Below are 72,089 nucleotides of genomic sequence, written 5' to 3'. Positions count from 1 at the left end.
CACACTACAGACTTTAAATTTAGAGATGAATGTTAAACCTCTGAGGGACACCAAAAAAGAAAAGCCAAAAAGGAGGAGGAAAAGCAACCAACCAAAACCCAAGAAAAAGCAAAGTCATGAGGATAGCCGGGCCAATATAAAGAAGAACACCAAGAGAGGGAAAGGAAGGGGCAAAGAGAAAGGAAGAAGGACAGCGAAGAAGAAGGAAGGAGAAGGTAAAGCAGCCCAGAAAAGAATAAAGGCTGGAATAGCTTGGGGACCTGTGTGCCCCGCAAAAGTACTCACAAAAGAGCCATGGGCCCAATGGGGGCATAATTATGAAGCAAAATATTGCAAGAGTTACTAATGCAGATATAGTTCAAGACAAAGGTTAACAGTGTTTTTACTATACAAAATCATTACGTTCACACATGGGGAACAAGTATTTTGGGTTTAGTTTAAGACTTCCAATTGATCACTGTTCCATTCCTAGTATTGAAGCTCCTGTTCCAAGTTAAACAAAAATATTTTGTAAGCACCAAATGTCATTAATACTGCTTGTTCAGTACAACAAAAATTATCAGATTGCATGTAATGTCCTGCTGCTGATTTGGAACACAACAGGCAGTGCTCTGTATGTGGTACCAAAGAGAAACACACATCAGACTAAAAGGTGTCCCAACACTCAATCAGTACATATTGTAGCCCTATCTGGCAGCAACATAGGTATGTATTCTCATATACAAATAATCATAAAGGTGCCGAATGACATCCTGTGATATTTTGTCCCAAGAATCTTGGCCTTTTGTTGCAATATGACAATGGTTCTTGGGGAACAGGAGAATGAGAAGTTCCCACTCCATCATGTCTCATACATGTTCAGTTTGTGAGAGATCTGGTGACAATGCTGGCACGAACAGTCATTGTACACCACAAAGAGCATATTGTGTGGCAGCAGCCATATGTGATGTGCACTGTCCTTCTGAAAAAAACACATCAGCTTCCTGTTGAAGAAATGGCAGTAGCACAGGGATAACAGCCTGTATGATGTAGCAGGCACTGGCTACTTTACCCTACAGAAACACCAAATGTGACTGTGACTTGTAACTGGTGGCCACCACGCTGTAAAGCCTGGGATGGGATCTGTCTGTCATGGGCAAATGCACTCTGGAATACACAGATCCCCAGGTCTGTAACATACAGTGTACATCCATCACTCACATACAGACAGAACCTATCCTCATCACTGAAGACAACAGAGTCCCATTCCACTTTCCAGTCTACTCTTTTATGAGATCAGAATAGCCACACTTAGTAGTGTCATGATGTCAGTGGTAGCCTGGGCAGTGGCACAAGTGGTCTTTATACTTCTACAGGCAAACAGTTCCAAATGGTTCCTGATGGCACAATAGTTGAAACATGCACCGTGATTTTGTTCCTGGATGATACTTGATTGGCCACCACTCGTTGCACAGTGCATTGATCTAGATGTGTGTCTGTACCATGCGGATGTCCAGAACTTGTTCTACAGGTGTAGGAATATTTCATACCACTGTTTAAAACAGTGACAAACCACCAATACACTGTGTCCAAGATGTGCAGCGACCAGTCAATGCATCCATCCAGCTTCCCACAGAGCCACAGCGTGACCCCGTCATATGGCTGAAGCCTTTCAATAGGAGGACATACTAGACACTGGGGCAAGGTTGTTCCTTAGAATTAATATTGAAAACACTGTTCACATCTAATCTCAGCACAGTTACTTCCTGCAGAGCCAAAAAAAAAGAGAGTGAACAGACAGGCCTCACTGATGACCATGTCAAATTAATCACTGACACTACAACCTATCAGTATGAACGTGTTGTACCCTGTTGTGTCAGAACACAGTCCTTGAGGGTGTTACATTTTTTTCTGGATAGCTTATGTAAATGTTACCTCTTGTAGATGTGTAAACTTTGCGTGAAACAGTATCTAAATGACACATATGAAGTTATTTGACATTGGTTCTGTTATGAAGTATGTAGGTAATCAGATGTTGCTGAATTATGTTATTCCTAAAGATGATAATTTTCAAAAGATTTACAAACTGAAAACTCTGCAACTGCAGATTTACAGAGTCCATACAAATTTATGAATAACATTTCCGGTGATACATAAAGGTAGTGTCCAATAGCGCTGAAAACCATTTGGTGTAGAACCTTGGAACATATTCTAAGCATAAGTGAAATGAAGTACCTTTAACAGAATAGTCTCCTCCATGCCAATCATCATGGGTTTCATAAACATTTGTCATGTGAAACCAATTTTGCACTTTTGTCACACAAGGTCCCGAAAGTCATAGATCAAGGGAATAAGGTAGATGTAGTATTTTTTGACTTCCGAAATGCATGTGACTCATTAAAATATCAAGACTTATTAATGAAAGTATGATCATATAGGGCATAAAATGAAACTGGTGACTAGGCTGAGGATTTCATGATAGGGAAGACGCAGCATATTAACTTGGATGTAGAGTTGTCCACAGATGTAGAAGTAATTTCAGGTACGCATCAAGAAAGTGTGTTGGATTATTGCAGTTGATGTTGTATATTAATAACCTGGCAGACAATGTTAATAGTAACATCAGTTTTTCATTGACGACACAGTTATCTACATTGAATTAATATCTGCAAAGAAACTGCACAATTTTTCAGTTATATTTTTATAAGATGTAAAAGTGTTCCACACCTCAACAAATTGCTTTAAATGTAAAATTACATGCTTCACAAAACATAAAAGCACAATATCCTATGACTATAATATCAATGAGTCACAACTGGAACCAGTCAACCCATACAAATGCCACAGTGTGATAATTTATGATGATATGAAATAAAATGGTAATACAGGCTCAGCTCTAGATATAGGTGGTGACAAATTTTGGCTCATTGGTAAGATGTAATCACTCTACAAAGAAGATTGCTTGCAAAGTGTTTATACAACAAAGAGTACTGATGGGGGATATTGAATACGAATGAAGAAGAGCAACACAATGGATTTATTTAACTCACAGGAGAGCATCGCAAACATGATGGAAAACTTGAACTGACAGATGTTTAAAGATAGACATCAGCTAGTGAACAGAATCTCATAATATATTATAGTCACCAATGTACATGCACTGCTCCTGCAGGATCTCGAAAGGGAAAATAAAAGTAATTATGAGGGTTGGAACTTAAATAGTGGCAAATATTTATTTAGAAACGATACAAAAGAGTTACATGTTTGCACCTGTTGCTGTCTTTCAAAGTAGTCGCCAGTGTTGTGTAGAACCCACTGTCAGCGATGTGGAGGGTGTAGTATTTCGTTAGCAGAGCCTGTTTTGTTGATGGTGCTGACTGATTTCTCACTTCGGAAGATTTGCAATGATTCTGAGTGTAAATGTGACTGAACTAAGTTGTATAAGGAGTTTTCTGTCACACACTATCACTACATACTGCAATGATGAAAAGAACATTGAATAAATGCACATGATCTTTAAGTTTATAGGAAACTGTATAATAAATTGGTACACAAATGGAGAGAAAAACTAAAACTGCACTTCCTGTTCATTATGCAAAGTAGTAATTTCCAGACACAATATTAAGATCAGTTAACCATGAGATGGAATGACCTGAAATTGGTACATGTTTTACATTAATTTGTACCTAGAAACTTATCATTAAAATAACTGAATACAAATCAATGTTTAAAAAATTTTGTTTCTTAGTGAAGTTCTGTATGGCAGTAAGTCCATACAGAACCATTATGAAAGTGCTGATAACATTCAGTTACACAGCACCTTAACTTATTTTCTTCTTGCATGGTTGTTTTTCACCTGATATTTAATTTATTACTATTGTTATTTTCAGTAACTATGACTTAATGGAATACACTTCTCTTCTCATGACTCATTATTGGCAAATGGCTGTTATCTTTGTATGGACTTGAGGCTTATATCTTTAGAGAAACATATCTTATCTTTTATTCTACTGTCATCTTATTTCATCTAAGGAGCAACACTGCAGATAAGAAAGAAGTGTGTGAGTGATTGCTCCAAGTGTTTCACTAATTTCAGAGTTGTATGTGCCGTGTGTTGTGAAAATTGGTACTGATTTATGAAAGTGATTGATATTTTGGCTCTAATTTTGCCCATAGTTTGTCAATGTAAATGCACTAAATGAATCCAGTAAGTAAAATTATGTGGCATTAATTTTTGGTAGAGCTTTTTTTATAATATTTATGTCTGTATCTTTAACCAACTGATCACATTTATCTATATTAATCCATGAAACTGCAAATTCTAACATGATGAGATGAATGATGGAGTAGTATCTTTTTTAAAAAAGATTACCACCTTACTGAATGCATAAATATGTCACAAACTAATACAGATGTATAGAGCTAAATGTTACTGATTATATTAGAACAGATTTTTGCACCTTGCTTTATAAAAATCAAAGTAGCTAGGGATAAAAGTGTCAGGGATCAGAATTTCTTGCATGCTTTTTATAGCAAACTGCTCAAATTCAAATTGATTTATTTGCATGTAAATAACCATGGTAGGGTATAAGACGCAATCAGTATATATGTCATTGTACAAATGATTTACATATATAAATATTACTATATAAATAACCATCCATCAAAATAGTCCTAAGTTTGATTTTATTCCTTGCGTATAAGCAGTGTCAGTGCCATAACTATGGTGGCAACTTATACTAACAACTGCAAACAATGGCTGTGCATTTGACCAGTCAGTTGTGAGCAGGCAGTGTTAAGTAGTGGACATGTAGTGGTAGTGTGCAAACGTTTTTGTGTCACAAATTGCAATGGAGCAAAATATCAAAATCAAGTGTTCAAAATACTCTCAAGACTGTTTTGAAGAAGAGAAAAGTGTATGAAAAGTTTATCCTGTACATTTTGATTCCAAAACATAAACAAAAACTGTGGATGCCTGCAGTAACTTGATTGAAATGCAGAAAATGGACAATTATTTTCTGAAAAAAAAATCATCTTGAGTGATGAGACCTTGTAATAATAATACTGTATGGTCACTGGTCTGGAGAAAATCATTTGGATGCCACCTGAACAACTTTCATTTCCTGAGTCAACAGCACTTGACATCCATCCAACTACTAACCAGGCCCAACATTGCTTAACTTTGGTAATTGGAAGGGAACAGGTGTTTCCAACGTGGCAAGATGATTAGTCTGAGACTAGGTGCTATAAATAGAAATCTATCACAAATGAGAAAGTGCAAAAATTCACATGAAGAGTCAATCTTTTAACGACACAACTGACACCCCGCCAGTGTGATGCATGATTTTAAAATATGCCCAAGAAGGACCTTTTATAGCTTTTGATAACAATCAAAGTCAAAATATGTAAGTCATATTTGAAGAGTAAAATTGTGGTCAAGACATCTCAAAGTGTTTAAGTGGATCCGGTGACTGCTTTTTCTCAAAGTGCTTGTATGCAAATTGTAACTTTTATGACCGTTTCACATGGTTGTATGAACATTCTGTGCACTGCACTCAAGTGGGGGGTGACTATTCAGAACATCTGGGGAAGTAAAACCACAATCTTAACTTTTTACACTGTTTAAACTTTTTAAAGTAACTGAGGTAGCTTAATAAATGTTAGATGGAAAACAGGCCACTACTTCAATAGAAAATTATCCTGTAATACTCATACAGAAAGACTCTGTGGTAAATTGGCAGGAATTTTATATTGCCTAAGTAAACCGAAGGACTGCGTGAGTAAAGAGCCATTATTAAGGTATACTATGCCTTTTTCCATGCACGCATACATTATGGAATATTCCTTAGAGGAAATTCTGCCAGGGTAAAAGAAGTGTACCTCTTACAGAAGAAAGACAATAGGTATAATGTTAGTATAAGTAACTTAAATTCTTGCACCAATAATTTATTCTGCACAAAATAATTACAGCCCCTAATCTGTCAGGTATTTAATACTATACTTTACCTAACTTTGTTGATTCCATATACTACACAAGAATACCAATAAATTTTTATCTTTCAACATTTAATATTGATTATTTGACTCATTTATTCAACTTGATGAAATTGTGTCAGATTTGTAAGTGAATGTGATGAGCTGTTTGAGATATATTAACTATCAACATTAGAATATTGTGGAAAAATTTAACATTGAATACTTTTCATCATTTCACAAGGGATGTCTCTGTAAAACGTTTGCTCACCAAAACTGAAAAAAAAAAATGTGTGTCATTCTCATTACTTTTGTCAGAGCTGTGAATAACCATAAAAATAATTTCAGTTTCTGTTTGCTTTCTTGTGGGAAATTATGAAGCACTTGTATACAACTCTATTTTTATAAGACCTAAAATTTTTAGTTTCATTCTGTAAGTAAACATTTTGGTGGAAAACATGTAACAGGTCATCTGTCTCAGTAAATTATATAATAGCAAAATGTTTAAAATGTTAAGGCCACCATACAGACTATGGCAATGATAGATGTCATTAGCACTCTAAAACAGAAACTTCTAGAGAACCTAGTTAGAAAATGAATAATTTTTTGAGGTCTCCTCCTGTGAATTTCCAGGACTGCAAATGCTATACACGTATTTTATGGGGAAAGGTCATTTTCATATTGTTTTAATATGATCAATAATGCATCTACTAACCTGATTTCACACACATCCAAACATGAACTTTGCAACAGATATTTCAATATTTTGAAAAGAAAATGAGTTATTTCATTTGAAATTTGATTACTGAACATGTATTACATAGCTTGTAATAACTGGATGTCTAAAATCCAAAAGCCTATCATCATCACTATACTTCTCTGCTTACCACAACAGAAATATAACTCTATGCTGCAGGAGAACACACTTTACTCAGAAAAATAAGCAAAGCTGTAAAAATATTTAGTTGGAATACAGTTTCTGCTTTAGCAGTGTAATTATGAATTGAAGTATAATACGAAAAAGCTGACAGTGATGTTCATCTCAGTACAGTGAATAAATTTTGGAAAGAGGAGTTCCTCTATCTGAAAGATGAAAGATCAAACAGTTGTGATGCTTGTTATATTTTACACATCAGGCATCTGAGTAGTTATAAATGATTTTCAACTGTGTATTCAGTACAAGCTGCTAGATTCCTCAACTCTGCCTGAAGTATGTATTTTATGAACACAATCAGTACAATAAATGTTATGTTAATTGTAAGGAGTTAATGCAACAGACACAGATGAATTTATATGTCAATCAGCCATGCTCATATTTTACAAACTTCAAAAGCAGATGCTACTCTTCTGCCTTCAATACTGACCATACAAACTTATATCAAGACTGATAATGGAGCAAACTTCACAAGAAGAAAAATGAAAAAGAAATTTCAGTTTGATGAATGGGATGTAGTAAGGAAAATGTAAACAATGTGTTAACAGTATGTTTGTTACAACTTTGACAGTTGAAGTGAAAAGCATAAGATTAATAATAATCAGTCACTTGATGCATACAGTCTAGTCCACAGAATTAGCAGTCAGTTGTTACATATTTTTGTTGAATGTCAACATGCAGGTTTATTTCCACTCATTTGTTACTTCTTTTTTTCACTCACAATTATGCCCAAGTCAGCAAGTGTATATATTGCATGGCTTGTTGTTCAAACAGGTGAAAAAATTAAGATGTATAAAACATTCTAGAGACAGCACAAACTTTAAGTAGTTAGAAAGAAACACAGATCCTCCTAATAGAATCTTCTGGAGCCACATACAGAATTTTGTCTCAGCTAGTAATGTAAGAACTACTGGACCATTTCTTCATAATATATATGACTAATCGACTATTTCCAGAACCATAGTGAAGTGACATTTGCTTGCCAGGTTTGTGCAGGAAAATACAAAAAACAGACTCTATTTTATATTTCAAGCAAACTTATAGTGATTTTTGGTTGAAGCATGACATGTGGGTTAACACCCATACTGGTATGGAATGCTCAGCAGCAGCAGTGAAAACAAAACCTAAAGTGGAAGATGAGTGTTGATGTTGGTGTCATCCATATGACATAATGTTTGTCTTGCTCCTTACAGAGTACCCTGGATATTATGAAATTAAGCAGAACATACTGTCAGAGAGATATGGATAATATTATGTGCTGTCTTTGGAAAGGGTAAAGACAAGAGAAGCTATATCAACAAATATTACAACATATCAACTGACAAAAAATGTTCTCATTTTAAATCTAAATAGAGAGAAAATGTCATTTTTTGTGGTAGCTGGCACAACAATTTGTAAAAATCAGTTAAAATATGTGGACATTTCACATAAAATTTTGCATGTCAAAAAAATCAGTTCTATGGTATTTTCAGTTATAATTTATATGCAAAGCTGTTGTGGGTCAGTCCAGGTGTTTGTTTGGTTCAGAATGCTCCTCGTCTCAAGACGTTACAGTTTTAGCTTGGTGGACATCAAAATAATCCTCTTGCAAGGCAAGGCTGGTAGGGGTTCTTGTAATAATTGCAGGAAAATTCAGTGTGATGCAATTTTTATTTCTCATTTTAACAAAAGGAGGAATTTATCTGTATGTTAAACCTCTTGTATACAGCCATATTGTAAAGTATCCTGAGATATGCAGGAAGAATAATACCATGATTCACTTTCCAGAGGCCCTGCCACAGTGGTAACACTGGTTCCTGTCAGATCATCGAAGTTATGCACTGTCGGGCTGTAGGTTGGGTGACTATCTGGCTTCTGAATTTGACGAGCACTTTTGGCAAGTGAGAGGGACTCAGCCCTTGTGAGGCTATTTGAGGAGATACTTAACTGATAAGGAGCAGCTCCAGTCACGAAAATTGACAATGGCTGGGAGAGCAGTGTGCTGATCACTTCCTTCTCCATATCCGCATCCAGTGAAGCCTATCTGTTAAGCATGACACAGTGGTCAGTTAGTACCACTGGGACTTCTGAGGTCTGAAGTACTATGATTCATCCACATTCAGGCAGAAATATGATTTGTTTAACCAGACAGCACATTCAATATCCACCATTGACCAATACTTATGTCTCTCCAATCCACTGTAACGAATAAATATCATAGGTAGGAATGGCCTGGGTTCTCTTATCTGCAGATCTATTTGAAGTAACCATGCAGTGCAATTCTCTCTGGAGCAATCATTTCAAAATGAGTAAGAATGTTCAACAATATAGGAAGGATAGATTGATACTTGCTGCATAAAGTACACATTCAGTTACACAATGAAAAAGTAACACTGCAAATATTTGCAGCTTTTGGACAAAGTTCTTCTTCAGAAGAACACAGGAATGTTCAAAGTTGATTTGCTTCTCCATATCAAAACAATTTCCTGCAATGAGGTGAGATACAAGAAGGTGGTATTAGTCTGTCATTAGCATCTCTCCACTATATATCTGATGCCTATTATGTATCTACCACTGCTGATAAACCAGTAGCAGAGAAGGAGCTGACACTATTACAAAAACTGCCAGATTTCTCACAGACTAATACACTTGAATTCTGTAATCCTCTTTTGCTCCTGTGTCACTTTACCCTTCCACTCCAAGGTATATGTAGTGAAAATAAATGGCACTGCTCTATCCTAACCCTGCTGACATCATCTGTATTAGGGTACACTTCTGAAATTTGTGGTCACTGTTGTAGCTTATTCCAAACAGGTTCTTGCAGCTACTATTACCCCTGTGTATCATGTGGATAATATTTTGTCCAACAAATGTAGGCCATTTACTGTGCAATATTATAAACATTAATAACAAATCAGCTTTTACAATGAGCAATTAAACATAATGCATCAGCCATATGCCATGAATTCATAGAATAGTACATGCTATGTTGAGTAAAATCCTTAAGACATCCTGACAGCCATGATATGAAAAGATTCTTATCTCAACAAACATAATGATGAGGAAAAGATGGTCTGACTCTTGCAGATATTTATTTATAGATTCATCCCAGAATTTTCATGTTAAGCAGTAAAATTATTAGCTAACACTAATTTGAGAATGGAAATAAACACACTATTTCACTCTTACAGTAAAAATAAAAAGGTACACTTAAGACTTAAACCTACTGAAAAATATCTTAACTGCTCTATCACAAGGTTAAAGCAAACTCCACTAAACAGTCAATAGTGCATCTAATATGAGAACAACATTTAAAGAATACTCCTTTAGATAAAGATTTACTAAGACCAATGGAGAAGTAGGATATCTTAATGGATTGTGTTATGAAACAAAATGTTCTTTAGCAATAAATTTCATCATCACCGACTTCGAAATGCTATGTCTTATTGCTGCCACAACTCATCTCTATTTTGTGATGTACACTTCATTTCTTTATCATTTTCAGATTTTAGCACCTTCAATAGCTCTTCTACTACGATACTTTCTTTCTTAGCCTCCTGATTCTTTTCTTTTCCAGAATTTTTCATTCAGATGTAGTTATCATGTCTAAACAACCAACCAAAAAATATTCTATGTTTTTCAATAGCTATGAGGTCTCTTGGCACACTGATTTATTTCACAACATTAGATTTTCTTTCTTTCCACCTTATCCTCATTAGCCACATCTGAAACTACAATTCTATCACTTAGAAGCTCAATCTGTGCTCAACAGTGTCCAGGTTTCATAGCCGTAAAGGATAACATTCCAATTAAAAATACAATTGTTACAATACCCAATACAGCACAGCACTCCATATACAGTGAACAAAAAGAACTTACACACAAAGGCACATGAGCCATATTGATGTTAAACTCTACAACAGACTGCCAGTATGCACAGAAAATTTGAATATGAAAAGAAATTTGAAGCAGAACTTAAAGCAGTTCCATTTGAGCAATGATTTTACTGTGTAAGTGACTATGTTGGCCAATAATATTTTGTAGATATGTTTATGTAGAGCCAAAATTGAAAAGGTTGTCCTTTGGCCCTTAAATTTTTGGTCATCTTTATATACCTAATGGACAACTGTTAGTGATGTAAAACTTTTAGATTATCATTGTTGTATATAAAAGGATTTGATGCTTAAGGAGGGCAAGACTTATGATGAACAGACTATGAATCTACTATGTTATGTATATATTTGTATGTCACATTAACCTTGTAATGAATTGACATAAAATTTATATGTAAATTTGTTCAACATCCATACAACATTTGTTGCCTGCAGATAGATAAAGAAACAGAAAGAATACAATAAGACACCACAATATGTATTGGTTCACCACCAGCATCTTGTGTATTAGGCATTTTGCTTACCATTATAAGCTACTGTGTTCTTCCAGTTACTTATACTGAATAATCCAACAGAACTAAATAAAAAATCAAAATCACATTAAACACATTAAATTCTGGAAGTTTCCTTGGATTTTTTTCACTTCTGGGTGATTGGTTTCTTATATTTGGAACTGGTACTGTCATCAGAAACCTGAATATAATTATTCAAGCTATGCTACTTACAAGTATAATTATTTTTATTTTTATTTTTGACAACAGGGACATATACCACTATGGCCTGTGTGAAAAAAGTTAACGAAGCAAAAAAACACAGTGATGAGCTGGATAAGCAGCTGAAAATATGGCACAGAAAGTATGAAAAAATAGTGAAGTTATTACTTCTTGGTGAGTGACCAAACTATTTCAGATAGAATCAACTAATAATTACAACAAAATGTACCTTAGTTAAAAAACACTTTATGCTAATGCTTTGGCCTCTGAGTACCAGTGATAGATTAATTGACTCTTCTGTGAACAAATATGCCAGGAGATGTTAAAGAATCACATCATTTTCTTGATCCTTCACTGGAGATGTTTCACCTTCAAGTAAAATTTAATGTGACTTATGTTCTGCACTTTATTTGTAGGTGCTTATTGGATCTAGTACAAACACTCAAATTCATTTCCACCATAATTAAATACCTCTGGTAAAACAAATGCTTTCTTTAGCATACACAGGATTATTTTAGTACATGTGAGATGTCAGTAATAGAAAAACTGTCACTGCCTGAGAAAGCCATTTATAGACAGCAAGAAAATGTTCCCTACACAGTGAGTTTCTTGCTGTGAACATACACTTCTCTATAGTAAATGAGCAATGCAGTTATGAGAAGTTTCTTCCGGTGAGACTTTGACTTTATATTATGGCAGAAAGAATGAATATATCAGATGTGACAAGTGTTTAACTGTGTTTCTATGGAGCTTTCATTCAAAACCATTATTGCTTTCCCTAAACTGTATACTTATTTTATCTAAGCATGTTTCTAGAGTAGTTTCTTTAAAAGAAAATATGACTAATTCCTCTATTAGAGTGTAGCAGTCTTTGGAGACATCTTTTACATAAAATAATTAAAAAAGGCAACACACTGATATGCTGAGTAAAGAACCTAATTTTTCTTGCTTCATACTTGTATATATCTGCCAGTATATCAGCATTTAGTAGAAACATCTAACATGTGGTACCTGAAATCTTTTCATTTGTTGCTGTCTTATGGGATAATTTCTTTGGGGGAATACACTATATACTGAGAAAATTTTGTCCTGAAAAATGTGAACAGTGGGATATTTTGTAAAGTTGATAACAGATTGGTATGCAGAGTCTTTTTCAAAGAAATCTGACATCTGAACTGATACATCCATACATTTACTCTTCAATGACGTTTTCAATACGTGATATATACAGATAATCAGTTGCATAAAGTTTATTTGTAATAAGCCTTGACCAGGTTTTAATACCATTAGGGGTAGCTTCTTCTGAAGGAATAAAGTCACAATACATTAAAATTATATGTGTAAATATGAGCTAAAATGCTCAAGTCAAATAACAGAAATCATAGATGAAGTCCTCCATGAAAAACAGCAAGAATTATTACACAGGTATGGCTTGTTATAAGAACAAACATTGCACTTGACGCTGAATGTCTGTTCTTATAATAAGCTGTACTTGAGGAGTAATTCTTGCTGTTTTGCATGGCAGACTTAATCTATGATTTCTGGTATCTGACTTGAGCATTTTCACTCATAATATTTGGAAATGAAATGAGCGTACGGCATCGTTGGCCGGGAGGCCCCATTCGGGGATGTTTGGCTGCCAAGTGCAAGTCTTATTTCAGTTGATGCCACATTGGGTAACTTACGCATTGGTGATGAGGACAACACCCAGTCCCCGAGCAGAGAAAATCTCCAATCCGACCGGGAATTGAACCCGGGCTCGCTTGCATGGGAGTCGAGCACGTTACCACCCAGCTAAGCAGGTGGACATAATATATGCTTATAGTTTTGACAAAAAATGTGACTTTATTCCTTCTGAAGAGATGCCCCCAGTGGGATTGTAAACTGGTCAAGACATATTACAATAAACTTTCTGCAAGCGAATGGCTGTATACATCATTTATTGAAAGTTTGTTTATGGTTGCTGCTGTAAGCCATGTTTAAAATTATCTTCAATGACACTTGTGAGTACTAATTGAACTGCACAATTAGGTAGTCAACTGCTGAGTACTGAGTAGTACAACTGGAAATGAAGACATGTTTTTCTCGTGGGTTTTTAATGTGAGATTTAAGATATTCTTTATGCTCACTTTATTAAAAAAACTGAGTAAAGAAAATACGTTTGATATCACTCAAGCAAAACTGTTGTTGATTGTGGTAAGGTGTAGCAGCTGGTGTACAGTGCTCTCCAAATGCAAGGAAAATATCTGGTTTCCACAATTGCCATTTGTTGCAGCAATTTATCTGAATAAAGTTTTTGACAGAAGATACACACAAGTAATCTAACATTGTGCTACATACAATAGCATTTGTGGTGAAAACTTACCAGTAAATTCTCCTGACTTCACCTTTAAGTTGCTCTTAGTCATTGTGGATTATGAAATGTGCGAATAATCACTTTTAGTGAGGTGAGATCACCTATAAAGAATAAACTCGTTGAAGTATGGCTTCAAGGCATGATCTCAGTGATTATTATAGTGGAAAGGCCACTGGTTGGTCTTGAGACAGCCCTGTCTTTCACCATAGTTGCAAATATAATATGATTGGAAAAAGGGTAGTATCACAACAGAACAAAGCTGTTCTTATCACAAAACTAGCTGTGTTTGTCCATTGTGGAGGTAATAGGAAATGTGTTGGCACAACAGTCTTCATTCAAATGCTGAATAGAAAGAAGTTTTCTACTCTTGCACAAATTACTTCAGAACTTGCTAGAGCTCCAGGTGTGCAAGATTCACACAGAATCAATTAATGACAGTTGCACAGTACAGGTCTGCAAGCCCCAAAAAATGTCGAATGAACTCTAATGACTCACTCCAGCTGTCATGTCAAACTATGGTGCCAGACTTGTATTTTGAATCCACAGCAGTGCATTAGGGTGATATTTTCAGTTGAACCCATACAATTGTATACTCTTGTTGCTGAAAGTAACACAAAGACAGTAACTTGGTCTGATAATATGACTCTGAACAGGAATAAGGCTGTGGGAAATGAGGACTGAAGTGGGTTCTGTTCAGATTGCCCTCTCTGTGTAGAAATCCACATGTTTGTCAAATGGCACTCTAAACAGTCACACCTGTCATTTGTCCACAATGTCATTCAACAGTGAAAGCTGTCAGATTCTGGTCATCATAGTAACATCCAGTTACTGAAGGGCCATGATGTTAGGACATGCTGAAGCAAGACTCCTCCGAAAACGCTACGTCATGCAATGCAGCATGCCCGAATGGCATTGCCATGCCTATTGTGCCCACATGCTACACAGCTCCTTCTCAACCTATGAGAAGACGAGTGGGTAGGATCTCGTCTTTGTTGCTGGAAGGAGGTACACCATAGATGTGTTGTGACTTCAGTATTAATAGTTTTTTGTCCATCACTTTCAGCCCCTCTTCTTTCCCTCTGTACCTCAGCAGCAAGGTGACGGCAGATAGCAGGGGGAAGGGGGCGGCACACTGACACATTAGGTAACTTGTTTCTCTGAATTGCCATGTGCCCTGATATCTTTCAGAAGGACGCCTTCTTGAGCTTTTGTAGGTGGAGAAGGGTGTCCTGCATATTCTGGATTACTATAGTTTCTGGGTACAAGTGCTGTAGAGATTGGAGGGCCCTCAGGGCTTCGATGTAGAGGCAATTGGCAGTCTGAACAAATTTCATCTGCTCCAGTGCCCTCAAGATTCTGCATCGAACACAGTGACTTCTCTAGATACGCAGAGCAGCCACTATTTTTAGTTCCTACTGAGTAAAAAAGGAGCGCTGTGTCAGTGGTTACAAGAGGGTATTCTGAGTAGGCATGGCGATTTCCACATGGAGAGACCAGCTGGGGGCCAGCAATGCAAAAATGTTGGTAGAGCAGAAAGGTAGCAAGATTGTGGGACTAGCAGGCCAGTTACTACAACCCTGAGCTAAAGGCTTTTTTTGATGTATGTGTTTGTAAGCGGTGCTTTGGCAAAGCAAGAAGACACTGAACTTGTATAAATACCCATCATTTTTAGCCAAAGGGATCTCAGCCTGACAGCACTATTTACAAAGGGAGAACTACACCAGGCACTTTAGCTACATGGATCCGCCAGAATCCACCACGAGACCTGATTCCCACCAACAATGCACTGAGTACTTGTTCCAAGCCCATCACAGTGGACATAGCGCCTTCTAGTTGATAGGTCACCTCTAGACTGACTCCACCCACAGCCAGTCTTCTGCACTGAGGGGGAGCTTCTTTACAACCTATGCCTGGGTGAGCATACCAATGCTGTACACCTCCGCTCACGAGGGGGCGAGGGGGGTACGCCACTACCGTGGGTGGTCTACTGTTACCAGAATCACGGCGGGTCTCCACGTCTATCGGCACGTGCTCATCGTGTTGTTGAGGTGGTACACGTGTGCCACGGACTCCACATGCCACCATTCACAACCCCACCACACAGGTGCTGTACGCCTGCGCTCCCAAGTTGATGCCTGTTTTCCATTGTAAGAATCCCAGCGGATCTTCGCACCTATCTGCGCTCTGTGTGTGCCTGCCCTAAATTGCAGGCCCAAGCTAAGAATGTAGTTACATACTACTGACTCTGCATGTCAGCATTCCTGCCCCATCACTGACGTCAACCCGGCCACTGGCCACCTGTTGCATCAGCGCCGCTGTGCTCACTGCTGATAGCACGCACTGGGGTGGGGGGGCGGGTGCGGTGTTGCTGCTGCAGAGCATCGCTACAAGAATTGCAGTTGCTTGCTAATAAAATGTATGACTATTAATGGCGTTTCCTTAACAATTACCAGTCACCATTCCGATGTCAACCCACTGCCTCGCTGGCCAGTGTGGCCGTGCGGTTCTAGGAACTTCAGTCTGAAACCGCGTGACCGCTACGGTCGTGGGTTCGAATCCTGCCTTGGGCATGGATGTGTGTGATGTCCTTAGGTTAGTTAGGTTTAAGTAGTTCTAAGTTCTAGGGGACTGATGACCACAGATGTTAATTCCCTTTGTGCTCAGAGCCATTTGAACCAACCCACTGCCTCAATTCAACACTGCCACCATAGCGGTTAACCACCCACAACCTTTACATTGTTTTGTCTGATGAATTAACCGTCATTGAGACGTATGTCTGCAGCTGGACGCAGCACCACATTATTGACACAGCTGTTCTACATCTACATGATTAATCTGCAATCCAAAATTAAGTGTGTAGTAGAGGTTTCATAGAACCACCTTCAAGCTTTTTCCCTATCATTCCACTCTCTAACAGTGCGTGGGAAAGAGGAACGGTTAAATCATTCCATGTGGGCTATGATTTCTTTTATGTTATTATGAAGATCATTTCTCTCTACATAGGTGAGCAACAAGCAAATATTTTCACACCCTGAGGAGAAAGATGATGATGAAATAACATGAGAAGACCCTGCTGCAACGAAAAACGCCTTTGTTTTAATGATTGCCACCCCATGTCGCAGAACATATCCGTGGCACTCTCTCCCCTATTTTGGGACAATACAAAACGAGCTGCCCTTCTTTCTTTGAACTTCTTCGATGCCTTCCGTCAACCCTATCTGATGCTGATCCCACACCACACTATAATACTCCTGTAAAGGGCAGACAAACGTAGTGTAAGCAGTCTCTTAAGTAGACCTGTCGCATTTTCAAAGTGTTCTTCCAATAAATAGCAGTCTTTGCTTTGTTTGCTCCAACATATGATTTATGAGATCGTTCAATATAAGGTATTCGTAATTGCAAACCATAGCTAATTAGTTCAATATACAGCCTTTTGACGTGTGTGATTTATCTTGTAGCTGAAATTTAGCGGATTCCTGTTAGTACTCATGCGAAAGACTTCACATTTTTCATTATTGAGGATCAGTTGCCACTTTTCGCGCGATACAGATTTTTGTCAGAATCATTTTTTAATTAGTTTTGATCATCTGATGACTTTAGAAGATGGTAAATGACAGCATCGACTGCAAATTATCTAAGGGGGATGCTCAGATTGTCTCTTAAGTCATTTATGTTGATCAGGAACAGCAGAGGACCTATAACACATCCTTGGGGAACGAGAGATATTACTTGTGTTTTCCTCGATGACTTTCTGTCAGTTACTACGAACCGTTACCACCGAGAGTTACAATGAGGTGAGTGGACGAACTGTTTCGTTTCCCTTCTCCTGTTTTAGTGTTCGGGGGAAATAGATTCAAGGTGGGACTCCCATCGTAGTCTGAAAGTAACATTTATGAAGCCAGAGGAACTGGCTGATTTGTCGCAATTTCTTGGCAATACTAAGGAGCACTATTTTCAGCCAGTGCGTTGCTGTCAGCACAACCTACTAGACCACAATCCACCAAGTGTGTGTCGGAATCGGTGGAGTGCTTCACAGAGAGCAGAAGTTACTCATGATATGCTGTAACATGTAAGTCAGTATCCTATGGTTGTAAGTGTTTAAGCCATTAATTTTTCTTTTTGCTCCTGTTCTTAGTGTACTTGGTTGTGGACTGAGGATAAAGTTTCCACAATGACAGTCTGGGACGCAGGTTGTTTCTGGACAGGAGGCGATTCAGTCATCAATAAATCAGGTAGCTCAATTGAAGGTGGAGATGCACAGACAAACAGACAGGGCATCATCCAGTGTGGCTACTCCATTGGTGCGCCCAGCTGCCGCTAGTTTAGTTACGCCCTTTTCTGGCAAATCAACTCAGGATATACAGTGAGCTGACAAAAGTAATGGGACAGCGATATGCACACATACAGATGGTGGTTGTATAACATACAGAAGGTATGAAAGGGCAGTAAATTGGCGGAACTGTCATTTGTAGCCACGTGGTTCATGTGAAAAGGTTTCCGACGCGATTATGGCTGCACGATGACAATTAACAGACTTTGAACGCGGAATGGTAGTTGGGGCTAGTCGCATAGGACAATCCATTTCGGAAGTCGTTAGGGGATTTTGTATCCCGAGATCCACAGTGTCAAGAGTGTGCCGAGAGTACAATATTTCAGGCATTACCTCTCACCACGGACAATGCAGTGGCCGACTGTGGGACGTAAGACGAACGCGTCTGTTAGTGAAGTGCGGCGAAATCTGGCGTTCATGAACCATGGCAGCAGACGGCCGACGCGAGTACCTTTGCTGGCAGCAGTACATCGCCTACAGTGTCCCCCTAGGCTCGTGACGATATCGGTTGGACTCTAGACGACTGGAAAACCGTGGCCTGGTGATAAGAGTTGATGGTAAAGTTCGAGTGTGGCGCAGACCCCACGAAGCCATGGACCCAAATTGTCAAGGCACTTTGCAAGCTGGTGGTGGCGTCAAAACGCTGTGGGCTGTGTTTACGTGGAATGGAGTGAGTCCTCTGGTCCAACTGAACGGATCATTGGCCAGAAATGGCTATGTTCGGCTACCTGGAGACTATTTACAGCTAACCATGGATTTTCTGTTCCCAAACAACGATGGAATCTTTACGGAAGACAGTGCGCCATGTCACTTGGCCAGAAGTATTTGAGACTGGTTTGAAGAACATTCTGGACAATTGGAGCGAGTGGTTTAGCCACCAAGACTGCCCGACATGACTCCTATCGAACCTTTATGGGACATAATCGTGAGGTCAGTTTTTACACAAAATCCGGCACAAGGGACACTTTCGTAGCTATGGACGGCTATAGACGCATCATGATTCAGTATTTCTACAGAGGACAGGACATCTAACAACTTGTTGAGACCATACCACGTCGAGTTGTTGCACTACGCTGGTGAAAAGGAAATCCGTCACGATAATTGGAAATATGCCATGACTTTTGTCGCCTCAGTGTACAGGGTGATTATAATTAAAGTTTCAGTTTTAAAACACTGTAAAAAGAAGAACTATTGCTCAGAATTATGTCTAATCTGAACAGCATATTAGTAACTCAGGGGAAAACATTATGAAAACAAAAACAAAACTAAGGAAAATTTTCGCACTAGATGGCGCTGTAGGCGTCATAAGGTAAATGAGTTCTACTAAAAAGACAGATGCATCGCAATACGCTCAATGAGTTGCACATTAAACCAATCGTAGTATGCAAATTTGGCGTTCAACAGTTGTGGAACTGTTAGTGATGTCAGCCCATTCATCATGGCGGGGTCGTATCACATCGGATAGGAAAAATCGGTTTTTAATTGTTTTGAGGTCAAAACCTGCATAAAAAGCAGAAATGACATCGTATTTTAACTGCACTGAGGCCGAAAATAAGAATGTAATCATTTTTTAACTGTCGTTGGTTTGGCGCAAGGCATGCTCAATATGCTGCCCACCGTTTTCTGCAACTAATTGAAATAGAGGAAAAGCATGTTCCACAACAGATCGGAATCCCTCAAGGGTCACGCTCGGAATGCGTTCTGCAATGCGTACATTCATTTCACCTACGTTTGGAATCGGAGAACAGCATCTTTCGTATAACACCAGAGCCAGAAGTCAGTCGGATTAAGATCAGGTGATCCGGACGGCCAGGCTGTAGGGCAATGGCGACTGATAATTCTAACATTTCCGAAATGCCTCTGCCGCACCGCTTCAGTGGGTGCGCAATGTGCGGAGGAGTGCCCTCTTGCATAAAAATCTTTGCACAGTGAAGCGGCACCGGTTGATGTACAAGAGGGTTTTACTTTGCCCATATTTTAGTGTCCGCAGCTCGTGGTCTTGCGGTAGCTTCCCGCTTCCCGCGCACGGGGTCTCGGGTTCGATTCCCGACGGGGTCAGGGATTTTCTCTCCCTCGACATGCCTGGATGTTGTGTGTCTTTGATCATAATTGACTCACAAGTCGCCGAAGTGGCGTCAGCTAGAAAGGACTTGCAATTTCGGCGGCCGAACACCCCGCATGAGGTCTCCCGGCCAACAATGCCGTACGATCATTTCATTCATTACTGTTCCATATATTGTCTGTCCTTCGAGATGGAAATCATAATTCCATTATCATAACTGATTATCATTGATCGGCCGGCCGGGGTAGCCGCGTGGTTCTAGACACTACAGTCTGGAACCGCGCGACCCCTACGGTCGCAGGTTCGAATCCTGCCTCGGGCATGGATGTGTGTGATGTCCTTAGGTTAGTTAGGTTTAAGTAACTGGCGAAGTTAAGATTGGCAAGGGGGCAAAAGCATTTGTTAGACATAATGAAGAGTCGAGAAGTGCACTAACATATGAGCAATTAAAACAAGGTGTCCAGCAACGCTATAAGTAGTAGAATAGCGTGAAGTTTTTCTGGGAACATTTATGTGGACTATTACAGAAGTACAGTGAATGAGTGGAAAGTTTCATTGCTATGGTAAGAAAAGTCAATGTACATACTTACTAGTTAACGGGAAGTGATGAAATGAATAAAACTATCTTCCAGGAGGCCGAGCGTAGAGTACTAGATGCCTTGCTGAGGGGTCTGCTGCCTGATATGTCTAGAAGGGTTTGGGCAGGTATGCTGAAAGACCTGAACACTGCCAGCAGGATAGTAACGAGGCTGAAGGTAATAGAATAGTGACAGGGTTGCGAAGAATAGGAGAAGTAATTTATCTACTGACATAAGGCATTACAGGTGTGAGTCTTCAGGGCACATCTAGAGGCAATACTGCCAGCCACAATTTGAGATGTGTGATGTGGTTGGGCACTGATGGAGGGATTGTGGACATAAGGGAAGGAACGGACAATGGCTAAACAGTCAGATGTTAAATGCAAACGGTAAACATAAGACCGCCGAGTGGCGTTCCCATTAAATTTTAATGCTACAGAGATGTATGTAGAAGCAGAGTGTGGCACAGTAGGAGTTGTAAGTGGTAAAGAACATAAACGTTTGTCGGACACAGGGGCACATGTGTCAGTGGCAAGTCTCGACCTTACAGGCAGGAAACAGTTAAACCCACCGAGATGTAGTTTGTGTGGAGTGGGAGACAGATGTGGAGTCACTAGGTTCGGAAGTATTGAGTTTGCAGGAGTATGAGAAAGTAGTGCCTCATATAAGTGAAGGTTGCTGAGCAATCCTGGGACTAGACTTTCTGTTCAAGCATCATGCCAAAATTGTCCTTCGACGATTATGGTGGAACTCACTTCTCGATACCGGTCACTTTCCACAATGTTTGGCTCCCAAAATCGTGTGCTACGTTCCCTCCAGATGCGAATCCGTCGAGAATCATTCTCCAAACCAAACCGGGATTCATCTGTGAAAATAAGATTGGCCCACTGTTCGACCGTTCAGATGGCATGTTGACGACTCCACTCTAGACGATCCCTTTTGTGAAGACGCGTCAGAAGTACACATACAGCAGGTCTCCGACAATAAAGGACACTCTCCTGAAGCCTTCTGTACACCGTTTGCTACGATACAACAAGTCCAGTGGACGCTGCGACGTCAGATGCCAGTTGCCATGCAGTACTAGGCGGGACTGTCGTGCCCTTACAACCAACGGTCCTCTCTTTCTTATGTCACACGTGATCGTACTGGTCTTCGGGGTACAGTTTCGGTCTCTATACCCTGTCAACACATCCGAGAAAGAACAGAACGATTCACATTAAGCCATCAGGTGACATCAGCTTGCGACTGTCCTGCTTCCAGTCTTCCTACGGTCCTCCAGGGCAGGCAGTTTGTTAGGCGTCTTCTCTGTGCCATATTGCACCGTCTGTGACTGTGGGTGTGGGACTACAAGCAAATATTATCCCATCGGTAGGTGCCCTGACATCATCGTTGACGGGTGGTTATCCGTCGATTGGGATGCTGTCTTCCGTGCAGAATACGATCGTACAGACACCTTTGACAGTTTGTATGATTATGTCGTGAATTAGACAGAGGATGGGGAAGTAGGGGTTTGTTGCTTTAATTTTGGACGTCGGTATATTCTGGGTCAGTGGAGGGCTGGAGTTGTCTGTTAACATTTGTGTGATAGAATCACAACATTAGAATGATGTACTGAACGCATCGCGATGTTTTTACACAGAGAAGTATTGTACATGTATAAGAAACCAACATTGAGCGAGTATACCCATCAGTTTCAATAATTTCGGCACCAGTGAGAGAAAGCTAATCAAAGGATTGTTGGTAGCGAGTTTAGACAGTTTGGACAAAGATGATTTGGGCATGTCATATGTGGGACATAGTCATACACAAGTCAACACTACAGCTGCGTTAAATGCAAAGGTGGAGCATTTGAAGGGAACAGAGTCTGTAGAAATGAAGAAACTGTTACTGAAATCTGAAGATATCTTTAATCCTCAATTCCATTACCAGGAAACCCATAATGCAACATAGAATTCCAACAGAAAACGAAGCACCTGTATATTGAAAGCCGTATTCTGTACCTTGGCATTTGCCCGCAATTATGGATGGCTTCATTAACTAACAGCTGAAAGATGACATAATACAGGAGAGTGCTAGCCTTCGGGGAGCAGCTGTCATTGTCATACCAAAAAATCAGTGGTTGGAACAAAAAAGTACAGATTTTGTTGCGAATATCGACATTTGAATAGTAACTCGATAACAGATGCATACCCGATACCAAACACTACGAAAACCTTCAGTAACTTAGGGCAGTACCAGTAATTCTCTATGATAGATTTAAGGAGTGGGTATCATCAATTGGAGGTGGTTCCAGGGGACTGGCCAAGGACAATATTTCCAGTCCCCTGGGGGTCGTTACCAGTACTGATGAATACCATTCAGGTTTAAAAATGCACCAACGCGTTTCATCGATTGTTAGATGGAGTATTGACAGGGTCTGAAACCTCGTCAATGTATAGTGTACCTTAATGATATAATTATGTTTTCAACGGACATGAAGGAATATCGACAATGGTTCAGGGAAATTTTGAGGACATTACATTTCACACACGTTATGTTAAATGGGGAAAAGTGTCATCTTCCCTGGAAGACGTGAGTTATCTCAGACATGTGATTAGTTGGGATGGTGTCAAAATGGGCTCCATATTAATATAAGCAATGCGGGATTTTCCGGCTCCTAAGACAAGCAATGAGCACAATCGTTCCTGGGATTAGCCAATTATTATAGAAAATTCGTGAAGGTTCAAATGGTTCAAATGGCTCTGAGCACCATGGGACTTAACTTCTGAGGTCACCAGTCCCCTAGAACTTAGAACTACTTAAACCTAACTAACCTAAGGACAGTACACACATCCATGCCCGAGGCAGGATTCGAACCTGCGACCGTAGCGGCCGCGCGGTATCAGACTGTAGCGCCTAGAACCGCTCGGCCACCCCAGCCGGCAATTCGCGAAGGAATTTGTGGATATTGTAGATCCCCTTACGTAGCAGTTGAAGAAGGGTGTAAAATGCCAGTGGTCAGCGGAGTGTCAAGCCGCATTTGAGTGGCTGAAAGGGGCTTTGACATCAAGTCTAGCGTCGATATTTCGGGATTATGAGAAGGTGTTTGTACCATCAAGTGACCCTTCCAACCAGATACAGTGGTGTGTTCTAATTCAAGTAACCCATAGGGAGGAACATTCTGTGACATACACTAAGCTGCTTGTGAGATAATTAATTATTCTATGTAATATTATAGGGGGCAAGGAACTGATAGGTGCTTGTGATGGTTAATGCTTTTCAGAGTTGTGATAGTTCATGTTTGTTGCGTGGAATGTTTTCGCATTGTGTGAGTAAATTGTATGTAGTAGTCCACGTGTTCTGACTCAGTGGAATACCACGGGTAACTTATATGTTGACAAGTCTGTACAAATTTCGAGGTGCACCGCTCGCTTGGTAGCACATGCGAAAAGAGCAATATGTGATTTCTGCATTTCTCTTCCCACTTTGATGAATAATGGTCCAGAAAGTCTATCACCATGACAACAAATGGTTTAGTAGGCGTAGCTCGTTCCTATGGCAGTGGTGCTTCAATTTTTTGCCCTTGTGGGTTATTCAGGATACACACGAAGCAAAAGTGTCGGACTCTTTCGATTGCCTGGCGCTCTCTGAGGATCCAGAATTCAGTTCAGAGTTAGGGAAGTACAGAACGAACGCCAAAGTGATGGGAGCGGATGTGTGTCTCTCGAGTTACCAATTGTGTGAAACGGTTGTAACTGTCAAGGAGCACTAGATGTTTTTGTTCCCTGTCATGGATATCGCACTGCAGTCGCCCCCCTAGGCGTATCAGTCCGTCTTCCACGAAAGGGTTGTACCATGTGGTCTTAGACTCTCTGGTCAGTGGTAAGTTATTCTGAAGTGTCTGTAGTTTTCCGGCGAAGGATTCTCTCTGGACTACTCGTATCCAATACATTCAGGCAGCGGATAGTTCAGTGGTCATAAGCTCTCCCGAATATTTCTCTTTCTGGCGAATGTTGTATAGAAACGGAGAGACCGTGCTCCAGTATGGATGAGCCTCTAGTACGACCTGTATTTAGATAGGTTCATGAGGCTGGTCGGTGTAGATATCAACAAATCTTGGCTGTGGTTTTTCTTCGTCTTCTCCTCATGAGGCAGTCGGTCCACTGTCACAGTATCAGATGGCCAACACTCAAGAAGAGGTGTAAGACAAGGCTATGAGTGAGAGACAATCTGTTAATTCTTTGGAGGAATACCTCTGACTTGTTGATATTTGTCGATGTATGTTCTTCTGTGACAAGAACTGAAGTTGTTGTTAGTACACTCTGTCATTACTACATTTTCAAGGCACAACACTTTTTGGTGCGGAAACCCGGGACGGAGCAAGCCGAGAAGAACAGAACTATAAAGATGAGCTGGAGAACAGGAGTGGGCACGCGTTTCTCGTAGAGCGCAGAAACGTAAAACAACAACACTGTAATACTTTTGGAGTACTAGCTACCAGCGGGCTGGACTGTGTCGAAAGAGTTTGCTAAGAGGAAATACTTGCCTAGTGTTGATTTTAATTTGGTTATAACTGTTGGTTTGGTGTTACCCATGAGCATTTGTTATGAATAGTGGTAAGACTAGACTTTTGGGTGGCCGAGGTGTTCAATGGATGACAATGGAGATTCTTTTGGACTATAGCGCACCTGTGAGAATAATGGCAAAGTGCCATTAAGCGATTTATGTGTGATGGTAAATAGAGGATTTAAGCAATTTACGGCACGGCGAAGCTTTGTCAGTGGTTACATGGATTAGTTGGAGTCAGTATTAGCATTCGAATTCTGTTTTGTGTAATTTTGTGGAGAATTTATTAAGACAATTTACTGTTAAATAGTTGTCAAGGGATGTTCAAGTGGAATTAACAATTTGGTAACAGTATTCTGTAAGTCTGTAAGTGGACTTTTGAGGAAGTTACTGACCATGTATAGATGAGTATGCAGTCAATGAACCCCTTGGTTAAAACTAGTTAATTTTAAGGAAAAGTACTTGTACAATCTGTTTCTGGAATCGATGTTACAACTACATCATTATGATCCTGAAGGAAAACGAGCCAGGACAGTGTGGCAATCGCCAGGTTCTCCTAGACCAAAAAAGGTGAAAGTTTTCCACCTGCAGGGAAAGTGATGGTGATAACACTTTTTTCAGTATAATTACCAGCATGCAGTTTCCCCTCACACTACCTGTTACAGCAGCAAACTAAACGTTAGTATTGGCTAAACTGAGGAAGCACATTGGAAGGAAACGACCAGAACTTTCTTGGACTGGATGGCAACTGCATCATGACAATGTACGACCTCATGTTGCAAGTCAAGTCATGCCGTTTCTGGTTCAATTCAACATTACCAGTGTACTGCATCCGCCTTATCGCCTCGATCTTGTACCGTCAGTCACTAAAGAGAAAGCTTTGGGGCATTTGATTTGAGAACTCTGAAGCAAATACTCAAGAAATGTGAGGCGATTCTCAAGGACCTGTCAAAGAATGGCCTGCACCATGTGTTTGAGGACTGGCAGAGACGCTGTAAAAAGTACATGCAAGTGGGAGATGAGTACTTTGAAAGTGATCATGTAAACACGATGTCAGCGCTGCTGACCACTAATACGTCTCCATTGCTGGTGCCTTCCTTATGGACACTGAATTTATCATCCAGACCAGAAGCTTGACACAGGCAATTGAGAAGCATGGTTATACATCCTACTCGCTGTTCTCGTACCCTGCCGTTTACGTAATCTAAAATCATACTGTACGTTGTGCTGCAGTGATCTGACACTGAACCCGAATGTGAGGGTAAGTGTGTTGCAAATCCCGGCCCGATCACCCAAATTTAGGTTTTCCAGTGCTTCTCTAAAACGATTAAAATGAATATTGAGATGATTCCTCTTTACAAGATTTTCCTCCCCATCTTTCTCCTATCCAAGCTTATGCTTTGTTTGTAATAACCTCGTCGTCGACGGGACGTTGGAACCTCATCAAAAAAATGGCTCTGAGAACTATGGGACTTAACAGCTGAGGTCATCAGTCCCCTAGAACTCAGAACTAATTAAACCTAACTAACCTAAGAACATCACACACATCCATGTCCGAGGCAGGATTCGAACCTGCGCCGTAGCGGTCGCGCGGCTCCAGACTGAAGCGCCTAGAACCTCTCGGCCACTCTGGCCGGCTGGAACTTCATCATCCTCCCTATTTCCTAGAGTGCCATCTCAGTGTTCTGAAACAACCGCTTTCTAAAATAAAGGAGTGGTTTGATTTTTGTGTGGGTCATCTGTCGCCTAAACTCCGGCTAGAGGCCAAGGACTTGTGGAATACCTTAGTCTAAATAACGCCACTGTTTCGGTTGCCAAAGATGGAGCAAAAAGCTGCTAGATATGTGGCGACTTTATTTGGATAATTAATGTACTATGAAACACCTACACTGCGCAAGCCACCTTACTATAGCAGAGGGGACTTCCGTGTATCGTTGTCACTTTCCCCCTTTCCCGTTCGACATGAATGGTGTACCGTATGGTCGAGTGCTGGCAAGAATCCACGTGAGATCAAATCCCTCTAGTTTCACTTTCAAGGTTTCTTCGTGGGATATTGGTAGGAGAAAGCAATATATTGCTTGACTCTTCTAGGAAAGTACAGTCACGGAACTTTAACACTGAAGCACACCGTGATGCACAACGTCTCTCTTGCAGCGTCTACCACGGGGGTTGGATGAGCATCTCCGTGATCCCTTCGTGCTTACAAAGCAAATCTGGGACTAAACACGCCGTTCTCTCTATATTATCTATCAACCATGTCTAGCACGAGTTCCAGACTGACGAGCAATATTCAAGTAGTTGTCAGACTACGGCTTTGTAAGCCATCTCCTTCGTGGGTCTATTACAGTTCCTGAGAATTCTTTAAGCGAATATCAAGTCTGCGAAGTGCTTTTCCTAGGGTTAATTTTACATGGTCGTTCTACTTTAATCCGCTCCGTACACCTGCTACCAGGTATTTAATGTACACTGAAGAGCCAAAGAAACTGGTACACCTGCCTAACATCGTGTAGGGCCCCCGCGAGCACGTAGAAGTGCCTCGTCACGACGTGGCATGGACTTGACTAATGTCTGAAGTAGTGCTGGAGGGAACTGACACCATGAATCCTGCAAGGAACTTTAACACTGAAGCACACCGTGATGCACAACGTCTCTCTTGCAGCGTCTACCACGGGGGTTGGATGAGCATCTCCGTGATCCCTTCGTGCTTACAAAGCAAATCTGGGACTAAACACGCCGTTCTCTCTATATTATCTATCAACCATGTCTAGCACGAGTTCCAGACTGACGAGCAATATTCAAGTAGTTGTCAGACTACGGCTTTGTAAGCCATCTCCTTCGTGGGTCTATTACAGTTCCTGAGAATTCTTTAAGCGAATATCAAGTCTGCGAAGTGCTTTTCCTAGGGTTAATTTTAGATGGTCGTTCTACTTTAATCCGCTCCGTACACCTGCTACCAGGTATTTAATGTACACTGAAGAGCCAAAGAAACTGGTACACCTGCCTAACATCGTGTAGGGCCCCCGCGAGCACGTAGAAGTGCCTCGTCACGACGTGGCATGGACTTGACTAATGTCTGAAGTAGTGCTGGAGGGAACTGACACCATGAATCCTGCAAGGCTGTCCATAAATTCGTAACAGTACGAAGAGGTGGAGATCTCTAAACAGCACGTTGAAGATGTGCTCAATAATGTTCATGTCTGGGGAGCTTGGTGGCCAGCGGAAGTGTTTAAACTAGGAAGAGTGTTCCTGGAGCCACTCTGTAGCAATTCTGGATGTGTGGTGTGTCGCATTGTCGTGCTGGAATTGCCCAAGTCCATCGGAATGCACAATGGACATGAATGGATGCAGGTGATCAGACACGATGCTTACGTACGTGTCACCTGTCAGAGTCGTATCTAGACATACCAGGCGGCTCTTATCATTCCAACTGCACACGCCCCACACCATTATAGAGCCTCCACCAGCTTGAACTGTTCCCTGATAACATGCAGGGTCCATGGATTCATGAGGTTGTCTCCATACCCGTACACATCCATCCACAGCTTGAACTGTCCCCTGCTAACATGCAGGTCCATAGATTCATGAGGTTGTCTCCATACCCGTACTCATCCATTCACATGTTTCCAGCCATCAACAGTCCAATGTCGATGTTGACGGACCCAGGCGGGACGTAAATCTTTGTGTCGTGCAGTCATCAACGGTACATGGGGCCTTCAGCTCCGAAAGTCCATATCGATGATGTTTCGTTGAATGGTTCGCACGCTGACACTTGTTGATGGCCCAGCTCTGAAATCTGCAGCAATCTGCGGAAGGGTTGCATTTCTGTCACGTTGAACGTTTCTCTTCAGCCGTCGTTCTTGCAGGATCTTTTTCCGCCCGCAAATGTCGACGATTTGATGTTTCACCGGATTTCTGATATTCACGGTACACTCGTGAAATGGTCGTACGGGATAATCTCCCCTTCATCGCTACCTCGGAGATGCTATATGCCATCGCTAGTGCGCCGACTAATAACACTACGCTGAAACTCACTTAAATCTTGATAACCTGCCATTGTAGCAGCATTAACCGATCTAACAACTGCGCCAGGCCTTGTTTTCTTATATACGCTTGCCGACCGCAGCACCATATTCTGCCTGTTTACGCATCTCTGAATTAGAATATGCATGCCTATACCGGTTTCTTTGGCGCTTCAGTGTATGTGACAGCTTCCAAAGATTGTTCGGTAAAGAAGGGTCTTTCTGCCTACTTATCGCAATACATTAAATTTTTTTATGTTTAGTGCCAATCCCTCGCCAACCGTCGATCGTCTGCAGCTATTCCTTCATTGATTTATGATATGGTTGCATACAGCAGCATAATTTGTGAACAGCTTCTTATAGCTTCCGCTATACGTCACTAGGTCATTTGTTTACATTGATGAACCAAAATATGATGACGACCTGCTTAGTAGTGTGTTCCTCCATCTTGGGAAAGCAATACTTAGACAGTTGGTCCACAATATTACCAACATAGTCCACAGCTATCATGCTGCCTTCGATTACTACCACAGGTCCTATGGAGCCCAGGTGAATGCCAAAAGTCGTTCAAATGGCTCTGAGCACTATGGGACCTAAGATCTGAGATCATCAGTCCCCTAGAACTTAGAACTACTTAAACCTAACCAACCTAAGGACATCACACACATCCATGCCCGAGGCAGGATTCGAACCTGCGACCGGAGCGCAGGTGAATGCCACCCACAACATATAAGAGGCAGTCAAATGAAAACTGAACACCCATCACAAAGGGACCATGGAATGGTTCCATTCTAAAATCATCACCGCCCGCGTAAAGACATTTTTCCCCACTGGGAGACGAGAGATCAATTACTGGTTTGTTGAACGTGGTCTTCTGAAGACGGATCCACAACCGCATCCACTCTTGCACTTCCTCTACCGTCTGAAACAGACGTGCACGTATGTTTTTCTCCCGATGCCGAAGACGTGAAAATCACACGGAATAAAAATCCAGGCTGTGAGGAGGATGTTCCAGTGTTTTCCAACCAAATCGCTGAAACGTATCTTCGTCCGATTGACAGTGTGGGGGCAGGCATTATCTTGCATCAGTATGATTCAGTCCGACAGCATTCCGACAGCCCGAGGGCAAACCGTGAGCCAGCAGTGGAAACATCCCATTTCTCCCACGCCGTAGGAACCCAAAGATGTTCACGTAAGTTCCGGTAAGGTCACGAGGATGGCTCTGCGCACTATTGGACTTAACTTCTGAGGTCATCAGTCCCCTAGAACTTAGAACTACTTAAACCTAACTAACCTAAGGACATAACACACATCCATGCCTGAGGCAGGATTCGAACCTGCGACCGTAGCGGTCACGCGGCTCCAGACTGTAGCGCCTAGAACCGCTCGGCCACCCCTGCCGGCAAGGTCACGAGGACCTTCTTCGACTGCCGGGCCCTATGCTCGTCGGGTTAAGCGATTTGGTTGGGAAACATTGCAACATCACCCATACAGCCCGGATCTTTCACCGTGTCATTTTTACATTTTGGCAACCTGAGGAAAGACATGCATGGATGTCGGTTCCAGTAGGACTAGTAAGTGCAAGAGTGGGTGCGATTGTGGATCAGTCAGTTTCCGACCGCGCTCTTCGAAACAGGAATTGATCGCCTCTCCGCCCAGTGGAATAACTGTCTTAACGTGTGTGGTGATTACTTTGAATAACATCATTTCATGGTCCCGTTGTGGCGGATGTTTTACATTTGACTAGGTCTTATAATGCTGACGCCACAAGCTTGCGTCTGTGGCGCAGTGCATCCTTCAGCCATTCGCTTGGATGACAGCTAAGCGGGCTCGATCGTCGGCCTAATGTACCAAAAATGTGAGTCATCTGACCAGGTGACACGTTTCCATCGATCCACGGTCCGGTCTCAAAGAGACCGCGCCCACTGTAATCGCAATTGACGAAGTCCTTGGATCAACATGGGTACATGTAGGACTGGTCTGCTGCGGAGCCCAGTTTTCAACAATGTGCGCTGCACGGTGTGCTCCGAAACACTTATGTCTGCCCTATCGTCAGATGCCACAGACGGTCGCCCATCCGACTTTACAGAGCGGGTTAGTCTCCCATTTGCACGTCCTGTGTTGAGTTGTGGACCTCCAACGCTTTGTCGCCTCCTAGAGTTTTCCCCCTTCTTGAACCAGTTTTCAGAGACGTTCACGAAAGTAGCTCGCTAACAGCCGATGAACTTTGCCGTTTCCAAGATGCTTGTTTCCAGGCACGGAGACATAACAATCTGCTTTTTGTCAGATTCACTTATACCAGTGGATTTTCCCCCATCTGCGGTCACATCGCCGCTGGAATGATTCCCCATTAGTCCCTGATCCGCTTATTTGCTTCCGTTACCACGTTACGTTCCTGAAACGCCACCAGGTGACGTTTAATTTTGCACTGGGCAGTGGTCATAATGTTTTGTCTCATCACTGTAAATAGTGAATAGTAATGGTGCTATTACACTCACTATGAGTGCGTCCCAAGTTCTTTTCCGCCTGCAGATTTCTCTCCCTTAAAAATGAAGTATCCTGTCATATTTGCAAATTTTGGAGGAATTCTTCAATCCAGTCACAAAGCTGGTCTGCTACGTCGTATGCGCGTACTTTGTTTATTACACTACAGTATGGAACTGTATCGAACGCCATCTGAAGTTACGAGGTACGGCATCAAGTTGGGTGCCGGCATCTACTTCCTTTTGGGTCTCGTGAACGAAAGGAGCGAGCTAAGTTTCACACGATTATTGTTTGCGGAATCCATGTTGTTCTTACAGAGAAATTTCTCTATCTCCAGAGAGGTCATCCGAGTACAAAACGTATTCTAGAATTACACAACAAGCTGACGTCAGCGATATACGCCTATAGTTTTGAGTGCCTGTTCGACGAACCTTCTTGAAAACGAGAATGATGTGCGCGTTTTTTCAGTTAGTAAGAACGCTTCGCTCCTCCAGACGACTGTTAGAAGATGGGCAGGTTCTTTCACATGAAGTAAAGGAATTTAACTAGTACTGGACGTAGTTGTAGTTGCCCCTCTTTAGCTAGAAAAAAGGAGTTTGTGTGGTAGATTGTTGACCCGAGACAAATAGGAATCCGTGAAGATAAAATCTGCGGCACAGAAAAACATAATATTTGTTGAAGGAAAACTGCTTATATTGGTGTGTCCTTGCACAAAACCGAGCCATGTGGGGTCGTGATTGAAGCATTTACATGGTACACAGAAGGAGACGGGTTGAAAATCCCGTGTCGCCTTCCAATTTATGTTTCCTGTGGTTTCCCTAATTCACTCGAGGCAGCTACCGGATGATTCCTTTGAAAAACACACGGTTAACTTACTTCTCTGTTTTTGCCTTATCTGAGCTTGTGGTCTGTCTCTAATGACCTCGATGTCGACGAAATGTTAAACCCTAATCTTCTTACTTTGCTCTCGTTGCCGAGAGGACTAGTTATGGATTTATTCGCGATTAACAGGCCATTGCACTCTTTTTTATAACTTTTTACACTCTTGCTTGCCCTCCTTATGTTTAAAGTCATCAGTTTTTATGAAAAACATGTTTTTGCCACTGACTGCTACTGAAAAGTACAGGCAGTTTTCAACGTTTATATTAGTGTAACTAAGATGTTATTTCCACTGAAAATCTGTAAAACGTAATAATAATGTCTCAATTTGGTTTTATAATTTTTGTTTTCTGATTTGTATCAGGAACTGGAGAGTCTGGTAAAACAACAATTTTAAAGCAGATGAAAATTCTTCACATCTCGGGATATACTGTGAGGTATGTTATACAATGTGTTTCCTAAACTGATTAACCATTTCATGTATAGTACTGCGTGTAAATGGTACATGCCTGATTATTTATTCACAAAATCTGAAACCTTGTGAGTAAGCTACAGTTTCAGAACATCGTGTATATTGCATAAACACATAAAAATCATTGGATAATGGTGGAAGTACTCACCTGAACGAGAAAAATTGTGGTAGGACTAAAACCTGTGATTCGTAATAAAACAGGAGAAGCACACTGTAGTATCTTTAACATTTTGGTGCTTTTAAAAGAAGTAGAAACAATCACTGTTTTCGAAGATTTTTGATGTCTCATAAGAGCAATTTGTTAAAAGAATATTGTAACAGATTAGTGAAGCAAGGGCCTATTTGTATATTTAACTTCCCATTTTAATATCTCATACTGAGACTTATACAGGGAGTTACAAAAAGGTACGGCCAAACTTTCAGGAAACATTCCTCACACACAAAGAAAGAAAATATGTTATGTTGACATGTGTCCGGGAACGCTTACTTTCCATGTTAGAGCTCATTTTATTACTTCTCTTCAAATCACATTAATCATGGAATGGAAAAACACAGCAACAGAACGTACCAGCGTGACTTCAAATACTTTGGTGCAGAAAATGTTCAAAATGTCCTCCGTTAGCGAGGATACATGCATCCACCCTCCGTCGCATGGAATCCCTGATGCGCTGATGCAGCCCTGGAGAATGGCTTATTGTATCACAGCCGTCCACAATACGAGCACGAAGAGTCTCTACATTTGGCACCGAGGTTGCGTATACAAGAGCTTTCAAATGCCCCCATAAATGAAAGTCAAGAGGGTTGAGGTCAGGAGAGCGTGGATGCCATGGAATTGGTCCGCCTCTACCAACCCATCGGTCACCGAATCTGTTGTTGAGAAGCGTACGAACACTTCGACTGAAATGTGCAGGAGCTCCATCGTGCATGAACCACATGTTGTGTCATACTTGTAAAGGCACATGTTCTAGCAGCACAGGTAGAGTATCCCGTATGAAATCATGGTAACGTGCTCCATTGAGCGTAGGTGGAAGAACATGAGGCCCAATCAAGACATCACCAACAATGCCTGCCCAAACGTTCACCGAAAATCTGTGTTGATGACGTGATTGCACAATTGCGTGCGGATTCTCGTCAGCCCACACATGCTGATTGTGAAAATTTACAATTTGATCAAGTTGGAATGAAGCCTCATCCGTAAAGAGAACATTTGCACTGAAATGATGATTGACACATTGTTGGATGAACCATTCGCAGAAGTGTACCCGTGGAGGCCAATCAGCTGCTGATAGTGCCTGCACACGCTGTACATGGTACGGGAACAACTGGTTCTCCCGTAGCACTCTCCATACAGTGACGTGGTCAACGTTACCTTGTACAGCAGCAACTTCTCTGACGCTGACATTAGGGTTATCGTCAACTGCACGAAGAATTTCCTCGTCCATTGCAGGTGTCCTCGTCGTTCTAGGTCTTCCCCAGTCGCGAGTCATAGGCTGGAATGTTCCGTGCTCCCTAAGACGCTGATCAATTGCTTCGAACGTCTTCCTGTCGGGACACCTTCGTTCTGTAAATCTGTCTCAATACAAACGTACCGCGCCACGGCTATTGCCCCGTGCTAATCCATACATCAAATGGGCATCTGCCAACTCCGCATTTGTAAACATTGCAGTGACTGCAAAACCACGTTCGTGATGAACACTAACCTGTTGATGCTACGTACTGATGTGCACCGAAGTCAACATTACCTTCCTTCAATTGGGCCAACTGGCGGTGAATCGAGGAAGTAAAGTACATACTGACGAAACTAAAATGAGCTCTAACATGGAAATTAAGCGTTTCCGGACACATGTCCACATAACGTCTTTTCTTTATTTGTGTGTGAGGAATGTTTCCTGAAAGTTTGGCCGTACCTTTTCGTAACACCCTGTATAGGAGTAGAATCGTTTACATTATTTTGTGTCGCTCAATATTTCTGTTATACTTGTCGTAGCGCTATGTGCAGTGTGTATTAATCGTAGCACTATTGACATTCATTGCGACTGGGTGCAAGTAACAAAGTAAACGTAACGTACTCATCATACTTCTGTGCAGTGAGCGACGTGAAAAAGTAGCGGAAATTCTGCAGAATGTTCATGAATCAATTTATGACATCGTGAGAAACATGAGGCTCTTGAATCCGCCACTGGATCTGGAAAATTCGAACAACGAAAAGAGTTTAAAATATATAGTACAACTTGGTCCTGATGGCCCATCTACTTTTTCTGAGGTATGTATTTTTATAGTTATCTTTGAAGCCAAACGTGGAGAGCATTCTTTATGTTATATGAACTTAATTATCTTGATAACATGTGTTACGTGGCTTACGCACCAGCGTACGTTTTGATCAGTGTCATATTACTAACTAACAAATATATTAAATTGTTACAGCTGAGGTTCTCTACTTCTAGATTGGAATACAGTCCATTTGACATAATACTCAATGGTAACTGCGTATATTTTGCTGCAACAGGTCAGCAATATCGGATGGGAGTGTAAGTAGGTAATAGGCTTTGGGATTGTTTCAAGCGGCCTCACTCATTTGAAATATCTGCAGAGGCTACAAGAAAGGGGCTGGCATAGCCTGTGCCTCCCCGGATCAAACAGAAATTTCAGCACAATCATTCCTTTTCTAAAACGACAGCAACTCACCACTTATCACTTTCAACGTCACGGTTTATAATAAAGAGTTACAATTACGGAAAATGTTTTACAGATGTGCATCTACTTAGTCTCAGAATTTGGAAAAGAATTTGTATCTTGAATTACATAAAAAATCAGAACCAATTGTTCCCGGGACGACAGGCAGCTAATTTACCTGCAGCAGCTGCCAACGGGACGCTAATGTTTTTGTTCCATGGGCGTAGCCGGTTGCTGTAAACTGAGCAAAACAATACCGTCAGCATGACTACATACTGCTCTCTCACATATAAATTCAAAAGTGGCTCGAATTGTTTCTGCAAGGGACACTTCAACCGTGGATGTAATCATGTGGAGAAAGTATGCGATGACTTTCTGTGACACATCTCGGTCAACGTTAATCCTCGATGTATCACACCACATGATGACTCCTTTGACCAACTGAGAGAGGCTCTGAGGAGCTATGTTTAGTGAATGTTACACGTAGGAGACAAAATCATTTACAAATGACAATGTTTACTTGTTATTCCCATGAAAGACTGATGTTTGATACCAACGTTGGCTGAAGAAGCAGCGTGTATTCCCTATCTTGTTCCTTTCTCTTTCCTCAGCCAATAAATTATTTTCGTGCATTTTTACGGTCTTGTTTTTATGTAGGTACATTACATTTGAGCATGAATTTTCGAGACGTTTTAAGCATTTCATACGCTTATGACACAGGTCAATCACTAGCGTCTGCTTAATTTAACGAATTCGAAAGAAGCACTGGCGCTTTTGAAAAAATTGCAACTCAAAGGATATCTGTGACTGAAATCAACGTCATACCACAAATTAAGCACACGGCAATAGATAAATAATTAGGATTACCGAACTGCACACAATATCTGATTTAGTGATATGGTGCAAAGCTCCCACTTGCTGCGATCAGAATCTCTAAATGTCGTGGCGTGTGATCAAAGTTGGGCCTGGATATGTTATTGTAGAGTCTCCCTTCAGGCGACTTGTATGCGAACCCACAAAGCAACAACAGTGTTTACTGAAAAGATCGACACGAACAAGCTGACGACCGACAACTTGTTGGATCTGCGGTATGTCAGTCGGAAGTGTATGCCAGGAAAGCAGTGTTCCTCGCCTTTTATTAAAGAAGGCTTTCAGTTTGTTCTCCATGTGTGACTGGGTATTGTCCTACTGAAATATGATACGTGAAGTTGCTTGAACTAGAGGCAGTAATCCGGGCAAAAAACCTACCTTATGTACCAGCATCATGTATTGCTCACATTGCGTTGTACCGCAGATTTAAAACACGGAACACTGGCGTAGCAACATGCCTTGTGCGAGGAGAAGTGTTTCAGAGCGACTAATCAGGCTCCCAGATACAGCTAACTCATTAAGCTCTGCTGGAACTCACTCACACGCTAATACTGCGTCTTTAGGTGTCGAAGACGCATGCAGTCAGTTACCTTCATGTTTCCACTTCGTCTGATAGCTCTTCATGACTTAGCTAGGCGTACCACTGCCTTCTGCAGTCAAGCAAAAGAGGATGCTGCTGGGAATAAGCCATCGCAATCTCTTTGAAGGACTGATCATTTATTGCTGGTCAACTGATCTACGCATCCTCAAAGATTGACTTTATTCAGGCCTTTGTTTCTGTCGTATATGTAGTTTCCCCCATACTGTCATTTAGGAATACGACTGGTTGGATACCTGCGCTATGTAACCTGCGAAATAAAATTGTTCTTCAATCAGTCTAAAGAAGAGTGCAAATATTTTGTAATATGTTCGGAACAGGAATACTTCCAACACGTTGAAGCTTTGTGGAAAGACCGCGGTGTCCAGATGAGCTACCGCCGATCAAACGAATACCAGCTTATCGACAGCGCAAAATAGTAAGTAACAGACTTAGGTTATTCTCTTCATGTCTTTGCTACTATAATGTAGAGTGCCTTCATACAGTTTTCATACTTACAGCTTTCTTGATCAGCTGGAAACTCTGAAGCGGCCTGACTACGTCCCTAGCGACCAGGTATGTTAGTTTCAAAATTCATGATTTATTATTTATTCACCGAAAATTTTGTATAAATTAACTTCTTCGAGAACTTTACGGCAAAGGACTGTCGGCAATTAAACGTAAATTCTTTAATTTCTCGTGGTAAGTATTGATTTTTTATGCGGTTCATAAACATTGCATGATGTGGGCGGTTAGAAATTAGGAACATTTATGAAGAAAACTACCTGGAAATATAGAATAAAAATTTCAAAACCGTACAAAAAATCACTCTCTTCACAGCACAGTAACTATCTTTCAGTAGGCATCACTGACAACTTAATCACCGTGTTCTTATGATCGTTGTCAGCAGTAACTGAGTGTTAAGATTGCCAAATCTTGTGTTCAGTATTCAGCAAGTGTGTCACATATTCATTAAAATCTTTAAATTCAAGATTTCCTCTGTTTTTTCTTTGTTTTTTACCTCCGATAACTGTTTTATCGTTCGCTTTAAGGCGTCAAACTGTACCTTATTTCTGGAAGCAGTCTCAAAATTTGGCTTTTCTTTCAGCCTGTCAGCTAGGTAAAGTTCCGCGTTCTGACCCTAGACGGGCCGCTCGGACCCGACCGACGGCTGTCATCCCCTGCCAATGGCTTTATTGGATGAGGTATGGAGGGGCATGTGAGCTGCACACCGCCCTCCCGCTCGTTGTCGGGTTTCTCGACCGTGGAACCGTTAACAATTGTTCGAGCAGCTCGTCAGTTGACCTCACGAAACCGACTGCACCCTGTACCAGTCCTCCCCCCAAAGAAATTCCCTGGCAGTACAGGGAACCGAATTCGCGTCTCCAGCTTTAAGTCAGCCGCGCTGACCACTCAGCCACGGAGGCAGACTACGAATTTACAGAGTTTATGGTAATTACTGGCGAAAACCGAAACAAGTTTCTACTTTTACTTATGTAGAAGATTTAGTCTTGTGAAGTCGGATGAATATGTTTTAAGGACCATGTACTTTGCGGGTAGCACTTTGAACGAGGCGTAGTTCCTTTTTACACCGACGCAGCTCACAGGAATTATTGGAATGGGACGAAAATCGGTAGATGTGACGTGTATGGAGAGTCAAACAAATGTTTACAATTTCAGAAAAATTGGATTATTTATTCAAGGAAAGACCTTCACAGACTGAGCAAGACAATAACGCGTCGGTCCACCTTCGGCTCTTATGCAAGCAGCTATACAACTTTGGCATTGATTGACTAACGCCTTGGATGTCTTTCTGACTGATATCGTGCTAAATTCTGTCCAACCGGCGCATTAGATCGTTAGAATCCCAAGTTGGTTGGAGGGCCCTGCCCATAATTGTCCAAAGGTTGTCAATAGGGGAGAAATCCGGCGTCGTTGTGGTCGAGGTAGGGTTTGGCAAGTACAGAGACAAGCGTTAGAAACTCTCTCCATGTGCGGGCGGGCATTATCTTGCTGAAATGTGAGTAAGAAAAATGGTTCAGATGCCTCTGAGCACTATGGGACTTAACATCTGAGGTCATCAGTCCCCTAGAACTTACAACTACTCAAACTTAACTAACCTAAGGACATCACACACATCCATGCCCGAGGCAGGATTCGAACCTGCGACCATAGCAGTCACGCGGTTCCGGACTAAAGCGCCTAGAACTGCTCGGCCACCGAGGCCGGCGAAATGTGAGTCCAGGATGGCTTGCCTATGAAAGGCAACAAAACGGAATGAAGAATATCGTCAACGTACCGGCGTGCTGTAATGCTGCCACGATGACAACCAGAGGGGTCCTGCTATAAAATGAAATGGCATCACACACCTGCACATCTGGTTGTCGGTCCGTATGGGGGGCGACCGTCAGGTTGGTATCCCACCTCTGTCCAGAGGTCTCCGGACACGTCTTCGCTGATCATTGGGAATCAATTTGAAGCGGGACTCATCTCCGAAGGCAATTCTACTCCAGTCAACGAGATTCCAGGCCGAAGACTGTCTGGAGACGCCCCGGACGGCAGTGGGATACCAACCCATCATATAACCCCACAACCATGAGCGGTAGTCTGAAATTGTAATCATTTGTTCGTCTGTACACGTTCATCGGATCTACCGATTACCGTCCCATGCAGATAATTTTCACGTGCTACTTTTGTTTTTGCCTTAGAGTGTATGTTTAACATTTGGAGAGATCGTTTTGCTGCTGTTTCATCACTATTAATTGATTTGTTTTATTTACTGTATAAGGTAAGTTACACTGAATCAAACAATTACATATAGGTATGGCTATAGTTAAGAAGTTGCATAGCACATTTTTGCAAAGCATATTCGTCAGTTCTTCATTAGGGTATGAATCGTTATTCATTGTTTGGTGGAACTACTGTCAAATGATGTCTACTTGTACTTGATACATTCATTTACGTCTTCATTTCAGCGACCACTTTACGAGCTTTCATGCATTCAAACTGAAAGAAAATTTTTATCAGTTCTGTCGTGCTGACAACTATTGAACTGTCATGACGTTTCCATAGTGTTCACCTCTGCACGATATTTTCTTTCTTTCTAGCCCAGATTTTCTTTTTCCTTTTCTTTTTTCTTTTTCTTTTCTTTTTTTTCTTATTTTTGGTCAAGTGTCTTCATAGGGATACTTAACATGCTCACTCTAATGTAGATGTGTTCGTGTGTGTAGGGTTTTATTTTGATTTTGCTGTTCCCTGTGAACTCTTACAGGACAAAGAACAGAGGCTCACTGCAGAGATCTCTGTACTCATGCAGTAATTTTTCTGCTGTGGGTACATTATGTGTCAAAATTTTCAGCGAAATATATTAATCATAACCGTGATTATGAATACTTATTTGTTCAATGTCGATTACATCATACAGTAAATAAAGCAAACTTATTGGTGACGATGCAGCAGCACCGATATGTTCCTGTGTATAAAAAAGAAATAGACTATTGCGGTTTTCTCTAGGCGGTAGCCTCAGAGAACTTTCTCGTTAAACAGACATGGACGTAAATGACGACCTGAATGAAACGAAAAGAAACCAGGTGGACAGAAACTTATATTACTAAAGGAAGTGAGATTGTTCTCGCTCGCTTTAGAACTTTTACATGTGGAAACATCAGAGATAATATTAGAGACAGGCCTGTAGGCGTGTTCTGATAGCTTGATGGTTAAGGCGACTCAAGCAGTAAGGGATAAATCATAGTTCAAGTCTCGGTCTGCTACAAATTTCCAAGTGGCGCTACCTCTTCTCTGCATTGCAGATTCAGCATATGTGAACGGTTTGTACTGATACGATGCCAGGCTATTGTATCTTCACTGATTTCATCCTCATCAATCCATTCATTTCATGTCAATTCATTTCATTCAGTTATAATTTTCGAATAGTTTTGAAGCCAGACGAACAATAGGAATGTTGAGTAGTCAAGATGGATACACTGATCCCTAGGCAGGGGATGATCTGCTCACTGTATCTCTCCTCTGCTGCGCTGTGCGGGTCGCGGGATCTCTCCATGTAATGTCTCTGGCATGTTGGCTGGAGGGAGTGTGACGGTCGAGAAATGTAGCTGCGATGCACCCAGCGTTCCTCTTTCGATTCATGGCTGATCTAGGTGAAGCAACGGTCAAATCACTGGATTCGAATTCGTCAAACGCCAAGTTCTAACACCCATTCGATGATGCAGATAAATTATTTTCGTGGTTTTCCTAAATCGTTGAAAGCACCTTCCTTTGAAAAGAATACGGGCGATTTACTTCTCAATCATTGCCCGATCTGAGCTTCCATCTCGTCTTTAATGACTTCGTCATTGACTTAAAGTTAAACCCTAAAGTTTCTTCCTTTTTTTCTTTCGGGTTCGAGGGAAAATTCAACAGATCTGTTTTCTTTTTAACATTCGTGGTAACGTGTCACTTTTTACTCGAGCTAGAGAAATAAATATGATTCCTGAGTTTTGAGATAAATAGGTTACAGTTTTTTTATTTACTGTAAAAAAATTAACGAAAACTACAGAAATCCTCAAATTTTTATTTATATTAAAATCTGATGGAGACAAAAATGAAAGGTTATTTGTCATTTATCGTAAGATGACAGACGTTTTCCCTTCGACTTTCAACTAACAGATTTGTTTCAGGATATTCTTCGCAGCCGTAAAACGACTACGGAGATCCAGAAAATAGAATTCTCCCTGAAAATTCCGAAAAGGTATGGTGGGGGATCTCAGACATTTTGGATGTTTGACGTCGGCGGACAGCGAGGGGCAAGAAAAAAATGGATACAGGTAAATATATTGTAATAATTATTTTGTATTGCTACTTGTTCATAAACAGATAAGCCGTTTGCAATGTCTCTCACGTTCTCTTGATATAACATAAGAATCATCATCTGTAAAAGTGCGAGCCGTATTGATAATTTAAAGGTCTATCGTTGGCCATAAAACGATACTGAATTTACAAGTGTTATATGGTTCCAAAAGTTTTAAAGTCTCACGAATATCAAGACATACACTGATGACTTAAACAATTATGACCACTGCCCACAACGAGACAATGTAGCTGATGGTGTTGGGTGCACTAATGGAGAATCGTTCTAGCGATGATACGGGGTACAAATGGGAAAATTCACTGAGATAAGTGACTTCGACAAAGGACGGATTTTTATGGCCCTGGGCTTGGCAAGTAGCGAAACTGGACGGCTGTTCGCGATCTACTGTCGTGAGAATCTATCGAAAGTGGTTGGGCAGGGGAAATCATGAGTGGACGACAGGGCGTTGGACGTCTACACCTCTTCACAGAACACGTAACCACTGATAAGATATTCTCCTAAACAAACTGAATAACTCGGGGCGTGCTAGTATCTTCTAATGTAATGGCAGATGATACACGGCGTGCGTACTTCATTGGTACAGCGCAATACTCCACATGAGATTAAATGCAAAACAATGAAACATGCGATTGCGAATAAACACTTGCAAACTACACAAATAAAGAAACATTGGCAATTAAAAGCAAATGGAAAGGAATAAAACTCTAACTTTTACTTAATTAGCATTAATAGCAACCGTTTGCAATTATAAGAACTGTGTTATAAGTTTATGAGGCCGGCCACTGTGGCCGAGCGATTCTAGGTGCTTCAGGCCGGAACCGCGCTGCTGCTACGGTCGCAGGTTCGAAACCTGCCTCGGGCATGGGTGTGTGTGATGTCCTTATGTTTAAGTAGTTCTAAGTGTAGGGGACTGATGACCTCAGATGTTCAGTCCCATAGTGCTTAGAGCCACTTGAACCAGGTTTGTGAGCTTGCAAAATTATTATGATTATGGAAAGAAATTGTTCAATGAAGGAAAACCAATTTTAATTATTGTTCTGAATGTTATCGAAAACAAAGAAGAATAGCATTACGATATGACAATTTACGATTAAGTAAAATAAATGACCAAGAAAAGTTACTGTTGTTTGCATATAAAGTATTTTCGCATCACTAATTAGAACAATGTTGTTCGCGGTATCTCCTATCTCCGGTATCTCCACCTAGCTGACGCACTAGGCAAGTCGTCGACTCCCGCGACGTTAGGCCATGATCCTTGAACGTAAGCCCATAATTGTCATTGTCATGATGAGCTCCTTGTTCGTGGGCACCTGTTGCGAATTTAACAGAAACACTCGACGTTTGCAGAATTAATTCCAGTTTGCGTATCTGCATGCAACCAAGAGCATAAGACACGCTTCTTTTGGTTCAAATGGCTCTGAGCACTATGGGACTTAACATCTGAGGTCATCAGTCCCCTAGAACTTAGAACTACTTAAACCTAACTAACCTAAAGACATCACACACAACCATGCCCGAGGGAGGATTAGAACATGCGACCGTAGTGGTCATGCGGTTCCAGACTGAAGCGCCTAGAACCGCTCTGCCACATAGGCCTGCTCACGCTTCTTTCCATTAGCGCGTGACGTAACCTGACGTCATAAATTTTGTTTGTTTGTTTGGTCTGGAGGAGGAGACCAAACAGTTAGGCCATCGTTCCCATCGGTTTAGGGAAGCCTGGGGAAGGAAGTCGGCCGTGGCCTTCCAAAGGAACCAACCTGGCATTTGCCTGAAGCGATTTAGGGAAATCACGGAAATTCTAAATGTGGATGGCCGGAGACGGGTTTGAAACGTAGTCCTCCAGAATGAGAGTCCAGTTTGCTAACCAATGCGCCACATCGCTCTGTCATAATGTTCGGTACGCAGCTTAACCACAATATTTAGATCTATGGTTTACTATTCGATCGCGGCGTGGCACTTTCCATAGTATATCCGTCTGCTCTACGAAAGTAAATCAACGTATTTATTCTGTCAAACACTAGTCCGCGGTTGATACTGAACAATCAGTGTCGTGTACAATTGTCTACGTAATCATTTCAATCACGCGGCTGTCAGCACATCGCACATTCACAGTTAGAGTTATTTGTATCAATATACGATAAGAAAATGAGTTACTATAGTTTCTGCTTGATTTCACAGATATCATTGCTGCCTACGATCGAAAACAGTATCTTGACGACGTCCACACGGCTTACCGCTCTGCACATCAAAGTTTTATGCTTAGTGATTCAAAACGCAGTTCCGGGTAACCATCAATTTGACACGTCAAGTCACTAGTTCTTTAACAGCGGTATACAGCGGAATCATAAATGTAGCGTTGTTAAAACGCTAATAATTTTCACCGGCCACGAACACAATGCTTACCGTAACTGTAAACGCGCGACACGACAGTCTCTTCTACTCAGTTATTCTCGCTCAAGAGTCTTTGTTGGTGCTCTCCCCTGTCGACCTATCCATATGTTTCTACACCTCTCATACATCTCGCTACATGTAATATTCTCAAGGATTCTGATTATATCGATTCACAGTTTTATAGGAGCAACAGCTTCATATTATTCTGTTCGTTGAAAATGAATTCAAACGGCATGTCAATAAACGTGAAAACATACGCCTGAATAAAGGAAAATGGCAATCACATTCCTAAAAACTACCTTTCGTAAACAGAAACATAATTATACAAAGAAATATCCTGAACTAACCGTTTCAATGTATCACAAAAATAAGGCAGAAAAAAGGAAAATAAAGTACAGAAAAAGGAAAAATAAAGTACAGAAAAAGGAAAAAAATCCATATCGGTCTGTGTTATCTACACACCCTCCACAAGCTCAAGGCATACGTCGGCACACTGGACGCACATTCGGGAGGGCGACGGTTCAATCCCGCGTCTGGCCATCCTGATTTAGGTTTTCCGTGATTTTCCTAAATCGCTCCATGTAAATGCCGGGATGGTTCCCTTCAAAGGGCACGGCCGACTTCCTTCCCCATCCTTCCCTAATCCGATCCGATGAGACCGAAGACATCGCTGTCTGGTCTCCTCCCCCCCCCCCCCCAAAAAAAAAAAAACAGCATACGTCGGCGCGACTCCGCGGTCCTAGGCAGCGGCCTGATGACGTTACGAAAGGACCGTTTCGTGGATTCATACTGATTAGTTATAATTAAAGTGCAATTACTCACAGCGGTCCAGCGTTGCCTGTAATTACCGTATCGTAGTGAAACTTGGTTCTAATGTGTTAATGCGGAACCGATTTACGTTGGAAAAAAATTAGTTCTAGTTTTGGCCACTAGGAGCAAATCTGGTGCTGTGAATGCAAGAAACACGTATAGAAATGTTTCCATATGTAATGGATTAGTAATGGGACATGGGTAGAAAATCACGAACAAGTGAGAAAGGCACAATATTTATTTTATTATTGAAATGGCTCTGAGCACTATGGGACTTAACATCTGAGGTCATCAGTTCCTTAGACTTAGAACTACTTAAACCTAACTAACCTACGGATATCACACACATCCATGCCCGAGGCAGGATTCGAGTCTGCGACCGTAGCAGCAGCGCGGTTTCGGACTGAGCAGCCTAGAAGCGCTCGGCCATCGCTTTCTGTCCACAACCTTGTCCTATCCAGGGTTGAGCTCCGTTTCTATTGAGCTCGTCAGCTTCCTTTCTCAAATCTGTAATTATCACAGATCTTGGTTCAATCTTCAGCATCTCCTCCGATAATCCAATTTAGAAAAAAATGTATTTTAAAAAAATTATAGTAAAATCTTCTAAAAACTCGTAAAGTCCGCTTGTAGATGCTAATTCTCGTTTATAGTGGAATCAAGGTACAACCGGTTACGCGATAGTGAATCGCATCTTCAGGAAAAATGGTTCAAATGGCTCTGAGCACTATGGGACTTAACTTCTGAGGTCATTAGTCCCCTAGAAGTTAGAACTACTTAAACCTAACTAACCTAAGGACATCACACACATCCATGCCCGAGGCAGGATTCGAACCTGCGACCGTAGCAGTCGCGCGGATCCGGAGTGAGCGCCTAGAACCGGCCATCTTCAGGAAAAATCTACAACAACAAACGTACGAATTATGGGCCTGTAAGTCAAAGAACTAGTAACGCCTACTAATGAGGAGGTTAAAAACTTAGCTAGATTACAGTAAGCCATTAAACGATTACGATTTCCCAACATTCTGTAAGGCACATTCCTGGCAACATCAAATGCAATGAATGTTGAAATATCCATTAGTAATCTTAGATACTTATCGGTCACCACTGAGGGACATACTAATGTGGACCTGAAAAATAGGGTGGATAAGAGGAAGAACACGAAACTGGATCATAAGAATCCAGTAAATATTGTTTGTTAGCGACTTACAAGTGTTTAATTCCTGATAGTACCCAGAAAAATGGCTATCTCGGCCGTGATGAAGAAATGATAACATCGTGTGCAGACACAACCGCTAGGAAGTCGTAGCAGAAACTGACGCGGCCGATGGGTCGTACTGCTGCACGAGTGACGGTTGATGCCGGTTAAGGGCACGAGGCTTATAAAAGGCCGAAATACCCTATTTTGCCGGGTGTTGCTTGTCGTTGGTGACATTGCTAACACTTTTAACACAGTGGTAAAATTCTGCGTAGTGTGTCTACTTTTTCAGTTTTAATTCTCGTATAAAATCCTCTAACTAAAAATTAAAACTCATTAACATACTTGTTATTAAAAACGGCTTTCGGTCCCAGAAACAACTAGTTTAAATTAGATTAATGATTAAAATCGCAAGGTAAATCAGGAAAATAGCTAAATTTAGTAAGGGTTATAAACTGACAAACAATAAAAGAGATATCTTACTCCTCGTTCGAACTCTTCAGATGAGTCAGATGGACTCTGCCGTTCCCAAGGGGGTGGGTCGTTCTTAAATTATTCCGAGCAGATGCTCCTCGTCATTTTCTGGTTATGGCAGACTCCAGTTACTGAACAGCATTATTATTGTTCTAACAAGGGTTGTCTGTGAATTGTCTTAGGTTCGGAAATAAACCGTCAGCACATGCACACTACTGGCCATTAAAATTGCTACACCAAGAAGAAATGCAGATGATAAACGGGTAATCATTGGACAAATATATTATACTAGAGCTGATATGTGATTACATTTTCACGCAATTTGGGTGCATAGATCCTGAGAAATCAGTACCCAGAACAACCACCTCTGGCCGTAATAACGGCCTTCATACGCCTGGGAATTGAGTCAAACAGAGCTTGGATGGCGTGTACAGGTACAGCTGCCCACGCAGCTTCAACACGTTACCATAGTTCATCAAGAGTAGTAACGGGCGTATTGTGACGAGCCAGTTGCTCGGCCACCATTGACCAGACGTTTCCAATTGGTGAGTGATCTGGAGAATGTGCTGGTCAGGGCAACAGTAGAACATTTTCTGTATCTAGAAAGGCCCGTACAGGAACTGCAACATGCGGTCGTGCATTATTCTGCTGAAATGTAGGGTTTCGCAGGGATCGAATGAAGGGTAGATCAACGGGTCGTAACACATCTGAAATGTAACGTCCACTGTTCAAAGTTCCGTCAATGCGAACAAGAGGTGGCCGAGACGTGTAACCAATGGCACCCCATAACATCACGCCGGGTGATACGCCAGGATGGCGGAGACGAATACACGCTTCCAATGTGCGTTCACCGCGATGTCGCCAAACACGGATGTGACCATCATGATGCTGTAAACAGAACCTGGATTCATCCGAAAAAATGACGTTTTACCTTTCGTGCACCCAGGTTCGTCCTTGAGTACACCATCGCAGGCGCTCCTGTCTGTGATGCAGCGTCAAGGGTAACGCAGCCATGGTCTCCGAGCTGATAGTCCATGCTGCTGCATACGTCGTCGAACTGTTCGTGTACATGGTTGTCTTGAAAACGTCCCCATCTGTTGACTCAGGGATCGAGACGTGGCTGCACGATCTGTTACAGACATGTGGATAAGATGCCTGTCATCTCGACTGCTAGTGATACGAGGCCGTTGGGATCCAGCACGGCGTTCCGTATTACCCTCCTGAACCCACGGATTCCATATTCTGCTAACAGTCATTGTATCTCGACCAACGCGAGCAGCAATGTCGCGGTACGATCAACCGCAATCGTGATAGGCTACAATTCGACATTTATTAAAGTCGGAAACGTAATGGTACGCATATTTCCTCCATACACGAGGCATCACAACAACGTTTCACCAGGCAACGCCGATCAACTGCTGTTTGTGTATGAGAAATCGGTTTGAAACTTTCTTCATGTTAGCACGTTGTAGGTGTCACCACTTTGTGTGAATGCTCTGAAAAGCTAATCATTTGCATATCACAGCATCTTCTTCCTGCCGGTTAAATTTCGCGTCTGTAGCACGTCACCTTCGTGGTGTAGCAATTTTAATGACCAGTAAGGTATAAACTTTACAAAGAAATTCCTTATAACGTATTGTTTATGTATCTGGGAATAATCCAAATATTTGCGTTGTTTATTCTTCAGCGTTTTGTTCTTTTCACCTTAGTATTCAATAAGACAAACGAATAACACGTGTTTATTTAGATTAACTGATTTTTTTTTTTGTATAAAACCGTCTAGATAGAACTTTTGCAGCCCGTCGCTCTTTATGTTCCTATAATCTTAGCTGCCGGTATCTGACGATGACAGTAGCCGAAACGGCGTTAGAAATAAGGAACGGTTTAATAGCAATCTAGACGGTTTTGTACACAAAGTATTCGTATTTATCACAAACTCATACAGCATAAGCATTTCCTTTATTAAAAGTTAAATAAATGTATTTGAGGTCCAGATCCAAACTATGCAAACAACTGTGATGTGCACAGCAGTGAGTACACCCCACTGTACGAGTTTCTTTCCCTTTCTGTTCGCGAATGGAGTGCGGGAAGAACAACTGTTTGAATGCCTCTGTGTGCTCTGTTATAAGCCTAATCTTGCCATTGGTTTGCAGGTTTTCGACGGTATTCGATCAGTACTGTTCCTTGTCGCATGTAGTGACTTTGATCAAACTTTGCGTGAGCAGACATCTACTAATCGGCTGAAGGAAGCTTTGATTCTGTTCGAGAACATGTGGTACAGCAGGTACGTAACCATCTCGGTTGATATTTAGGCACAAATGTTTCGATTTTTACTTATACGCGTTATCATTGATTAAATTGTTTACCTACAGAGTATATGACAATAGGATGAAAAACTCTTGGTCTGGCACACAGATGATATGAATGATATCATCCAAATTTTGTGTTTTGTTACGTTTTTATATCCTGTGCAGGAATTCAGTGAAAGTTCAGTGATATAAGTGGAATAGTTCATACGAAATTTTTAAATTAATGGTGTTGCGCGTACTTCGTTGAAATGGATAAACTGGAACACCATGCCGTCATAAAATTCTTTGTTCATGATTGTTCATAGCCAGCGGTAACTAACCAGAGTTACTAAGGGTTTCCAAAATTTCTGTGCTCTTTTTTCAAGAGTTAAATGAGGATGGATGGATTCAAAACTTGAAGTACTTCTGTTGAAAGGAGCCGCGTGATCCATGAGCCGAAACTGCATCCTCAGATGAAAACATCGAGAAAATACACTATAGTATTGTATAACGGGTGTTTCCTGGTTCATGAAACAGTAGACGCCATAGGCGTATAAGAAAAATGAGCGTGATACATTTTAGATGTAAAATTATCTATGAAAAAGTTTTGTGCAAAATAGGTTTCGCATTTGTTGAATACGGCAAAAATGAAATGCAAAAACAGGTCGCAGTAATGTCGAGACCGTTTCGAATAGAGTGTTACTGATTTTGTGCACTGATTTGTTACTATGGATGAGACGTGGAAGGCCATTAGTGAAACAACATTCAAAACAGTGGATTGATCCTATACGCACTGCTCGGAAGACGGCCACGATTTCTGTTGCTTGCCGGAATACTGACTTGCGCTCTTGGGAACATTCTATATGATTAAGGAACAAATACAGTTTGCGCTGTATTTCTTTGAATAATTTGTAGAAGGAAATCACGCACTATATAGCAAAGTACCTAGATGCTGCATCATGACTGTGCAGCCCTTGAATTCCTCTTTGTTTTTCGACTGAAAATCTTCCCTATATCTCTTGAAAGAGGCGACAAAGAACATGGGTAAAGCCGGTCTAGATATGTAACATGTCATTTGCCATCTGTCTCTGAAGACAGGAAATGAACCATGAAATCCCGACATGTATCGCCCACATGAAATACCATTCACTCAAATTCTTTTGCTACGGCTGTCTTAAAGTTCAGTTCTACTCCTTTAAACTAATACCAAAAAATAAATTCTTGCTTTCCCACTATACAGTTTATCAGTTCGGAAAAACAGAGCTTATCACTCTTGCGCGCAGCTCAAAGCCTGAAACAGAGATAGTGGTGGTTTAAACTCAAGAGGCATTTGTATTCGGATTAATCCCGACATGCAGGTTTTGTTTATCGAATACAAAATCTAAATGTCCGGCTTAATATATATACTGAGATCATTACTCAAGGACAAAAGTCGATATCGACAAACTGTCTATCGGCTTCTGTCTCGGGTTCTTCGGCCGACGTTCATCTAATGATTTTTCTGACGTTTCGCCAGCACGAGTGGCTGGCATTGTCAAACCTTCACCCTCCATTGCCGGTGGTGAACTGGAGCCGAGCTCGCGGGCGCAGACTATATGTACCTGGCGCGCCAACGTCCGAGGGCTTCTCCGCGGTCATTTCCGGTGCGGTTCTCCTCTTGCTACCTGCGACGGTCGTTCGCTGCAGTACGGGAAGCCAGGATCCGTTTACCTTAAGGCTTTCCTCTTTCTTGTTCAAACTGTTCGCGTGTTTTTGTATTTTTACAGCTTCTCTGAACAAGCGCGTGTGATACTGCTTCTCTACAGCCAGAACTTCTGTGTCGGCGAATTTTATTACGTGGTCGGTCTCATTCAGTGCGTGCTCTGCCACGGCCGATTTCTCCACCTGCCCCAACCTGCAATGTCGCTTATGCTCTTTGATCCTGATGTTAATGGATCGTCCAGTCATTCCGACATAAACTTTTCCGCATGTGCATGGTATGCGGTATATTCCCGACATTGCAAGTGGGTCTCTTTTCTCCTTCGCCGATCTAAGACACTCTTTGATCTTCCTTGTCGGTTTGGAAATCGTCTTTACGCCATGTTTGTCCAATATACGGCCGATTCTGTCCGTCACTCTGGGAATGTATGGCAGAAAGGCCGTACCCGACATTTCTTTTTCTGGTTCCTTACCTCGCCGAGCGTTTGGCTCTGTTACACTTCTAATATCATCTGTGGAGTACCCATTGCTCCTCAGGACAGTTTCCAGGTGTTGCATTTCTCATTTGAGGTGTTGCGGCTCACATATTCGTCCTGCTCTCGTTACGAGCGTACTAATCATGCCTCTTTTCTGGCTCGGGTGGTGGTTTGTGCAGGTATCGGTCCGTGTGAGTCGGTTTTCGATACACGCTGTGTCCCAGGTTTTCGCCGTCCCTTGTGACCAGCACATCTAGAAATGGCAGTTTCTTGTCCTTTTCTACTTCCATGGTAAATGTTATGTTGGCTGTTCAAGTGTCTTAGGAAGTCACCGAGCTGTTCTTCACCATGGCTCCACACGGTGACTTCCTAAGACACTTGAACAGCCTCCATGCCAACATAACATTTACCATGGAAGTAGAAAAGGACAAGAAACTGCCATTTCTAGATGTGCTGGTCACAAGGGACGGCGAAAACCTGGGACACAGCGTGTATCGAAAACCGACTCACACGGACCGATACCTGCACAAACCACCACCCGAGCCAGAAAAGAGGCATGATTAGTACGCTCGTAACGAGAGCAGGACGAATATGTGAGCCGCAACACCTCAAATGAGAAATGCAACACCTGGAAACTGTCCTGAGGAGCAATGGGTACTCCACAGATGATATTAGAAGTGTAACAGAGCCAAACGCTCGGCGAGGTAAGGAACCAGAAAAAGAAATGTCGGGTACGGCCTTTCTGCCATACATTCCCAGAGTGACGGACAGAATCGGCCGTATATTGGACAAACATGGCGTAAAGACGATTTCCAAACCGACAAGGAAGATCAAAGAGTGTCTTAGATCGGCGAAGGAGAAAAGAGACCCACTTGCAATGTCGGGAATATACCGCATACCATGCACATGCGGAAAAGTTTATGTCGGAATGACTGGACGATCCATTAACATCAGGATCAAAGAGCATAAGCGACATTGCAGGTTGGGGCAGGTGGAGAAATCGGCCGTGGCAGAGCACGCACTGAATGAGACCGACCACGTAATAAAATTCGCCGACACAGAAGTTCTGGCTGTAGAGAAGCAGTATCACACGCGCTTGTTCAGAGAAGCTGTAAAAATACAAAAACACGCGAACAGTTTGAACAAGAAAGAGGAAAGCCTTAAGGTAAACGGATCCTGGCTTCCCGTACTGCAGCGAACGACCGTCGCAGGTAGCAAGAGGAGAACCGCACCGGAAATGACCGCGGAGAAGCCCTCGGACGTTGGCGCGCCAGGTACATATAGTCTGCGCCCGCGATCTCGGCTCCAGTTCACCCCGGCAATGGAGGGTGAAGGTTTGACAATGCCAGCCACTCGTGCTGGCGAAACGTCAGAAAAATCATTAGATGAGCGTCGGCCGAAGAACCCGAGACAGAAGCCAACAGGCAGTTTGTCAACAAGTGGCCACGAAAGCCTCAACAATTTTGTAAAAGTCGATATATCTCCTGATGCAAGGAGGAAATGCAAAAGTTAAAGAACTGCTTTTTTTACGCGCGACTGTTTACACATAGAGATCTGACAGGACTAAATAGTAATCAATAATGTATTCAGAAAGGAAGGTCTATCGAGGATGGAATACATGTGGCGCTAGAACTACTCGAGAGTAAGACGTCTCACCCTGCCGTTTCAGTGATGATCGACATTTAGTTCGCTTTTCATTACTTGTGGTGCAACCTAACCCCCTTTTCACCAGCCTCAGGGAGACGGGAGATATGAGGTATTTTTAGCTATCTACAATATTACTACAAAATTCGGAAGGTAGATGGGTCACTCTGACACAAGCTTTAAGAAATATCACAAATGAGTGGTTACACGTGTGCGACTGTAGGGCTAAATTTTGGGTCATAGTGATAATGCCTCTTCTTGAAATATCAGAAAATATATCATTTTATTCATTATGGAGTGGTTGATGAAATGCTGCGAAAATCGTGACTCGCAGCAGCAAATGTTGGTTTACAAAAAGCAAAATCATTGTTAGAAGCATGTCAATAAGTTATTGAAGCACTAAGCTGATTGTTGATTCAGTGGATTACAGAGCACATATAGAAGATAAATGTAAAGAAGCTCTCAGCCTGATACAGAACTGGTGTTGAGCAAAAGCTGCAAGTGGCAGAAAATAAAACAACTTACATGCTCATGAAGGTATGTGAATATGCCATATTGCTCTGTGAAAGTAGGTATACAAGGCACTAAAAATTCTATCTGTGCACTCCTACTCCTCGGATAAACACTTCTCAATATTCAACACCTCCATCTCACTCCCCCCCCCCCCTAAATATAGTGATATCACTATATCGTTTGTCACACCCGCCGTTGTGCCATGTCACCTTAACTGGGAGCAAACTGTGGGATGTGATCAAGAGGGCACTGGTCTCGCATTCTGAGGTCGACGCTAAATTAAAGTATAATATTGCTCTTTTTTACCCTTGGGAGATACTTCAAATCCCCATCCGTTCATCGACATCAAGGATTTCTGTGGTTTCATTAACTGACTTAGGACGAACGACAGAATGATTCACTTGTGTAGTTCTCGGCCATTTACCGGTCCCCACCTGTTCCAATGAGAGCTTGTGCTTTGGCTCTAATGACCTCACCAAGGGATCATTCGTCTCTATGTTCTTTCTGCTTTGGAAAGTAACCATCGCTAAATTTCCGTCGTTAACATCGCTATCCACATCGACACACCATCCACATTATCGTCACTAGTGTTTTCAAATGAACGTTATCAATATTAATTATATTTTATTATGTTTTAATCCTTTCAACTGCAAAAGGGGATGATCACTGGCGTTTGGGCCACGGGAGACAGAATTATCCAAACGACAAATTATTGAAACTCTCCATATGGTACGTTGGTCAAAGTGTATTTTGTGTACATTATTGGAATGGAATAGTCTAGGGATTTAAAGGGTGACAATTATTGAACCTTATGAAGTAAAATCGTCGTAACTTCTGAACCGTTTGCGTTAGGACATTCAAACTGCACGGTTGGCCGCGGGGTATGACGGGAATTAGTATGCTTTGGTTTAGCGAAGAAGCCCACTTTCATTCGGATGGGTGCGTAAATAAGCAAACTTGGCGCATTTGGGGGACTGAGAATCCGCATTTCGCGATCGAGAAGTCTCTCCACCCTCCACGAGTGACTGTGTAGTGTGCAGTGTCCTGTCACGGAATAATGTGTATGATATTCCTTGATGGCACGTTGACTACCGAACGGTACGTGAACGTTTAGGAAGATGATTTCATCCCCATTATCCAAAGTGACCCTGATTTCGACAAGATGTGGTTCCTGCAAGACGGAGGTCGACCCCATCAAAGAAGGAGAGTGTTTGATGTCCTGGAGGAGCACACGGGACCCCATTCTTACTCTGGGATACCCAGAGGCCACTGGCATGGGCCTCGATTGGCCGCCATATTCTCCGCATCTGAAGACATGCGACTCCTTTTTGCGAGGCTATATTAAAGACAAGATGTACAGCAATAACCTCAAACCTATTGGTGAGCTGAAAACAGCCATTCAGGAGGTAATCGATGTTCCGACACTTCGGCGGGTCATACAGAATCTCGCTTTTCGTCTGCGCCACATTATCGCCAAAGATGAAACGCATATCGAACATGTCATAACCTGGATCCGAACATCTGTAGTGACGTTTGCATGATGAATTAAGTGTGTGCACGCCGTAGTTTGTAACTAATTTACGTTTTCTTCTTATAGTTAATTAACTGTCACCGTGTACATACTATTGATTATGAAGCTGAACTTCAACTCCGACTGTGTGTGGAATTCAATCAAACAACGCAACAGATTACAGTCCAAATTAATCAGTAGCATCCAGATTCTTGCCTTCAGCAACTGTGCAGTTAATAATGTTGGGTGTGCTTGTGTCTTGTAAGTTTCCCTACCTCTTTTTCGTAATACTACAGTTCATTTAATTTGAGACAATAGGATATTTTCATGGGAGGCAACTTACAAGAGAACACGCTCGGAAAAATGATGAAATAGTGTGTCTACTGCCCATGATGTGCCTGTAATTAACTTCCACACAAAATTAATAACTAGTGCCGACAATGATTCTCTGTAATAAAAGACGATATTCCTTGACTTAGCTTATTAATCTTCAAACGATAGAATATGCACACATCAAAAAAAGTTTTGCATCACCTCGGTTCCGAGAGTTCCGGAACCTGTACAGAAAATTGGAATAGAGATCAACATAAACATCCGCCCTTTTTATTGCTCATGAAAACCACACAGAGGTGGTGGCCCAGATTGCTGTTCACACCGGTACCTCTAATACCCAGTATCACGTCCTCTTGCATTGATGCATGCCTATATTCGTCGTGGCATACTATCCACAAGTTCTTCAAGGCACTGTTGGTCCAGATTGTGCCTCTCCTCAACGGTGATTCGGCGTAGATCCCTCCGAGTGGTTGGTGGGTCACGCCGTCCATAAACAGCCCTTTTCAATCTATCCCATACATGTTGGATAGGGTTCATCTCTGGAGAACATGCTGGCCACTCTAGTGGAGCGATATAGTTATCCTGACGGCAGTCATTCACAAGATGCGTACGATGGGGACGCGAATTGTCATCCATGAAGACGAATGCCTAGCCAATATGCTGCCGATATGGTTGCACTATCGCTCGGAGGATGGCATTCACGAATCGTACAGCCTTTACGGCGCCTTCCATGACCACCAACGGCGTACGTCGGCCCCACATGATGCCATCCCAAAACAGCAGGGAACCTCCACCTTGCTGCACTCGCTGGACAGTATGTCTAAGACGTTCAGCCTCACGGGGTTGCCTTCAAACACGTTTCCGACAATTGTCTGGTTGAAGGCATATGCGACACTCATCGGTGAAGAGAACCTGATGACAATCGTGAGCGATACATTCGGGATGTTATTGGGCCCGTCCGTACCGCGCTGCATGGTGTCGTGGTACGAAGGTTGACCTCGCCTTGGACGTCGGGAGTGGAGTTGCGTATCATGTAGCCTATTGCGCACAGTTTGAGTCGTAAAACGATGACCAGTGGCTGCACGAAAAGCGTTTATCAACATGGTGGCGTTGCTGTCAAGGTTCCTCCGAGCCATAATCCACTGCAGTAGTAGCCCTTGAGCGGCCTGAGCGAGGCGTGTCAGCGACAGTTCCTGTCTCTCTGTATCTCTTCCATGTCTGAACAACATCGCTTTGGTTCACTCCGAGACACCTGGACACTTCTCTTATTCAGAGCCCTTCCTGGCACAAAGTAACAATGAGGACGCGTTTGAACCACGGTATTGACCGTCTAGGTATGGTTGAACTACAGACAACACGAGCCGTGTACCTCCTTCCTGGTGGAATGACTTGAACTGATCGGCTGTTGGACCCCCCCCCCCTCCCCCGTGTAACAGGCGTTGCTCATGCATCGTTGTTTACATCTTTGGGCGGGTTTAGTGACATCTCTGAACAGTCAAAGAGACTGTGTCTGTGATACAGTTCTGGGAACTGGGGTAATGCAAAACTTTTTTGATGTGTGTATTTCTTTCTCATTCACACTGATTTAATTAAAAAATCAAACCCCGTTTATTGCAGAGATCCCACGTTTCTTTAATGTTGGCTCAATACGAATTTCGTTACAGGACTTGTTGAGTCCATGCGATTCGAGCTGATGCACTACGCCGGGAAAAAGGAGGTACGACGCGATATTAGGAGGTATCTGTGACTTTTGTCACCTCATTGTATGTGGTACTAACACAGTGGGTGTCTGACTTACTACTTCATTATGGCTAATAATGATTTTTGCTGGTATTGAACCCAATCTTTAATACAGACTCAGATTAGGAATGGTGGTAGCTTTTGTCACTGACAACAGGCTGTATTGGTTAAAAAAAAAAAAAAATGCTCCAATGGAAATGAAAGAGTTTCATGCTCCATAGCGAGCTTTGCAGCTACACAGAGAAGTGTTAACCCTGTTAGCTGCAATTATAAAGGGATTACTCATCTAGGTAACAGATATATTAGTAAAAAGATTAAATTTAAATCAAATAGAAAGAGAAAAACGCAGCTAAACCTATGTGTGAAGTGAATCTAAATATACGAAGACTTCTCAGTAGAAAGAAATAGGAAATGAAATAGTTCGTAGAAAGCTCTCCTTACATGAACAGAAAACTTCCTTCCTTCAAGATAAACGAAATTACAGTTAGTGGTGGAGACTATTGTTACGTAACTGGCAGGATACCTAGGAACACATTAGGGTTTTAGGTCGGTACTTCATTCTAGTGACTGATTTCAGAATCACATGAAACAATGTGCAGTAGATACCTTCATAAGCAGTTTTCACGATTTTTTACAGTTTTCGTAGTTGTTAGACATGAGATCGTGTTTCACACAAGAATTCTAAGTACTTCGCGTTCTGCTTCGCGTTCTGCATAGTTAAAGGCTGTATAATTGCGCGCCTTTTCCCCACAACTTTACCAGCAAATGCGTTACACACGTATATGAGACACGTATCTTCCTCTCCCTCTCTCTATCCATCTGCTTCTTCCCCATCTCTCTTTGTTCATCCCCTCCCCACCGGCTCTCTACCGAGCCCCTCCTCTCTCCCTGTCTCTCCTTCCATCTTCTCTCCCCTCTCTGTCCATGTACTACAGTCTCTCTCTCTCTTTCCATCTCCTCCATCCCCTTTTCTCTGACTATCTTCTCCTTCCCCCTCTAATCTACTCACCTCCTCCTTCACCCTCTTCCTCCCACCTCTCTCTCTGTCAATCTTCTGCTGCCCCCATTTCTCTTTGTATCTCCCTCCCCCTGCCCTACTCAACAAATCCATCTCTCCCCACACCCTCTCTTTATCCATCTTGTTCTCTCACTTTCTCTCTCTCTCTCCTCCTCCCCCCTCTCTGTCTATCTCTTCCTCACCTTCTCTCTGATCATCTCCTTCTGCTCCCTTTCTCTGCCTGCCTCATCCCCTCCCCTCCATCTTCTTCTTCCCTCTCCGTGCATCTACTCCTCTCCTTTTTCTCTCAGTCCATCTCCTCCTCCCCCTCATACTTCTGCCCTTCTCCTCCCACTTCTCTCTGTGTCTACCTCCTCTTCCCATCTCTCCCCCTGTTCATTTCCTCCTCTCCTCCATCTCTGTTCAGCCATGCTCATCTGCATGTATAGCCCTTGCAAAAAATCGATAAAGCAGGCCTGTACTACTCCCACAGCACGGCTGTCGTCCAGGGCAGCCTACATATTGGTGGTTGTAAAACAGTTTCTTGCTCATGATATATAGGCTGCCTTCTTGCAAAGCAAGTCGACAAGGAAGGACAATACTACTCCCACTCAACATGCCTCTCGTACAGGGCATCCTTCATATCAGGGACTGAAAAATATTTTTTCCCCAAATCTACATTCCTATGGGAGCTAGGAGATTCTAGCCCCGCAGTTCTCATACTCGTCAAGTGTGCTGTTTGTGTGCCAAGTTTGGTTGAAATCGATTCAGAGGTTCTGGATGAGATATTGGACATACATACATACACACGCTGCTTTATACATAAAGAAAGCTATGTGGAATACATTGTTAATTCTTCAGGCACAGAATTTTATGGAGAGTAAATTACTATATGTTCTTAGAACCCTTAATACAACGTAGGGATAGTGGAGCCACACTTAACTGTTTGTGCGTCATCTTGTGCCTTGATACAGAATTATCTTCAATTTCAAAATTTATTTGACTTACACCTGGTTTTTTTGTAATACTGCTGCTTAATTTTATTTCACTTACTGCTTGCTGGCGTGTATTACAGTAATAATGTAACAGATAGACTATTCAATAGTAACAAGATTTTCTTGACTGCAGTACTTTTACATTTCAGTTGAATATTTGTTCCTACATACATGACCATGTTGTGCCTTGGACGATGTTTTTATATTTGGAAAAACTTTGATTTTCTGGAGTAATTTTCGTAATTTCAGAAAAAGACTGCTTCGTGTAAAAAGAGAATGCCATTATTTAAACATGGAATAATAAAATGTACTAAATTTATATTACCGAGCTGGCTAAAGTTGAAAGTCTGAAACATGTAGCAAGGTACGACACTCTATCTTATTTCAGATATTGCAAATTGAGAACTTTAAGACAACATGAAAATGGTTGGCACACAGAACTCTAGGTCCTATAGATCGCTCAGAGGTTTCAGTAATCTAGTAGAAGAAAACCACTTATACTCATTGGTAATAAAAATAATTAATTAATGAAATAATGCCATAATTTGTTGTGAGGCTTCTCAGGCATGTTTTAATTGGAAATTGGAGCACGGTAGCTCAATTATAATATATATTAACAGTAAATAGCAAAACTAATAGGTTAGAAGATATATCAGAAAAAATTGAAAAAGAGCATTTGATATAACCTGTATGTGGAAATCCAAGTCATTTGATAATGTAAAAAAGTTTCACCCATTAAATACAAAGGTTTACTTATATTTTACATGCAATAAGGATATTTCAAAGATTGCGAGTTATGTCACACTGATATACAAGGGACGTCCACAAAATAAGTTCCGTTTGGTTATATAGAACAAACGTGTACAGATACAGAAATAAATATTTGTTGTACAGAAATCTACAGCTGTTAAACTACTTTTCCACATAGCTTCCGAAATTTTGTAGGCACTTGTCATAGCGTGGCACATTTTTGTATGTCTTCTTCATAGAAGGTTGCCGCATGTGTATTCAACCATGTGGTAACATGTTCTTTCAGCTCGTCGCCATCGTTGGAATTTTGATCACAAAGGTTAGATTTTAGGTGTAAGAAGAGATGAAAGTAGCTAGGAACGAGGTCCGGGCTGTATGGAGGATGATCAAACGCGGCCCAGTGAAATTCCCGTTAGAGTTGTTTGGTCACATTCGCCGTGTGAGGTCGGGCATTATCGTGGAAAAAAGACCACCTTTTGACAGTAATCCTCGGCGCTTATTCTGTATTGCGCGGCGCAATTTTTTAATGGTCTCGCAGTAACCATGCCCATTGATTGTTTGGCCTTGTGGTAAGAAATCAATCAACAAAATGTCTTTTCTGTTCCAAAGAACGGTGCACATGACTTTTTGAGGTCTCAAGATTTGCTTAGCTTAACCTTGGTTGGGGATGAAGTGTGCCTCCATTCCATTGATTGCCGTTTTGTTTCAGTGGTGTCGTACGATACCCAAGTTTCATCCTGCGTGACTATCTGAGAAAGAAAACCATCGTCTTCTTCATTTTAGCGTCTCGAAAACTGAAGTGCACTGCCCATCCGTTGTTTTTTGTGTTGTTCAGTAAGAATTTTGGGTACCCAACATGAGCAAAGTTTTCAAAATTTCGGTTTTTCAGTAACAATTTCATGAATTAGTGATCGTGAGATTTACAGAACTTCCATAGCAAGGACACTTAGTGTAGAGTTACGGTTGTGCTTAATCTTCTCTTCAATTGTGTGAACTAGTTCATCAGTAACCACAGACGGGCGTTCACTTCGTTCTTCATCGTGCACATGATCACGTCCTTCATTCAGCTGTGTGACCCATCTTCCAACCATCGAATCACTCATAGCATTTGGTCCGTAAACCTCGCAGATTTGCCGATGAATTTCCTCTAGTTTAACTTTCTTTGCATTTAGAAAACGAATCACAGATCTGATTTCACACGTGGTGGCATTTTCAATTACTGCTGACATTACAAAGAAGCACTACAATGTACACGTCGGCAGCAGCGATCTGAAAATGGCGTACATTTCTTCACCTTGAGTCAGAGTAACTGCCGCGCATGCTCGGAACTGCAATGATAGGTCTGCCGCGGATAGAAATAGAAACGGAACTAACTTTGAGGATGACCCTCGTATTTGCTTACAGTTTCAGAAAACAGAGGAAAATGCTGATTCATTTTAATTTATTTAGGAAGACTGTTTCTCTTATTGAGAAAAAAATTAAGTGCAATGTCATTTCAAAGGGTTTAAAAATGAATTAATGGTCCAAGAAAATTATGAATATAATATATATAACATAACTGATCTATAACAAAAGTATGTTATGTAAAACTGAGCTACATGGTTTATGAAAAAGTAAATCTCCGATTTCATGTTGAAATTTAACTACCGATAATATGGTCTAAAAACCTATGATTTCAGGTTTCTGCAAGAATCAGGAATTATACTGTTTCTGAATAAGCAAGATGTGCTAATGGAGAAGATAAAGCAGGGGAAGAGCATTAGACAAAATTTCCCTGAATATGACAGCTATATAATGAATCCTAAAGGTAAATCACTTAAAACTTTTGGGTAGGCAGTTTAAAAATGATTCATAGCAAACCAAGCATTATTGAAGTATGTTATTGTCACATTAAAAATTATTTTTCTTGTATTATATTTAATTTTTCTTTCCTGACATTTGTACTAGATGTTGATATTTTTTTATAGTATGACCTTGTTGAAGATATTTATGCTAATAGTTTTGTGCAATATGGAAGTGGTAATTAAAAGATGAAAAAGTATTTAATAAAAAGAAAATAATGTACATAACTATAACAGAAATTAGTGTAACCTTTATGCTTGCTGTATGATGAATATAGAATTTAACAGATAGAAACTGCATCTACAATTTTTGCTTGGCTCTTGCCACTCACCTGGCCTCAATTATACTAATTTCTCCTTTCATTGTTTTACTACCCATACCTCTATATTGGTCTCTGGTACACATTCAGTTGTTTATCATTTTTTTTCTTTCACTTATTTCTTTGCAAGTTTTCTTATATATTGTTGGTTGATCATTTCTACCATTTGTATCTACTTTTTTCTTTAAGTGCTGCTACCGAGTTTTATTCATCGATGATTCGATTTCTTGTCAGTGTTTCTTGCATCTCTCACTTGTTTCTCTGATTTCCATGTGTCATTTCACATAATGGCAGAAAAAAATTAACGGTTATAAGAACATTATTGTTACTTTAAATAAGGAAAATCTTCATTCAGTTCACAAAAATTCTCTTTAATATAATATGTTTCTAGCATTCATCCTAGCTGGTGATGTCTTTGAACATTGTGTCTTCATGTTTAATTACAGTCAGATGTCATAATTTGTTACATCAAAATGAGAATTTCTTATTCACCAACATAAGTACTGCACTGTTGTTAGCAACTGGACAAAATAGTACATCCACAGCTACACTTTATTGGTTTTATTTGTTCATATTTCATTCTGAATATTCACCGTATCTAGAAAAACACCTTCAGTAGAGAACAGTTTGATAAAAACAGACAATAACTAAGTGACCACAAGATAAGTCATCAGTACCAACAAATGATACTACACAATGGCAATGATTATCTAACTTATTGAAAAAAAGGTGAAATATTTTGGTTCCACAACCAATCAAGTACTGGATACAATAAATGTTCTCTTTTAGTCAAAACTGCAATAAATTTAATACTGGAAATATGGTAGGTATTATAATCATATAATACATACATATCTTTGTTACAATATGTGTGATTCAGAAACAACCAAACATCCAGTACACAATGTGCAGGCTTTTTGTTAAGCATGAAACACAAGCCAAATTTTCACCTTCAAACAGCATGGGTAAGTCATTTATTGTAAAGTAGAGGTATTGTTCTCTTGTTGAGCAATGAATTTTGATGGCTGGAAATACAATTAATTAAAAAGTCACTGATGCTGCCACAATATGAAATATTGTGGAAGTACTCTTACAGGAGACTACTGAGAAGGGGCAAGGAATTCTTGGTTGTAAATTTGCTGTTATATATGTTGATCATATCATAGATATTATCTTATATCTGTTTTTAGTGTATCATAGCTATTCCTGCTTTGTTACTTGTTCCCAGAAGGACAGGAAGGACTTGGGTATTAAGCTTCTATTGTAAAATTTCTTAAAATCGTCTCACAGGAAATGCCTTATGAGTGTTGATCAGTGTATTATGACTATCCTTTTCTGCTATAAATTCATCAGTACATATTCAGCACTTTATGCACTTACCTACAGAACATACTACAGCCCAGTGGTTTCTGTAATACTACAGAAGTGGTAAAGGAGATTATCAGGAAGAAGAAAAAGGGAAAAAATTCTAGCATTTTGTTTCCTTTGGATTTTACCCCTTGATAGTGTGATTAAAATCCATTGAAAAAAATTTTATAATTCTTTGAACAACAATGCTACATGTCTGTGAACACATGAACTATTAGAAAACAGTAAGATAGTAATTTTGGTTATCTCATCTGTTTCTTAGCTACTCTGGTAGTGAAAAAGCTTTCCTGTTGTGTCTGAATCTACATCAAAATTTACAGAGCTTGCATCAGTACATTTCAATAAATTATGCTGTGTTCGCAAATTTATTTTGCTATGTGTAATACCAGGAATACTTTTATTGTTGTCGTAATTTAAGGGAATACATCTGTGTTGGATTTTCACAGTCCAGGCAATACAATAGTGAATTATTACGACCATGTTGCTTTCTGTAGACATCTTTTATTTCCACTTAGTACAATACATAGCATCTGTACGACATGAAAGCACAGTGTGTACTACCTATGGCTCCAGAAGAGCGCGTATACATCTTCTGCCAGCGAAATTATTGTTCAGAGTCCCCCACACATCTTTACAAGAGGGTGTATTTTAATATACATAGGCATATTTTGTAGCTATGCATGACACATAATCAATATGTGGTAAGTTATCACTACATTCAGTTCTTCAAGAATGTGAGCTAATATACAAAGTTCTTTCAACAATTAGTTATCATTGTTATAATGTACTACTTCCGTTTGTACATACAGCAGGTTTAAAAGACTGCAACTGGTCAAATACCACCAGATCACAGGGAGATAAAATTAAAACTTTTTTGGGAACCCATATTGACTTTTTTATAAATTAAAAAACACTGGTCAATCACTCAATCACTAATTGAAATTTAAGAGTTGAAAGAAGTCTACTTGTCTTCATATCATTTCAGAGCTATTTAAGATATTTTCATTTTATTTGAAGGTAAGGTTGTATTTTAATTATTATGAAAAGACGAACAGTGTGTTCTTAACACATTTTGACAATGATTTTAATTATCCAACAGATGGCCGTTCTGATGATGAGTACCTTCGGACAAGATCTTTTATCAGAGACCTTTTCCTCGTAAGTGATGCAGTGTGTGAAACGTAAATTGTTTAAATAATGTTACTTATTAACTTCATTACTACTTAACTGAGTTCAGAAATTAATTACTTTACTTAAATATATTGAAAAGCTGCCATATTTTTAAGAAAATTCTCCACTTCGAACATATTATATTTTGTTTTAGGGACAACAAAGCCTATTACTTTGTTTTTGTGATTGTAGTGTGTTGTAGTGTGTTTATAAAACTAATAGAATGTAATTCGATGTTTTTGTAAAATAGTATTACAGTTTGACCAACATCACATACAATATTCAAGTAACTTACTGCTGGAAAATGATTATCATATCGAGAAAGTGGCATGCATCAAAGTGTTATTCTCTGATCTTCAGATCAATGTGTCTCTAATATGTTGCCATATATTGTCATTGTTGAATGGAATGTCAAGACAATAGTGAAGGAAGATTATATGTTTAATCCCCAATCCTTCTTTAAGCAGATGACCTGTGTTAAGAATACCTGATAATTATAGCCACTGAGGCTTATTAGTAATGCTACATGGTTCATTGAGACATCATCATGCATGTAAAGCATCTAATAGGGTATTCAAACATATTCTGAAATGTAGTGTTTCTTGTTGACCAGAATAAACTACATACCAATTTTTTATTTCAGCTAATAGTGGCTCTAATGGTGTGAAACTTTAACCATGTCTTGACTAATTACAAACGAAAATGCTTGCCAGTATTAATAATGTATGATTAGACTTCATTACAGTGAGTACTCCACTACTGAGTGAAATATTCATTTCACAAACAAACCATAGGGTATTCCCCTAGAGTAAGCCATTTTATGCCATTTTTCTCCCTTGTTTACCTCTGACCTATCAACACAATTTCTGATAGAGCACATGCAGAATGCATTGGTTTTGGAATCTTAACTGTTGCACTCCATTCTGTTTCTCTATGTTTATTTTGTCTCACTTGGGTTAGTATATTGCTTCCAGGCAGTGAGATGACACAATAATTAAGTCTCTTATTTTACAGGACTCTAATTCCCACTTAGCCTTCTTCACTCAGATTTTTGGAGGTTTTCTTAAATGTTTGATGCTTAAGACCATTCCTCTTGATATCTGTGGAAGATACACTAGCACATTTTTTCTTTGTAAACGTGTATTCTGTATTCTTGTTTTATGGCATGTTTTTAAGTGGCGTATATCCTCTTCCCACCTACCTACTTTCCTTCTTGTCTGGGCAAAGAAATCCCTGTATGTAATCTAGACACGAGTTTCATAATTGTTATGTATTACCCTGAAACCATTGTAATATTTAATACTGGTCAGCAACCTTTTTAGGCATGTTTACATGATCTAATCTTTTTCATTTATATTATTTAGGTAATACATTTTCAAAGTATTGTAGTGTTTGAAATGTTATCTAAGTAGGATTTTAAGAGTTTTTATTTTTTCAGGGAATTACAACCAAAAAAACACCTGCACATCATGAATATGTTGTCTTCCATAGAGTCTCATTAGCTATAGAGGACGTTATTAGGAAGAGAGGTTTCTACTACCATTTTACAACAGCTACAGATACTAACAACATAAAAATGGTTTTTGAAGATGTCCATTCAATGATATTAGCTGAAAATTTGAGTGTTGCTGGACTAGAGTAAAATGACACTGTGTATTAACATCCAGAAAAGATTTAGCTGTTGGTCTGAAATTTTTTAAATATATGCACATAGACTAAAGTGTCATATGATGGTACATGTTTCAAGTTTTAATGTGACTATACTGTATACAATGGAAATCATAGCAGTAGGCTCAGCACATTACAGCAAGTTTCTTATCACTAATACTAGTATTGCATACACCAAAACAATTGGATTAACAGCATTAAATTGTAATATTCTCCTTTGGTTCAATCATTTGCTTTGAAATAACCACATGTTTAGAACAATCAAATCCTCACTTTGAGAATAATCAGAAATGAGAAGTGATCTGAAACCATTATTGTACTTCAAAAAATGATATATCTTTAAACTTATTTAAATTTTTTGTTTTTAATGTATGTGCATGTACATGACTATTTGTGCTCATCCTCTTAAAGTGTGAAATGTCTCAAATTTCAGCATATCAATTTAAGTATTTATTTACTCTAAATAATGCTAAGATTGAAATCAACAAAAAAGTGCAAAAATTGCGTTTTATAGCCTATTTTGTTCCGAATCAGGAAAATCAGGAAATGAAATTTCTGCTGTCCCAATTTTAAGTGATGCAGATTGATTGAATGTAAGATACTTTGATTTTTATGGTTTTCTCATTCACCCAAATTTGTTATACTACTGGCCTGTAAGTTTGCATCCATTTTCAATTAGACGCATACATGATCATAAACAAGTCAATTTCGTTGCTTAAGCTTCTATACGCAAATTGTGGTGGACAAAGATATACATCAGGAATCTTAGAAATTGGGCACTTGACAAAATAGTGCAAAATTAGATGTTTGGAGTAAAGGGAATAAATTTCTGATGTATACAAAACAGAAAAAAACCTAATGATGAAGTATTAACAGCAAGAAATACATGTAAGTAAACAAAGAAATTCTTTTTGTAAGTAACTATTTGCATTTTTAAACATCAAAAATATTTATATACTTGCAATTGCAAAACAATTCGAAAAAAATTGTAAATAAAGCTCATTTCATATAACTGTCATTAAATATAGTGAATATGGACTAATAAATAATGATAATGATTATGATGATGATGATGACCCTGAAATAAAATAGTAGTATACCTTCGCAAATGGGAGGAAAGATGATGGTATCCAATTTCCGAACACCATTCTGTGTATCATTGCCCTGAGCCATTTTCCAAACCTCTCTAATGTATTATGGAACTTGTGACAGTTGTTTGTGCGTTGACTGTTTTTATGGCTTTAGTGTCAGTCTACTGAAATATAGTTCCTGGGTTTAGTTTATGCTAACTTGTTTTAATTCTTCTGTTGTGGTGAGTTCTAATTTGAAATATAGTCAATCTCATGAGGTCAGCTTGGATTGAGTTACATAAATAATTTATTTAAAAGAAGTCACTGACACAAATCATTGATGTTAATTCCAGATGAAGGGCTGTGGGGTGCATGAAATTATATTGCAGTATTGTCAATGTTGTAAGACACTGCTGACAATGATTCATCCATTTTTTAATTATTCGATGAACAGTGTATATGCTGGCAAGTGTGGAAAATTCTACACTTGCTGTTTTGAAGACAAACACAGTGATATATAGGACAAAAAATTGCCCTGGCTATTTGCATGTCACAATAAACATTTAGCATATCATTCAGTGGTAAAACGTTGCAACAATAAACTACTTGTACTACAACCTTACATATAACACAAGTTACTGATTGTCCCCTAATACCATTAGTTGGTCATGCACTTTCCATTATTTCGTTTCATACATTGAGCATATTATCATAGGTACGACATATATTTTAAAATACTTATAGGAAAGTGCTTACCGTCAATGAACATCTCATCTAAACTGATTTTTAAAATATAGGGCACAACAAATAAACTTGTTTTAGAAATGCAAGGAAATATATCTACTTATTATATGTGGAAAAAAATCTGATACAAAATTGCAGTATTTGTCAAACAGTTGTTTGTTCAAAGTAACAGTAAAACACACTTACAAAGCACAATAAGGAAGAAAGAAGAGAAGGCAGACACAAAGAAAGGAAAAAAGGTACATCACAGAAAAGATGCATGATCATAAATTTGATGTGTATTTTTATGATTACGCTATCTTCACAGGCGCTGTATTAATCACCTGAGGTATGGTGGGATTTGATTATTTCTTCAATTTCTTACTGCCATTTTCACTGATTTTGGGAAGTTCCTCCAAGTCTGATTTCCTATTAAATTACAAGGATAACTTCCATGACACAAATTACCAGTATTTAATTTGCTGGGATAGGTTCATTGCAACGGTATCCAAGTGCTGACAACATCCTCTTACACATTTCTCTAAATATGTATGGTAATCGTTCAGATTGATGTTGTGAAAACACTAATGTCATGTGAGTCTAGCATTATATCCAAACTACTTTTTACAGCTTTGTCCCCTCACTTCAGTTGTCTATGCCATTCACCAACAACAGAGTTAACAGCTTTTAACAATCCATCATTCTTCTTTTCTTGGGTAGTTTTTACAGTTTTACATAGTTACCTACAGGGTAGGTATGGAACAGCTGTTCTTGAAAATATATTAACGAAAGCTCTAGAAGCTGTCGCAGCAATCTTCATTAGCCATTCAGCTAAATGTATTTCTCCTTAACTGATTCTTCCATCACTTCTTAGCAGAATAACTTTGTAATTACAAATGAATAGCAGAATATTGTGTATGTTCTAAGGAATTAATTTATTTTTGTTAACTGCTTACTAGGCTATCATCAGACTATAATTGATTGTTCCCATCAACGAAGATACAATATTTGTGAAAAATCTCAGAAAAAATAGTACACATCAAGAGAAAGATATGAACACAGAGTAAATGTAAACCTCGACAGTGCGGTAGTAATGCAATTAAAAATGTTAAAGTACATTAAATTTAGCGTAAGAGCAATATAGTCAAATGACATTACAGTGCTAATTCTAATTATAAATTAAGCTAAAACATTAAGAGTTTCTGGGAAGATATTCCTCAGTGAAGCAGGAGTGCCCCAACAGAAAGTTATTTAATTCAGTCTTAAACTTCACTATGTCAGCCACATGACATTTTGCGTGTTGCGGTAGGTTGTTGCGTACTCATGTATGAGGGGTCTTCAGAAAGTTGTTTTGTTATGGAAAGTCAAGTCACCTTTATTCAATGCTACACTACACTTCAAAGTTACGTTGATGCATGACACTACTTTCCAGCAGTCACCAACTCTCAGTAAACAACGGTCAGAAAGTTCTACCAGTCGTTCAATTTCTCGACGGCTTGGTAACGGAGCCATTCCAGAAGCGCTGTGCGCTCATTGCTGCAAAGTCTCCTTCCCCCCAGACGTTCTTTTAGCTTGTCGAAAAGATGGAAACCGAATGGATTAACGTATCCTTCCTTTCTGATCAGAATCACTCATATCTGGGCTGCCTTGGTCAAATTGTTGGCACCATTCCACTACGACTAGACGCGGCATTTAACTTCGTCTATATACCGCCAGAACTTCACGGCGAATGTGTGCAATTTAAATGTTTTGCTCGCTGGAATCGTACTGTTCTGCACACTTCAAATTTGGAGTACGTTACCAACTGCCGCATCGTTTTACTCGCATACTGCAATGCACCTGTTAACCGTACCTCATCGGAACAGCCCCTGTAGAAAACCTGGAACATGTACTCTCTTCTGGCAATGTGTCAGTCGTGTTGCGCAATGACATTAATGTGAGACGAAATGTGTAACTTACTTTATGAAATAACTACGTATCTGACTCCTATCATGCCATCGTTCGTGTGTAAAGCTTCAGTAGATGCAACAGGATAATTCGTTGACGGACCCAACCTGCCTGTTTCATTGTACAACACGAAATGGTTCAAATGGCTCTGAGCACTATGGGACTCAACTGCTGAGGTCATTAGTCCCCTAGAACTTAGAACTAGTTAAACCTAACTAACCTAAGGACATCACAAACATCCATGCCCGAGGCAGGATTCGAACCTGCGATCGTAGCGGTCTTGCGGTTCCAGACTGCAGCGCATTTAACTGCACGGCCACTTCGGCCGGCCCATTGTACAACAGACAACGGGGATACCTAGAAGGTGTAGTGCCATTATGAGACTAGATGTCGCCATTTTGAACGGTTCCTATGATTTCAGGCTGTTGCTGTAAGCTGTCAGATATTTATATCAACAATCGAATAAATATTCATTTCTTTGTTTCAGATATTTATTTCTAGGTATTCAGCTTAGGATCCTCTAGCACCTATAAAATGTAGAATTTGGGACAACCTGTATAGGCTACCACGTTGTGTTCCCTAACACTGTACAGATTAATAGAATATCCGGTGAATGGCATCAACCGCCTTGAAGTGTGTCTAGCGCGAAATCTGAGATTGCAAGAGTTACAATGTGGCCATTTCTCAGTAAAAGTAGTTTGGGATGTTGCTTCTGTAGGTGTAAATACAGCAGAAAAGAACTACATGGCTGTGTCGATGGCTTAATAACTGGCCCTGACTACTTCGATGTAAAATAAAGTTATAATTTTAGGCCTATACAAATTTCTTCCTTATCTACTAAACTGATGTACTGGAAAATTTTTATTCTGCAGTGCTGCTGACAAGTGCGTGAGGAAACAGTGAGCAATGCCCATGCAGATCTAGATATTACGGTCAACCAATAGTGGCTCTGATTTCGGGTCAAGACTGATGTCCACTCTGCTACGTGCAATTCCAGAGCATAAGAATAATGTACCTTGAAGAGGTTGACAGTGCGATGAATCAGATATATGTAAAGTATTTAACAATCATTTTCTGAGAGTTGGTGGTGAATTAAATGAAAATTTAGTTTCTACAGGGAATCATATAACTCTCATTGAAAATGCGTTTCCGAGATTGATCTCTGAAATACTCCTCTGTGATACAGACAAGGGGGAGATTGCGTCAATAATTAAGTCACTGAAGACTAAGGACTCTCATGGATATGATGGAGTGCTTAGCAGAATATTAAAGTACTGTGCTGCACATGTTAGCCCTGTATTTAGCCATATTTGTAATTTTTCCTTTGGGAATGGTCAGTTTCATGAACGATTTAAGTGCTCAGGGGTAAAGCTGCTTTATAAAAAGGGAGAAAGGGATAATGTAGACAATTTTAGACCTATTTCTATGCCATCAGTATTTTCAAAAGTTATTGAAAAGGCTGTGTATGTTAGGATAATTGATCATTTTATATCACATAATTTTCTATCATATGTGCAGTTTGGCTTTAGAAGTCGTTTAACAACTGAAAAAGCTATATTCTCTTTTCTCTATGAGGTACTGGATGGGTTAAACAAAATGTTTCGAACGATAGGCATATTTTTTGATTTAACTAAGGCGTTTGACTGTGTTGATCAAAAAAATATTGCTCCAGAAGTGGGACCATTACAGAATACGGGGAGTAGCTCACAGTTGGTTCATCTCTTACTTTAGCAACTGACAGCAAAAGATCATTATTCACAGTGATGAGAATGGCTGTGATGTGGGGTCTGAGTGGGGTACGGTCAAGTGGGGGGTGCCCCAGGAATTAGTGCTGGGACCACTCCTGTTCCTTATTTATATAAATAATATGCCCTCTAGTATTACGAGTAACTCTAAAATATTTGTGTTTGCTGATGACACTAGCTTGGAAGAAAAGGATGCTGTGTGCAATATTGGCTCGCTTTCAAATAGGGCAGTTCATGACA

At 40.6% G+C, this 72,089-nt stretch overlaps 1 protein-coding gene across 1 annotated transcript; it reads left to right on the top strand.

The window, feature by feature from the left end:
• Window positions 1–11,533: 11,533 nt before the first annotated feature.
• On the top strand, window positions 11,534–66,338 carry LOC124722721 (guanine nucleotide-binding protein G(f) subunit alpha-like). The gene is made up of 10 exons (XM_047247862.1): window positions 11,534–11,645; window positions 33,089–33,161; window positions 35,285–35,459; window positions 37,658–37,755; window positions 37,838–37,892; window positions 41,993–42,139; window positions 49,207–49,337; window positions 61,677–61,804; window positions 64,626–64,684; window positions 66,135–66,338. The coding sequence occupies exons 1-10, from the start codon at window positions 11,534–11,536 to the stop codon at window positions 66,336–66,338; spliced, it is 1,182 nt and encodes a 393-aa protein (XP_047103818.1).
• Window positions 66,339–72,089: the final 5,751 nt, after the last annotated feature.

The sequence above is a fragment of the Schistocerca piceifrons genome, chromosome X, assembly GCF_021461385.2.
Source record: "Schistocerca piceifrons isolate TAMUIC-IGC-003096 chromosome X, iqSchPice1.1, whole genome shotgun sequence".
NCBI classification, from domain to species: domain Eukaryota; kingdom Metazoa; phylum Arthropoda; class Insecta; order Orthoptera; family Acrididae; genus Schistocerca; species Schistocerca piceifrons.
The sequence above is the reverse complement of the archived record's forward strand: the minus strand, read 5'-3'. Positions and strand labels throughout refer to the sequence as shown.

Bases quoted from the DNA above. Each gene is read 5' to 3' on its own strand.
- LOC124722721 (XM_047247862.1), top strand. From the start codon at position 11,534: ATGGCCTGTGTGAAAAAAGTTAACGAAGCAAAAAAACACAGTGATGAG. The intron at 11,646-33,088 runs GTGAGTGACCAA...GATTTGTATCAG, and splicing joins AGTGAAGTTATTACTTCTTG to GAACTGGAGAGTCTGGTAAA. The intron at 61,805-64,625 runs GTAAATCACTTA...ATTATCCAACAG, and splicing joins CTATATAATGAATCCTAAAG to ATGGCCGTTCTGATGATGAG.